We start from the raw sequence: 67768 nt of genomic DNA, 5'->3' as shown, positions 1-67768 counted from the left end.
CCTGGCCCGCTCCAGGGAGGTGTCACTGGAGGGTGTGTATCCCACACGTGCAACCCCCTCCCCACCCCGGGGACCTCGCCATTCCAAATCCCTTCTTCTCCCAAGCTCATCTGCATTTTGGCCCACTCCTGGGGCCCTGAGAATCCCTTCTCACTGCCCCTCATCTCTCCTGCAAGACCCCTTTCTCACTCGCTTCGCACCTGCACCACCCCACCCATATGATCCCAGCCTTGTTTGCTCAGTCCCCGCATGCCCTCGCCCATGGCCTGGTTTGGCGGGCGGTCGCGTGAGCCTGTCCCTTCCCGCAGAGGGCCGCCACCTGGCCGGGACGCTGAGCTGCAAGCACATCGAGACGTCGGCGGCGCTGCACCACAACACCAGGGAACTCTTCGAGGGCGCCGTGCGCCAGATCCGGCTGCGGCGGGGCCGCGGCCGGGCGGGGGGCCAGCAGTCCGAGTCCGGCAGCCCGGAGGGCCCGGCGCCGCCCGCACGCCGCGAGAGTCTCACCAAGAAGGCCAAGCGCTTCCTCGCCAACCTGGTGCCACGCAACGCCAAGTTCTTCAAGCAGCGCTCCAGGTCGTGTCACGACCTCTCCGTGCTCTGAGCCGCTGTCGCCATGGCCACCGCAGTCGCCATGGCCACCGTCCGCTCGCCCCCTCGCCCCGCCCCGCCCGGCTCCCTCGGTGGAGGCCGTCCAGAAAACCAAAAACCCCAGGCGCCCACACCCACGCCACCTGGCCTTCCGCGGACACCCTGCGGCCCCTCACCGCGGAGGGGTGGGCTTGGTGGGTCAGAATGCAAAATGGTTCTGCAGTGGTTCTTTTATTAACTCAAGCTTGGCCACCTCTCCTCTAAGCAAACAAAAGAAAAAAAAAGAGAGAACTGGAAAAGTGCTTTGTGGACTCCTAGCTGGAGTTTACTTCCTTTATACTCTGCGTGAATATGCCTCACCTTTAAGGGATTCTTAAAGGTACTGACACGGAGACCCTCCTTCCAGAGACCTCTGGAAACGCTCTAGCTCTTATCTGCCACTCTTGTCCACTTTGCCTTTAAGAAGTTTTTAAAGGCAGGAGCCTGTAAGCTTATTCTTTTGATTTGAGTCTATGGTGTACCAGGCCACCATGGCCCTTCCTCTTTAAGGCTATTAAAGGTAAGGTGTGGACAGACTTTCTGCCTTCTGATGCCAGCAGTGAAGAGCTGAGCGGTGGTTAACCCCTTTGGCCAGGGCCCAGGAGGCACCAGCAAGGGGCTACCCTTTCCCTTTTCAATAAAGAATTTTTCTACTGCATCTGTTCACTTTGAGTCTGTTCTCAGAGCCTCTAGGGAAGAGATGAGTGTAGATGGAGATTGCTGTTACAGACAAGAAAACTCAGGGAGACTTTGGAAATGACAGGGTCCTGGCGTGGTCCAGATAACCCTGTCTGCCTTGTCCAGTGGTCCTGGAGAGGAACAGGGACCTGCTACAAATAGTTTAGTAACTTAGTGACACAGTGCCCAGACTTGGCGTCTCAGCTCCTCCTCCCACCTTATCCTGTAAGGAGCAGGCCAGAGGCTGCATTTAACTCTCAGGTCTACTCAGGGGCTGAGGACCTAGGCTGGTCCACCCTGGGGTCCGTATTCACAGGGAGGCCCATTCGCTGGGACAGGACGGGGTCTGCCTGCACCTCCCTTGGCAGGGCCCCACACAGCCCTGGCTGTCACCTGCAAAGCCTGTGTGAGCTCTGAAACTGTCACTGCCTCCTCTGGGGACGCCCACGCCTGCTGCTGCCTGAACCATGAGTTTGAACAAAGGGAGCAGAGGCAGCAGCTCTCACCCTTAGATACACAATACAGCTACCTGAGCACCCCGAGCCCAGCCTCCACCCTAGAACTTGATGGAAAGAGGGCTGAGATGTCTGGGGGGGTGGGGGTGGGGGGCCAGGTGGTAATGAGATGGTAAGATAAATAGTGGCACTATCATTAGGCTTTATACACTTTATCTGTTAATTTTCTAAAGACTATGTAAGGTGTTACTGCCTACTTGACAGTGCAAGAAACACTTACACCCAGAGGTCACCCAGCAGGCAACAGAGCTGAAATTCCACTCCTGTCTGCTTGGTACTTAAAGGTGATTTTATGCAGCCTTACCGCTGAGGCTCCCCTTCCGATCAGGATGGGAGGAAGGACAGCAGGAGAGGTGCAGGGACCCAACGGGCATGGCTGCCGTGGAGTAAGCAACCTCTAAACTCTGGGGACCGCAAACGGAGTTCAAATTTTAAAACGCAGGAAAACACACTGGGCCCATTAAGGGACCAGATGGTTCTACAGTTGGGTTGAAACCTCAGGGACATGAAGAGGAGGGTTAAGAGATGAACATGGAGAAGAAAGATTGGAGCCCTACTGCCAAGGACCTTGTATGCCAGGCAGAGGAGTTTGTGCCTAACTCTGGAGGCGGTGAGTCACTGCAGGTCTCTGAGAGAGGAAGTGACATGATCAGCCTGGTCCTTTGGGAAGAGGAGGCTGGGGGGAGGCAGATTGGAGCAGCAGAGGTGAGGCCTAAGGAGCTGAGTTTAGGGGTCTGTAACAAGAATACGCACGGTGGGAATGAGGGACCACCCTGAAGGGGGCTAATGGGAAAGGGGGGGCAGTGCAGGACTTCAAGGTCAGAATGGATGGGAAGTGGCAGAAGAGTGGATGTGTACCAACAGAGGGAGGTGTTGCAGGATGGTGAGGAATGTGGGGTTAGGAGCAGGGGAGGGGGAAGTGAGCTCCATTTTGGAGACAGAGTTCAAGAAGTTAGGACACCCATACGGAGAATTTCAGGAGCTCCTTGGACAACTGAGTCTGACATTCAGAACCACTTGGGGCAGGAGATCCAGACAGGACAGTCACCACAGCGAAGGCAGTGGAGCCAGGAGAGAGGACTAGAAGCAGGGCCAGCCCTATGGCTGTGTGACCTGTGACCTGTGCAGTCACGCAGTTAATGCTTTGTTGTTGCATCTTGAAAGCCTTGGAACCAGGAGCCCTGCACGTTCACTTTGCGTGGGGACCTACAAATTATATGATGGGAGACACTGAGGCAGAGGGTGCAGGCAGGCTGGCATCCTTAGTCCAGACCACAGATGGGGGTCTGTGGCTGTCATGAAACGCTCCATCCTACTTGATGTGTCTGTGCTATCACGCATGTCTCAGAGTAGAGGTCCTGGATTTCATCAGATTCACATGTGACTCCACATGTGATAAACTGCTGAGTCCTGATCGCTCCTGGAAAGAAATGGGTGAGCAGAAGAGAGGGATGAGAGGCTTACTTCTCCCTCTCTGCTCTTTTCCACCTTCTGTTTACCTGTGGTGTGTATTATCTGTTCAGAAAGTAAACAGTGTAAAACAAAGCCTCAGCGCTCCCGAAGAAGAAGAGGGACAAGGAGAGCCCTAGTACCAGATGAAGCAGGCGGAGGAACGGCTGCTGGAGAGGCACTGGAGACGAGGATTGTGCACAGTGCGGCTCCTGCCGAAAGGAGGGGAAGTTCTAAGGAATCACTGGTGGCCCAGTGTGCCAAGAGGAGAGGGTGCGGAACAACAAAGGCCCAGCGCCTTCCACGCGGCAGAAGCTTAAAGCACGCAGGACCTCCCCAGGAGGGGAGCCACACACCACCAGCCTCCCTCCCCCCGCTCAGCCAGTCCCATCAGCTCGACCCATCTGTGTGTTCCCTCCAGACGCCTACAGGGAAGAGCTCAGAACAGCCGCAAGCTGAAGCCAGGCTCCCGCCAGACTTAGGAGAGGTGGGGTCTCCTCTGAGAGCCAGGCCACCCTCCTCCCTCTGACTCAGGCAAAGTATCTTGAACCCGGGCTGAGGTGAGAGGGCAGCAACGAGCCTCAGGGCCTGGGCTACCTCTGCCTAACCACTGCGCTTTGTCCTGGGTCTGTGGTCCCTCATCAGTCCCTTTGACCACAAGACCTCCTCATCTGCCCAGTGCAGACTGTGCACGCTCTCCTGCAGGGGACCAGAGGGTGGCCCTGTGCCTGGGAAGGTGGCCCCCTCCCTGCTGCATGTGACCCTCTAGAGACTGGAGCAGGGGCTCTCTCTCTGAGGGGCTGCCAGGGTTGTGGGTGGAAGTCCACCGTTAAACCCTCACTCCCAGAAGCCTGTTCACGACTCCATGATAGTTTCAATCCACTTCTATCTAAAGTGAATTTTTCCTGGACATTATCTTTCATTCACAATACTTGAAGACACCATTTTGTTCCCCTCAAGCACGAACCATCTGCAACACACAAATCACTGTGCTGGGCCCTGTGGGCATAGGACCTTGCTCCTGCTCCTCAGGTAGCTTACCATCACGCCGGGGAGACGACAAGGTGGTGACAGAGCTAAGACAGGCCCCATGGTAATCAATAGCACCACATTCTGACTGGGGGCCACATCAAGTGCTCTAGGAATTCTGAATGGAAGAAAAAATCTGGAAGCTCCTAATGTTTCGGGAACCGGACCTTGAAGGATACGTAGGCTATAGCTAGATGGAAGAAGGGAAAACATTCCTGGGGCAAAACCATCGGAGCAAAGCAGAGAGCAGAACTGGGCAGCTACTGCAGGAGGAAAAGCCCCTCCCTAAACAGAAAGCAGCAAAGTCTGAGTGGATGGCACGGGCCCAGGTGTCTAGGGGCCTCCAAAGCGGACAGAAGCATCCTGCGTCTCAGTATACCTGATGGATAGAACTCTTTCACCTGAGGTCAAGCTTCCACAACTTGGTAGCTCTGTATACCAAGATGTGTATGGGGTAAGCCTTCGGTGTTGTGCTTACGTTGCCACTTAAGAGACCCACATGCCATCATCAGAGTGCCTAGTTCGAGTCCTGGCTCTGCTTCTGACCCTGGGAAACAGCAGGTGATGAGTCAAGTACTTGGGCCCGTACCACCCACATAGGAGACCTGCGGTGAGTTCTGGGCTCCTGGTTTTGAACTGGCCAAGCCCCAGCTGTTGCAGGCATTTGGGGACTGAAACAGCAGATGGAAAACCTGTCTTTCAAATAATAATAAAAACACATGGGATAGTGGAGCCTTGCAAGATTTCCAGTTAGCACTCAGAATGTTTCCTAGATGGGGATCTATGGACAAAGTCATTTTTAAAAAGATTTTATTTATTTATTTATTTGAGAGGTAGAGTTACAGAGAGAGAGAGAGAGAGAGAGAGAGAAAGGTCTTCCATCCACTGGTTCATTCCCCAAATGGCCACAACGGCTGGAGCTATGCCATCTGAAGCCAGCAGCCAGGAGCTTCTTCTGGGTCTCCCAGGCGGGTGTAGGTCAGGTACTTGGGCCATCTTCCACTGCTTTCCCAGGCCATAGCAGAGGGCTGGATCAGAAGAGGAGCAGCCAAGACTAGAACTGGCACCCATATGAGATACTGGTGCCGCAGGTGGAGAATTAACCTACTGTGCCACAGAGCTGGCCCCACAGTCACTCAAAACCTATTTTTTTGGGACTCAGCTATGTGATCCCAACTAGAAAATGAAGATAATGAGAGGTGCTACAGATAAGCTATGGAAGCAGAGCTTTTTGCAATCTATGACTTGGCTCCTTATTTAGCACCCAAGCAGCTCACTAACCCCTCAAAGCACACCATCACTCTGGGATACATGTTTTAAGAAATTATTTACTTTAAAAGGAAGAGAGAGGCCAGCGCCGCAGCTCACTAAGCTAATCCTCTGCCTGCAGCACCGGCACCCCGGGTTCTAGTCCCAGATGGGGCACCGGATTCTCTCCCGGTTGCCCCTCTTCCAGTCCAGCTCTCTGCTGTGGCCCGGGAGGGCAGTGGAGGATGGCCCAAGTGTTTGGGCCCTGCATCCGCATGGGAGACCAGGAGGAAGCACCCGGCTCCTGGCTTTGAATCAGCATACCACGCCAGCCATAGCGGCCATTTGGGGGGTGAACCAATGGAAGGAAGACCTTTGTCTCTCTCTCTCAGTCTAACTCTGCTTGTCAAAAAAAAAAAAAAAAAAAAAAAAAAAAGGAATAGAGAGAGGTCAACACTGTGCTGTAGTGGGTAAAGCCACTTTTGATCCAGCTCTCTGCTATGGCCTGGGAAAGCAGTAGATGATGGTCCAAGTGCTTGAGCCCCTGCACCCACATGGGAGACCCAGAGGAAGCTCCTGGCTCCTGGCTTTGGATCGGCACAGCTCTGCCCATTGTAGCCATTTGGGGACTCTCTCTCTCACTCCACCTTTCAAATAAATAAATAAATCTTTAAAAAAAAAAAAAGGAAGAGAGAGGGGGCCGGCGCTGTATTAATAGATTAAGCCTCCTCCTGTAGCACCAGCATCCTATATGGGTGCCAGTTCGTGTTCCGGCTGCTCTACTTCCGATCCAGTTCTCTGCTAGTGGTCTGGGAAAGTAGTGGAGGATGGCCCAAGTACTTGGCCCCTGCAGCCACATGGGAGACCCAGAAGAAGCCCCTGGCTCCTGGCTTCGGATCAGCCCAGCTCTGCCCACTGGGGAGCCATCTGGAAAGTGAACCAGCAGACGTTGATTCTCTCGTGTCTCTCCTTTTCTTTCTCTTTTCTTTCTGCCTTTCAAATAAATAAATAAATCTTTTTTTTTTTTTTTTTTTTTTTTTTGGACAGGCAGAGTGGACAGTGAGAGAGAGACAGAGAGAAAGGTCTTCCTTTTGCCGTTGGTTCACCCTCCAATGGCTGCTGCGGCCGGCGCAGCACGCTGATCCGATGGCAGGAGCCAGGTACTTCTCCTGGTCTCCCATGGGGTGCAGGGCCCAAGGACTTGAGCCATCCTCCACTGCACTCCCGGGCCACAGCAGAGAGCTGGACTGGAAGAGGGGCAACCGGGACAGAATCTGGCGCCCCGACCGGGACTAGAACCCGGTGTGCCGGCGCCGCAAGGCAGAGGATTAGCCTAGTGAGCCGCGGCGCCGGCTAAATCTTTAAAAATATTAAAATACTTACTCACAATGGAACTTGCTGTGACGCAGTAGGTTAAAGACCTGGTCAGCAGTGCTGGCATCCCAGTGGGCACCAGTTCAAGTCCCAGCTGTTCTACATCCAATCCATCTCCCCGCTAATGTGCCTGGGAAAACAGCAGAGGATAGCCCAAGTCCTTGGGCCCCTGCACCCACATGGGAGATCCAGAAGCAGCTCCTGGCTCCTGATCAGGTCAGCTCAGGCCATTGTGGCCATTTGGGGAGTGAACCAGCAGATGGAAGAAAGACCTCTCTCTTCCTCAAATAAATAAATCTTAAAAAAAAAATAAAAAACCAAAAAAGGAACTTGCTGGGGAAGGGCCAGACCCTGGATACCAAGGCAGGTGTATAGGAATGCTTGGGGAAGGTCAGGAGGGACACAAAACAAAGGGCTACCAACGGGTGGGGCTCTTGGACGTTTTCTTGCTAGGTAAAGCAAGGGCACCACGCATCTTGAAGGTCACCTGGGGTGGGGTGGGTGGGAAAATTCATTTGAATTTTCAAAACCATCAGGTTGTGATCTGACTGTATGAACAAACTCAGGTACATGAAGACTGGGGTAGTGGAATTAATTTTCCTGAACACTGGACTGGATGGATGTGACACAGGATCTTGTGAGCCTGCGAATTTAGCCCAGGAACAATTAGGCTTATTTTCACCATTACCCCACCTGTTTCTCCTCCTGTAAACCCTGAACACTCTCTGAAGCTGGGAACAAGAGGTCAGGCCAGATGTCAATTGAGTAGGTATTCAGAAGAATGGGAACAATGATGACAGCACCAAGCTAACAGGTCCCAAGCCCTTCACACTTACCATCTTTAGTGCCACGAGCTAGGTACTATCTTCACTTCCTTTTTATAGATGAAGGGTATGAGTCAGAGAAGTGAAGTACTCAAGGTTATTCAGCTCATGTGCGACAATCAGAACCATGCAGTGTGGCTCCAGAGGGACCCTTCTGCTGCAGGGTGGAGGTCCCTGGCTTTCTTGTGCCCAGGAGGCGAGATGAGGCAGCTGATTCTCAGCACCACTCATTCTGAACAAGCAGGCTTGCTGATGCTCGAATGCTGAGTTCCCATCCTTTCTGCAACATTGGCAATGGTCTCCCAAGTCTCTGATTCCCAAGGTCATTGTTCCCTCCTCCTATAATCCAGCATGACTGGCTCTTTTCCAGTCTTGAGGCACCTCATTCATCTACCCATTGCTCTCAAAAATAACTGCTTAATGGCTCTCCAGTAAATCCAGCCAGCTCCTCAAGGGCTCTTGAGAGTAGATCATCTGGAACAGCCAACAGAACTCTTCTAACTTCTTAAAGTTGTCTTTCAATGTGTGTGTGTGTGTGTGTGTATGATTTACTTATATATTTGAAAGGCAGAGAGAGACAGAGAGGAAGTGAGGGGGGACCTTCCATCTGCTGGTTCACTCCCCAAATGTTCACAACAGCCAGGGCTTGGCCAGGGCAAAGCCAGCAGCCAGAACTCCATGTGGATCTTCCCACGGGTGGCAGGGGCCCAAGCACTCAGGCCATCCCAGAAGATGGATCAGAAGTGGCCCAGCTGTATCACAAGGCCGTACCCACACCGGGACCTTTCAATCAGCCCTTTCCTAGCACCCTACCTTCCCGAGTGACCACAACTGGTTGGTCTTCACCTCACATTCACAGAGAGCACTCAACGCTCTGAGAGCAAAGCCGCTCTGGATATAGAGTGCAAAAGGGGGGATGGGGTGGGAGAAAGGATATCTGAAGCTACAAGATTGAGACACAAAGCTTCTCAGAAATTTCTTTCCTGCATCCAGCTCATGACTAGTGCCTTCACCTGGTTGCCGTGGAAACATCAGTCTCCAGTAGATGGCAAGCAGCACTTTAGACAGAAAGTATCACAGGCTACCATGGTAACACCAAAAGAGTAAAACTACATCCTCTGTCCTGAAGGAGTGAAGGAGGAACGGATGAAGCTGCTGGGGAAAAGCAGGTTAGGAGGAGCCCTTGGAAAGCCCAGCTCCGAATTAGAGAGCGGGAATTAATTCAGTAGACATTTTGTATGTGCACAGCAAAAGTAACAATGCAAAAGAAGTCTCTGGCTAGCCTCATCAGGCTATAGACATCTAGTGACTGTAAAGAAAGGCAGAAGACCCACAAGAGGACAAAGGATACTGAAAAGGAATTACTCTCGGCCGGTGCCGCGGCTCACTAGGCTAATCTTCTGCCTGTGGCACCAGCACCCCGGGTTCTAGTCCCAGTTGGGGCGCCAGATTCTGTCCCGGTTGCTCCTTTTCCAGTCCAGCTCTCTGCTGTGGCCCAGGAAGGCAGTGGAGGATGGCTCAAGTGGTTGGGCCCTGCACCTGCATGGGAGACCAGGAGGAAACGCCTGGCTCCTGGGTTCGGATCAGCACAGCGCGCTGGCCATAGCGGCCATTTCGGGGGTGAACCAACAGAAGGAAGACCTTTCTGTCTCTATCTAACTCTGCCTGTCAAAAAAAAAAAAAAAAAAAAGAAAAAAAAAGAAAGAAAGAAAAAAAGAAAAGGGATTACTCTCAAGTTAGGAAAGCTTCCAGGTCTTACAGGATCTTGGTCAGCAAAGGAGAAGGAAGAGACAAGATGAGCAAAGACATGGAAGTGGAGACATTCAGGGTCTACTGAGAGCAATGGGTGTAGTGATGGACGAAGTGAGATAAAGCTTCCCCACCAACTCCCAGGCCCTGGTTTCCCCAATGCGCTGAAAGGCAGGTCAGGTTAAGGCAGAGGGACCTGGTACCAGACTGCCTGGGCTGGAAGTGTCAACTCACTCACTGTGGAACTGAGGGGCAAGTTATTGAATCTTTGGGTATCAGCTTCCTTATTTACAAAGTCAAGATAATCAGAGTCTGCCTTAGACGCTTGTTGTGAGGATTAAATGATTTAATACATATAAAGCGATTAGAATCCTGCCTACCCACCCAAATCCTGCACAAATGTTAACAATTATCATTATTTTCACCTCCTACCCCTCACTTTTCAGAGCCATTTTTGCCTTTTACTCCCCAAGCACCTCTCTCGATTGTCACCAGACCCTGTCCTTTGCAGGAAAAAAAGGTAAAATTTTTCCCCTCCAAGATGTTAACTCGTTTCCCTTCATGAAAAGCACCAAGATTCAAGTGTAGTCAGGCCCTGCTCCTGCTGGTAGCTCACACCTGTGTGTTGCTGGAACCTGAGGAGAAAGTGGGCAGAGTCCCCATGTCAAGAACACAGCAAGTTCAAAGTAAGGAAACGCCACCAGCCTGGAGAAGACAGAAGCACAGGCGCTGAGTCAGGCCAAGTGAAAAGCTTGTTTAGAACTAAGGACTGGTTGGGAAACCTTAACTCTCTTGGGACAGGACCTGGGTCTCCATCTCCCCTCTATCCTGCCCTAACCCTCCCATGCTCAGCTGGGAGAGTTTCAGGGAGGTTCCTTTTACCTTAGACTGGGCCGAGGCTGTTCACTGTCCCCTTCTTCCCACTCTAACCACCTCCTATGGAGGATGAGTAACAAGGAGGCACTGAATCACCCACGACGACAGCAGCTGTCACGCACTAGACACCGTCACCTTATATGGGGCAAGACTAGAGCAGAAGCTGTCTTAGATGCTCCCCTGCTTCCACCACTGTCTCTCTCCCAGCAAGAGGCTGCAAGAGGCACTACAAACAGGGAGAAGGAAGAACTGAGGTGGAAGGACCACAGTGCAGGAAGGCCGAAACTGCTGAGCTTGGGAACACAGAGAAACCAAGCATAGATCAGGGCCTTCTGAGGAAGGCAGGGAGGCAAGGCCTGCAGGTATTTATAGCCTTGTGGAGACATCCACGCCAGCTGTGAGGAGGTCCAGCTCATGGCCTCGAGATGACTAACAAAAACAGTCCATGATGCATTTCTCAAGATGCATTAGCAGCCAAATCAATAACTATAGGGGTACTGGGTCACAGCCAACAGCTCCTGCCTAAAAATAACGCATCCTCCTTTCCTTCCCCCAAGTTCAGAGAACATACACGGATAGGACCAGGAAGGAGTGGGGGCAAGGAAAACAACGTGGCAGGTGAGACTGCAGGCCTGCAAGGGTCAGAGGCTAGGGCAGAGTCCCTGTGGCCTTACACGACATAAGCAGGCCTCTGGTACTTAACGATTTGGTGTAAAATGCAACCCTACAGGCTAACACTACTGCGAAGCTATCACCTACTTAGAAGTCTGAGAGGTGACAAATTAAAACCTAACAGCAATTACCCATATTTTTAGCATAATAAAGTCTTAACATTCTGTTGCTATAGAGATCAGTAAAGAATGGAGGAGCCCCACAGAGCCTTGCCCCTGAATTCAGGCCTCTGCCTCTCTGGTTGGTTCTTAGGCTAGTGAGCCAGGCTCTGCCCCACCACTTATTATAAAGAGCAGCCAGAGGAAGGTGCTCCTCTCTCTTGGCAGGGCTATTCCTGGAAGATTCAGTTCCCTGGGATTCACTGGTTATCCCAGGCAGAACTTAGGAAAATCAAGAGTTGAGGCAACTGACCAAGAAACTACAGAACATTATGCCAGCGGAGCCCTGATGTATAACACCGGAACTCCTTTGGACACTGGACTGCAATGTCTACAGCAAAGAGCCAACAGCAGGTACAAAGTCCAACAGGGTAAGAATGGTGAGCTTAGGAGACTTCTCTGGTGCTAAGACTCAAGATCACAAAACACCCCTAGGGGAAGGAAGACCGTGCTACTGCCACACTGCCATCTGGTGGCAAGTCAATATCTGTCCCTAGGCACAGAGCTTCAAAGTCTCGTGTAGACAGCTGGGTCTGGAGAGGCCAAGGGAAAGACAATGTGATTCAGATACAGATGGAGAAGGCAGGAATGAGCCTTCTGTCTGTTTTTCTAAGGAAGGTGAAGTAAAACAAAATAAAACAAACTCACTGACATGACAAATGTTTTATATGCCTAGAATCATCAGGGTTTTGGCGCGTGAGAATTTAACATCAGATACCAACTGACTTTAGAGACCATACATATATGGGCAGCAGTTACCACAAGAGGGCTTGCCTTTTGTATCAAGTTTATATATGTATACATACATACATATGTGTGTGTGTGTATATATATATTTATGTACACAGACACAGGGTATAAAATCCAGTAAGAAGGGCTCATGTGGGTCCAGACGGGGGCAGCAGCAGCTCTAACCGCCAGGGCTGAGGCCACAGTAGAGGCATACAGAAGCGGTGGAGAGTAGCAGCATCCTCTCCATTATCCCACCCTGGGCCAAAGGGAGGACCTGGGAAGTAGGTCAACTACACAAAGGAAGATGGAAATTACTGGAAAGGGAACCCACCTTTTACCAACTCCTGAGAACCCCTAAGGCATTCTAATTGCCTGGCAGGACAGACCTCTCCCGCACCTCTCAGCAAGCCTATGGTAGCTCTGGCCTCAAGCCGCACCAAGCTGAGGTCTAAGGCAGGCTTTACAATGCACATGTCCAGGCTACCTTCCAGGGAGTTAGTAGCATAAAGTCAACATCTTCAAGGTTCACTCCCCAAACTCCCAAGTCCTCTTGATTTAGAGATCCTAAGACATTTCCTTGACAGATTACGGGGTAAACCGTAGGAAAAGGAGAGAGCAGTTCCTTCAGTTAATGCCCCACAGATTTCCCAACACAGGAGGAATGGGGGAGTCACTAACAGGGGTTTAGAAAGGCAAGAAGGTCATTCTCAGGAGATGATATACATGGAGAAATAGGGACTCAGTGCAGGGTAGATTCTGTACTCTTCAACTGGGGGCTGTGCTCAGCAGAGTCCACTCCCAGTGGGGCTGCAGGCAGGAGTTCCTCTTGGTGTCAAAGGGCGGCCCTTGCTCCTCCAGAGTCAAAGTCCAGGCATTCAGAATGGCTTGGTCCTCAAAATGAAGATGGGGGCAGCAGAAAAATAGACGTGGAGAAGAGACTGGCAGGACCCAGGGACACAGGGAGGCAGTTTACTGTGCCAGTGATTTACCTGTGGCAAGGAGAAGAGGTAAACGGGAAGCCAAAGAAAAGAATAAATCAAAGACTTAAAGGAGCTGGGTCCTGAGACTCACATGGTCTGGGGGGTGAAGAGGCTGGAGAGCTGGAAGCACTGGGAGGCAATTGCCTGGGAGGCGAGGTTCAGGGCTGGACTCAGAGCTACAGAGAGAGGCAGAGTGATTGAGTGAGCACAGAGAACTCCTCCGTTCCAGGCTCCACCCCTCTCTCATTTTCCCAAGCCTAACCATACCAGTCAGAGCTGCTGGGTTCAGGGCCCCCAAGGGAACTGCTCCATTCAGCTGCAAGGCAGCAGCCTGGGCAGCAGCAGCAGCCACTGCTGTGGTTGGCAGCTGGATTCCAGAGCCTAAAAGGAGAAGAAACAGTGGGGTTAAGATGCAATCCTTGATCTAAAATTCAACCCTGTGTTCTTCACCTTGAGAGATACTGTACCTTCTGCTAGTTTGGCCATAAGCTGCAATCGTCCACCTGGTGATCCCAGATCCAGCTCCTGGTCCCCATCAGGAAAAGTGATATCTGTGGTACCATCCGGTCGCTCAGTCACGTGGCCAACCCTCATAGGTCGACCAGCAAGCTCAAAGCCATTCAACTGTTCCAGGGCCCGCCGGCCACACTCAGAATCGGAGAACTATGAGAAACCCAAGTCCTGTCAGTCACTTTCAGGCCAAATGTGATCTCAAAGACCCACTAGTCCTATCCCAGCAAAGATGCATGCTCACTGTGATACAAACTTTTCTTTTCCCCATTGCACCAAAATGGTTCTCTCAACAGGACTGCTTCCAACTCAATGACAATCACTTTTCAATTTTCCATCTCCACTGAGAACTTAACGCAGAAAGTCCGTTACCTACAGGGAACCTAGCCTGACAGCTTGTTTCATTTGATTGTTAGGAGTAGCAGGAACCTGGAACTCCAGGGCACAAGTTTAGGAGGGGACACATCCTAGTGCTGAGAGCCAGGCAGCACCCCACGCCCACATACACACCAGTACTGCTAAGTCAGTGACCTGCAGGGGGCCTGCACTCTCTATCCCTTTTTATCAGCAGCACCAGCAGTTCCCTGAGATAAAGAGGATTTCAGTCTCTTTGTGCAAGTGTCAAGGCTGCTGACCTAAAAGGCAGCAACAAAAAGTCTTCCCACATCTGAGTCACACTCAATTGCAGAAATGGTCACCTGCCATTACAAAACTGTCATCACCACAGCTGGCTTTATTTACTCTAGCATTACCTGCCCTAGGGCTTATCACGTGGTGCTGACAGTTCCTAGGTGGGTGGCCTAGGTGGCTTACCTATACTGGAAACTTCTGAGGTGAGCAATTCCCGTGGTAAAACACACCTTACCACCCTTCTGTCCTGTGGCCAACTGTGGAGGTGTGTACGCTGCCTGGAGTCCCAGGAGTCTCATGGAAGAACCAGGGGATAGGAACTGGAAACAACTTTGTCGGAGTGTCAAGAAAAAGTGTTGCTGGCCACTGTTAGGTGGTCTCACTATTCTCCCTACAGCGGCATTTTAATGCAAAGATCTTTCGCAGTGTGGGACAGTGCCAAGGGGAAGTATAACTTCCTATTCCCACTCCCATCATGAGAATACACCATTCATTAAATCAAGTCCTGATAAGCCCACACCTAACCTCCCTCATGCCCCCACCCTCTCAGCTGCAGCCTGGAATAATTACTATTACCCAAAGAGCAAGTTGTAGCACCAGGGAAGCTGGTTGAACTCCTGGATAGCCCCATATCAGGGTCAATGACAGAGTGTAGGAGCAAAGCCAAGACCTCAAGCAATGCACTCATCTCAAGGGGCAGAAGGCTAGTCCAAGCTCCAGGCACCAGGGTTTATGGGTCATTTGTACAGTTCCTAAAGGAGGAGGATGAAGCTAAGCTGCAAATTCAGACAAGTGGACAAGCCAAAGAAAAATGTGAAAATCAAAGACTCGACACTCACCGTAATGAAACCATAACCTTTAGAGCGGCCTGTATCTGAATCCTTCATCAGGACAATATTATCAATCTGCAGTAGAATAGGATGGAATTATTAATAATCTTTTGACTAGTCCACACTTTTAAGACTGCTGTAAATAACTCTAACTCTCTAGTCAAAAAATTACACCTATCCAAGTCTTTTAGAAGGAGACAAACAGAGGCCAGTGTTGTAGCACAGGTTAAGCTGCCGCCTCTGATGCTGACACCCGATATGAGCATTGGTTCATGTCCTGGCTGTTCCGCTTCTGACCCAGCTCCCTGCCAATGCACCTGAAAAAGCAGAGGAAGATGGCACAAGCATTTGGGCCCTTGCCACCCACATGAGAGATCTAGATGGAGTTCCAGGCTCTTGGCTTCAGCCTGACCCAGTCCTGTCATGGCCATTTGGCGAGTAAACCAGTAGATAGATCTCTCTTTCTGTAATTCTTTCAAATTAATAAATCTTAAAAAAGAAAGACAAACAGCAGTGCAGACACTCTCTGGGTACCAACACTGCATATGAGAATGTCTGGCCTTGATTCTTAGGAGGCAACAGGTGGTAGCTCAAGTGTTCCAGTCCCTTCCACCCATGTGGGAAACCTGAACTGAGTTCTGGGCTCCTTGCACCTGGCCAAGGACTCCTACAGGCATCTGGGGAGTGAACCAGTAGATGGACGATAGAGCTCTGCTTTCAAATTAATAAATAAAATTTTAAAAAGAGACAAAACACCACTTTTTCCAAAAACATCTTTTCTGACTAATCTTACTCAATCTGGACTCTTTCAAAACATCTTTCCTGACTAATCTTACTCAATTCTGCTGTGTCTGGCGAGCATGAACAGAGCTGGAGCCTAACCTTCAAGGCATGGACCTGAACACCCATGTTGATGTACAGAGTGGGATCATCACAGCTGCACAGAACACAGTACGCTCACCCTCCCCACCTTTTCTGGTCCCCTCTAGAGGTTTCCCTGATGCTCTACTCACTTTGCCAAAGGGCTCAAAGATGCCCCGGAGCATGTCCTCAGTGATATTGAAGTGCAGGGAGCCCACATAGAGGCGCAGTGGTCCACCACTGCCCTTCTGCAGGTTGTTGGCCATGGCTGCCAGTCGGTTTTTCTCAGCCTGGGGAGAGAGAAAATGATGGGTCACGTCCCATGTTCCTCCCCCACCCTCCCATCCCCATTATGTCAGTTTCTCAGTCTGCTCACCTGTGAGGCCTGTACCATGATAGGGACCCCCAGCAGCCGTTGCCCAGTCAGTCCAATGGCCAGTGGCACAGCCTGGATGTCACAGAATTCCACATAGGCAATGCCCTTAGAACGACGTGAGTTCCGATCTGAGATGATCCGCACATCGCGAACCTATCCGGGGGCACAAGGGATCCTGAGTTAGGTACAAGGGAAGACAAGACAGAAGTGAGGCTCCTCAGGGGACAGGGTTACCTTGCCAACAGCAGAGAAAAAGTCCTCCAAGTCTCGAGGCCGAATGCGGGCAGCCAACTGCATGCAGAGAACTGTGCGGGCATCACGCTCCTCAGGGCTCAGGTTATCCACTGGCTGCCTACAGAGCAAAATGTGTTGGCACCGCTGCCCCTGGTCCCTGTTCTCCAGCTGACCTACAACATTCAGCTCCACCCATCTTTTATTATTTGTAACTCACAATTCCTAAAAACAGTGCTCATTATCAACTCACCTGACTGGGCTCTTCTCTCTGATGTGAGGACTCTTACTCTGGCCATACCTGGGCCTGAGGAGTAGGAAAAAAAGCAGCAAAACCTGATTCACATTGGTCCAAAGTTAAATCTTTCTTCACGAACAAATCAGACTCCAACACCTCATCTTACATAAGAATTCTTTTTTTTTTCATAAGAATTCTTTTTAAAAACTCCAGCAGACGGAAGTGAACCAGCTGATGAAAGATCTCTGTCTTTCCCTCTGTCACTCTGTCTCTCAAATAAATAAATCTTAAGTAAAATAAATAAATTTAAAAAAACACAATAAATTACCTTCAGGCTGTGTGTCTAAGGTATAAAACACAAATTTTGTGTTTAGCTGTGGGTCCCATTTCCAAGATATCTCATTATGCAGATGCAAATATTCCAAATCTGAAAACATCCAAAATTCCAACCACTTCTGCTCTCATGACGGGATAAAGGATACTCAGCCTGCACTTTCCCTCCAGTGGCAGTAGCCTACTCATCGCAATGGGTTTTAAGCACCCTCGGGCTTGGCTCCACAGTGTACTTGTTTTAGCCAGATTATGATACAAAGGTGATCTTATTAGCAAAAGGCGATACCCAGCGGCAAGTGGAGAACTCCTATAGCGTACTCGGTCCTCACGACGCCGGTCCCGACTTCGTGACTCACTACTATGCCGACGGTCCCAGCTTCGGCTACGGCTACGGCGATGACGCTGGCGTTCTCGACTTCGGCTCCGACTGTTTCTCCGTCTATGCCGGTCCCGGTCTCGGCTGCGACTACACATGGAAACAAGCTCGTCTGGCCTTTCACATTCGGCTTTCCCTGCTATCTTCCCACTTGAGTAATTCCTCAAGCCCACCAGTGCCCGCAGTGACTGACCTGCGCTTTCTATCCCTGCTTCTGCTATGGCTCCGACTCCTCTTCTTCCTGTGAAAGAGAGTGAAGGTTCTTAACACTGAGGGGGTTCCATTCTTTCTCCCAAGGAAACGGAATGAGAATAAGGCCAGGGTGAAACAGAGAGCACCGAAAAGACCGAAGCCCGGCAGATGATCTGGCGGAAGTTCACAGCAACCGCACAACACCGACTTACACACAGCCCTCACTGCTGTCAGGCAGCTGCACTGGCCGGAGTCCCCTTAAAGTCACACAAAAGCTAGTGTTTCAGATCAGGCGTCCTCTTGCTATTTTGATCAAATGAAACAAATCAAAGCTAGGATTTGTCCACTAGTCTATGCTGCAAAGTGAAGACTAGAAGATCATTAAGCCAAATCACCACTATTCCCATGACTCAGTGGCGCCACTACTAAAAGCCAGCAGATTTAACAGCAACTACCTCCCTGTTTTCCAAGAGATGCAGTTGTTTCCCTTTCCCGCGCGGCCAACCCACTTCACCCACACTCACTTGCTTGTCTCCCCAGTGGTGGTGCTCCCACTGGTACCACTGCCACTGTTGCCGGTGCTGCTGGTGGTATTGCTAGGACTGTCCTTTTTAACCTCTTTCCTTTGCTGCTCATCCTGAGGAGTTCGCCAGGAAAATGTCACAAGGTACAAGGTGGCAGACACACAGATTCCATTGGGCAAAAAGAACAAAGGTGGACAAGGAAGAAATCAAAGCTCTCGATCATCTAGCCAGGTGCTGATCGTCTGAATCTCCTAACAAAGGGAATAACAGAGGAAACGAGGAAAACTACCCAAAAAGGAAGAGATCAGAACGGCAGCTTTTTTTGATGTCAACTTTCAGCTATCTAACATCTGTCCACTGACATTACTTCCCAGGAGAGTGAAACACTGGCACTAGGTCTGAGATCCACTAACTTTCTGGGGTCACCGAGAGCTGTGAGTTCAAAGCACATGTTACCACCACCATGTTACGCACCCACCCCCATTTTCTGGAGCCTTCTCTAAAAGTATGGCCCCTGACTGTGGGTCCCCAGCAGAGCTTACTAAGACTATGCCTTTTATGCATAACCTCTGTACAAAATAAAACAAGTGGGGAAGGAAGAGTCACAAAATGTTGAAAATGATGATCCACAGCTGCCCTTTCTTATTAAGCCGATTCCAGGAGCGAGGTGGGGAATATTACCTCCTCTTTTTTATAGGGAGCTTCCAGCATGGCCTCAATCACTATATCAAAGTCATCAGACGCCATCGTGTCAGATCTGAGGAGAGGATATCAACACATAAGAACCTGATTTTTATTCTCTTCCCCTTCCAGCACCACACATTCCCTTCCCCCTCCAAGAAACAGACTTCAGGATACACAGTTCTGCTTCCCAAACTGCAAAGGGATCTTATCAGCTGTCGCTTACTCTACGTTTATTTATGCCCCCTACAGAGCTAAGCTAGTTCTGCTTTGTATCTTAGAAACGGCCAAAGTTCTAGAAGGAAACTAGATACCTAGATAGAGACAAAACACAACACAGATCCTGTCCTGTGCAGAGAAAATGTCAGTATTCAGAAGTACTATTTCCTTCTAACAGACACAGGCCTCCATTCTACTGTTCAGAATTCTGAATGACTGCTTCATACTGAAGTCATAAAAAGAGGCAAATATTTCCAATAAAAAGGTAAAGATGCAGGGTTTAAAAAAAATCACAAGCAAGACAAAGCCAACACCAAAACAATGCAGACATGCCCTAAGCTCTTCCCCACATATCTTAAACACCAATAATTAAAGGCCTCTTCACCAAGTGTTTTCTGTTAGCATTGACTAGAGTTCAGGTAACTCAAAAACATGATTAAGATAGGCTTAATCAATTCTCTGAAGCCTTTCTGTCTCGCAAGCAGGGTAAAACATCTTGCCTTCTCCAATCTTTCACATCTAGCAACTGTCTTTCTCCAGGCTGTCTACCACAGGTCTGACAAATAAGAAAAACAACATACTAAACAAAATCAACAGAATAACATTAAGAATTTATTGGCCTGGAATTATCAATACACATAATATGCGTGAATTTCAAAATAACCATGCTGACTGAAAGAAACCAGACCAAAAACAGTATACACTGAATATTTCCATTTATACAAAATTCTAAAAAAATGCAAACTAACCTATAGTTACAGAAAGCACATCAGTGGTTGCCTGGGGACAGGAGTAGGGGAGAGGGACTAAGAGAAAAGGATTTAAAAAAAAGGCACAAGGAAACCTCTGGGAGTGATGGTTTTATGGATGTCGACACACATCAAATAATACACTTTTAACTTGCTCAATTTAATCATATGCCAATACATGTACCTTAATAATGCTGTGAGGCAAAAACTAATCTGAAGAATTCCTATGTAAGAAAGCTATTCTGGGGCCAACACTGTGGTGTAGTCAGCTACCATTGCCCAAGATGCCAGCATCCCATCTGCGTATCAGTTCGAGTCCCAGCTGCTCCACTTACCATCCGGCTCCCTGATAATGGCCTGGAAAAGCAGTGGGAGATGGCCCAAGTAGTTGGGTCCCTGAACCCACGTGGGAGACCCAGATGAAGCTCCTGGATCCTGGCTTCAGCACAGCCCAGCACTGGCTACTGCAGCCATTTGGGGAATGAATCAAAGGACGGAATCTCTCTCCCTCCATCTCTCCTTTTATCTCGCTCTCTCTTTTTTTTTTTTTTTTTTAATTCGAAAGGCAGAGTTACAGAGAAACAGAGGCAGAGAGCAAGAAAGGTCTTCCATCCACTGGTTCACTCCCCACATGGCTGCCATCAGGCTGATCCAAAGCTAGGAGTCGGGAGCTTCTTCTGGGTCTCCCACATTGGTACACGCACCCAAGCACTTGGGCCATCTTCTACTGCTTTCCCAGGCCATAGCAGAGAGCTGGATCAGAAGTGGAGCAGCCAGGACTTGAACCAGCGCCCATATGGGATGCCAGCACTGCAGATGGAGGCTTTACTCACTATGCCACAGTGCCGAACCCTATAACTCTGTCTTACAAATAAATAAATCAATAAATATTTTTAAGGAAAGCTATCGTAATCAGACTTTCCACAATCACAAGAACTTTGTTCACTTTAGAGCAGTTAATGCACAAGCCAACAATGCTGTCCTGATTGCCCTCAAAGCTCACACCAATTCTGATGTTTTAATAAGTATAATAATTATACCTATTATTATTATTTTTTAAAGATGTGTTTATTTATTTGAAAGGCAGAGTTACAGAGGAGCAGAGGCAGAGAGAGAAAGAGCGAGATCTCCCATCCATTGGTGACCCAGATGACCCTAGCGGCCGGAGCTATGCGTCCAAAGCCAGGAGCTTCTTCCGGGTCTCCCACACGGGTGCAGGGGCCCAAGGACTTGGGCCATCTTCTATTGCTTTCCCAGGCCACAGCAGAGAGCTGGATAGGAAGTGGAGCAGCCGGGACTTGAACTGGTGCCCATGTGGGGCTTTACCCACTGTGCCACAGCGCCAGCCCCTATACCAGCATGTTCAGAAAGATTGCTGGAAAGAGGAAAAAATTATTTGGAGCCAAATGTAAGGCTTAAAATGGAAATCGAGGGGCTGGGCTTTCGGTGTAACAAGTAAAGCTGCAGCACGCGACACCAACATCTCATATGGAAGGTGGGTCGAGTCCCAGCTGCTCCACTTCCAATCCAGTTCCCTGCTAACGCACCTGGGAGAGCAACAGATGGCCCAAATGAATGGGCCCCTGCACCCATATGGAAGACCTGGATGAAGCTCCTGGCTCCTGGCTTTGTCCTCGCCCAGTCCCAGCTGTTGTGGCCATTTGGGGGTGAATCAGCAGATGGAAGATCTGTCTCTCTGTGTCTCTTCCTCTCTCTTTCAAATAAATTAACTAATTTTTTTAAAAAAGGAAATTAAACAAAAATCAAATAGGTAAGTCTAAATCCCAGTGAACTGTCCCTCATAATAATCTTATATTTTACTTAGCACTCAAAGCAACTATAGGCAGATAATACCTAACCAATTTACAGATTTCAAAAACTGAGATTTTTAGGAACTGCCCAATGTCAACGGGCTCAAATGGAGGAACTCTTTTGTAAAGACTTATTTATTTATTTATTTGAAAGGCATAGTTATATGTATATATGTATATAGGGGAGAGGGAGACAAAGATCTTCCACCTGCTGGTTCACTCCCCAAATGGCTACTACAGCTGGAGCTGGGCTGACCCAAAGCCAGGGGCCTCTTCCAGGTCTCCCACATGGGTGCGGGGGACCAAGCACCTGGGCCATCTTCTGCTGCTTTCCCAGGTGCATTAACAGGGAGTTGGACTGCAAGTGGAGTAGCCAGAACTTGAACCAGTGCCCATATGGGATGCAGGTGCCGCAAGCAGCAGCTTTACTCACTATGCCACAACACTAGCCCCCAGGATCTAACTCTTTTTTTCTTTCTTTTTTTTTAAAGATTTATTTATTTATTTGAAAGCCACAGTTCACACAGAGGAGAGGCAGAGTGAGAGAAATGTCTTCCATCTGATGGTTCACTCCCCGACTGGCCACAGTGGCTGGAGCTGTGCTGATCCGGAGCCAGGAGCCTCTTTGGGTCTCCCATGTGGGTGCAGGGACCCGAGGACTTGGGCCATCTTCTGTTATCCCAGGCCACAGCAGAGAGCTGGATCAGAAGTGGAGCAGCTGGGTCTCGAACCAGCGCCCATATGGGATGCGGGCGTTTCAGGCCAGGGCGTTAACCCACTGCACCACAGCGCCAGCCCCCAGGATCTAACTCTTGATCTGAGGTCTTAAGACCCCAAGTGTAAAGTTGTATGCGTTATATCATGTTACCTCTCTCACTTAACCTTAAAGAAAACTTTCAAAAGTATACAGTATACCAAGATGTCTACTGTTAAATATATACTTCTCCAACCTGTTTATCAAAACAATCAGTCCCGTTAATTACAGCTTACTGAGAGGCTACTACATCTGTGGCATATAAAGTATATACTTCCAAATATTAGGAACCAGGGGCAGGCACTGTGGTACAGTGGGTTAAGTCGCTGCTTGGGACATCCACATTCTGCATCAGAGGACATTTCAGTCCTGGCTACTCCACTTCCAACCCAGTTTCCTGTTAAGGTGCCTGGGAAGAGGCAGACCACTACTCAGAAACTCGAGTTCCTGCACTCATGTGGGAGACCCGAATAGAGTTCCTGTTTCCTGATTTTTAGTCTGGCCCAGTCTTCTGGGGAAGGAAGGTCATTCTTTCTCTGCCTGTTTTTCAAATAAATAAATAAATCTTTTGGAAAAAAAAAAAAAACACATTAGGAATCAGACTAACTGCAACATAAGTATCTGGTCTACTTTGGAAAGATGACTCTAAAAATAAGTGTTTTTGATCCTCAAACTGTTGCTTGCAAACATTTTGGCTGCCTCAACTATTTTATTTTCTATAATATGCTTTTTCCTCGCCAATTAAAATGTTTTTGACTTCAAGAGTTGCTCCAGTTGAATGCTAAGCACAAAGCAGAGGTACCAAACACAAGCACAAACACTTTCACTGGACAAACCTCTAGAAATGAACCTCAGAGAGCAATGAACCTACTTAAGCACATAATGTAGAGTCATGTGCTACTTAAATTCTTGTCAACAACAGACTGCATATACAAGGATGGCCCCACTAAGGTTACATTCCCTCAGTAACACGCTAGCTGCCTCCGTTTGTATGGTCAGGTTCTTCTACATGCCCACCATCACATTCCTCAGAACCCATCCTATCGTTGGGCAGTGAGAACATGAGCATGCTATTTTGAAACCTGCAATCTCACTAGGGTTAGTGTCAAGATGTCCCCAAACCAAGGAAGTGCCAAACACTATGCATTTTCAGGCCAGTAGTTTTCCAACTCCATCTCCTAACTCATGGGGAGGGGTCAAGGTCATTCGATCCCATCTATAAAAACAGTCGTGTTTTCTCCCACCCCTACTCCAAAAACTTGCATTAAAAGCCCACAATCATTGCTGTGCCTGGATCTTGTTACCCAGGCCAGAAGGGAGACCCCCACGGATGAAGGGGTATGGGAGAATGAAGAGTTCACCAAACGCTGGGACTCCAGGGGTAACTAGGAGCGCCATTCTGGGTCTGATCACTCCTCTGGGCACAAACACCTCCGAAGTAAAGGCCGCTTAATTAAGAACAGGAACAAGGAGCACGATAAGGAGCCAAGCCTGCGAATGATCCTGTAAGCAACCAACTGGCACAACGTCCCAGCGCGCAATCTCGTGGCGACCTCGTCCTTCGCCTATACAATGTGCGTGGCTACGAAGTTAAAAGGATCCCGCAGAGACCAACTTAGCGAACCTGAGTCTTCAGGAGCCTGGGAATAGAAGAAATCTCAGTTCCCCTTTCTCTCTCAGTGGTGACACCAGAGGCTAGAACGCGATTACACACGCCCTCTCAGGCCGTGGAGGGTCCCAGCCCCCCACCCCGGCGGGAGCGACCCTAAGTGTCACTGCTGTGGGGACCAGGAGAGATCAAAGTCGCTGCGATCCGAGAGGCCGCGTCCGTGCCGGCCCCTTAAGTCGTGCCAGTGGGCTACATTCAGGTAGCGAACCTTCCAGATCACAACGAACCAAAGTGTGTAAAACTTATTTTAAGTTTGCCTCACTCTGTCGTGACGCCATTGCGGCCTGTGACGTCAGGGGGAGGCGCCGAGCGGCAACGTCACGCGGAGGGGACGTCGCGGGGGGGGGGTGAAGGGGGTTTCGGGGTTTCTCACCAGTTCCGGGTCCCCGCAGAGGGGTCCGGGCTCTCCCTTCTTCTGTGGGTGTGTTGGGGGGCGCGAAGCTCGGCTGTTTCCTAGTTTCAGGACTAAAAGGACCACTACAGCCGGAGCTGCTTCCCTTCCCGCAAAATGGCGGCAGCTCCGCTGTCTTCCAGAATCTTCCCCAATCTGCGCCTGCGCCGAAATCCGACAGCGCGGAAAAGAATCTCAGCGGTTTCGCGGTCACAGCCCAAACTACAGGCTTTCATTGGCTAAAACCCTACATATGGGTGGAGCCAAACTCATGTCTCTTAGCAACCACCAAGTTCCCATTGATTGGCCAACCTCTCAGTGACTGGGAAAGTGCAAAAGCGCCCTTTGGTGGCCGCCCACCACCCCCTCATTGGCTAAACGGCCCGTGGAGGGCCCGCCTGCTCCACTCCGACTTTGCTGGTGTAGGTTTAGACAGGCGCGAAGGGCGGAGCCGACGAGGAGCGGTGGCCGTCCTTGGCCGTCCCTGCTCCGGTTTGCCGAGCCAGTCCCATCGATCTTCCTTTGCACCGCTTTGTAACTGCACCTGTTTCACGTCAGGGATGCCAGGCTCCACACCACCCTCCCAATCTCAGCGACTGATTATCTGGGAAGCCCAGGGCTTGCCTTCTTGCACATTGCCTCAGCCGCACTGCCTGGTCCCGTAAGTCACACACCTTCAGTTCAAATCCATGCCCCAGACTTAGCACTGCAGCGGGAAACTTCTCAGGTGATGGGTGCAGCAGTACTCCCAGACTTCTAACCAGGAGAAGGGAGCATTCTCTCCCCTCACTTCCCTAGGGCTTCCAGTACCCCTGCAGGCTTCAGCTGCCTGACACAGGTGCTAAGCGCCAGTTAGAGAACCTGAGTTCCCGTTTTGATTTGGGCGCGTAGGCACATTATGCCGTTGAAGACTTCATCTCCCCAGGCTGTAAGGCCGAAAATTGAACTAGATGATCTGATTTCAAACCCTAACCTGCTGATTTTATTCAAACCCAATACTTGGCTTGCCTGGATGGCTTCCAGTTTTTCCCCAAGAGCTGGCAGTGTGGCAACTCAGTTAGGTGGAAGGGAAGCTGGCTTCACGCCCTTTCTCTGTCCAAGGCAACGAACTCTATGCCTTTTCCCCAGAGAAAAGCCTGACACAGACCCTACTGGACAAGGGCTCGCTCTAGCTGGTTAGAAAGGCCCATGTCCAGGAGTCACTGCTCACCCAAGTAGGAAATAAAGCTCGGCCCCTATGGGTCTTGAAAGGGTAAGGGCACAGGCCTGAAAATGCCTGGGTCTAAAAGGTGTGGGCAAATAGAAGCAGTGAACAGCAGATCAGAGCAAGAAAGGGCCATAACTTCACTTTATTTGTATTTCCTCTTACACAAAACCATCAAAACAAGAACAGAGAGGAGCAGAGGAAGGACTGAAAATGTTTCAATCCACACGTTCTCAGGGCTATTCCAGGAAGTTCTTGAGGCTGAGTGCCTGTCGGTGTAGCTTCAGGTCCCAGACTACCAATTCCTCATGTCCTGATCTGAGGTCTTCACAGATTGCTGGCTTTAGCCTTGCAATTAATTCTTATCCTTTGCCCACCTCGATGGAAGGCAGGAAATCAGACTGAAATGCTCCTCTCTCTCGGGCAAGCGGAATCACAGCCCAGAGATGTACAGCACCTTCTGTGCTACAAGAGCAGAACCTGAAGCCGCTTTCAAGGCTCTGGACACTTGCACGGAGCATCAGAGGCCAATGGTGTATGAGCGGCCGGTAGGGTTGTGAATAGCAGAACAAACTGGTGCTGTCACAGCCCATTCGTACCACACCTTCTTGGAGTTGCTGCATCGCCAGAAACGCACACAAATAGTCTGGCCTTCACGCACTGTAATGGGTTGCTGCAAGAAGCAAGATAGGGAGGTTTGATGTGGAGCTAATAAATTATTTGTGACAGCATATTAAGGTAGGTGTGGAGCTAAAATGATAAACCCAACAGACTGTTTCCAACCCTCATGAAGCTTACTTAAAGTCTATCAGAACACTCAGCAGACACTGAGCAAATCATCAAAACTATGGTAAATCAGGGGCTTATGAAAACACCTATGAGGAGCTGGCGCTGTGGCACAGCAGACTGAGCTGCCATCCTGCAGAGCGTCAGTTCAAGACCAGGCTGTACCGCTTACAATACAACTCCCTGCTAATGCCCCTGGGAAAGCAGAAGATGGCCCAAGTGCCACCCATGTGGGAGACCTGGAGAGAGTTCCAGGTTCATGGCTTTGACCTGGCCACTTGGGTAGTGAACCAGTAGATGGAAGATCTCTCCATCCCTCCCTCCTTCTTTATGACTCTGCCTTTAAAAATACATAAATAAATCTTAAAGACTACAATTTAAAACACCTGTGAAAGGTGGTCAGGGAAAGTTTATCTGATAATAAAAATGCACAAGGAGACCTCCAGGAGAGGTTGACTGGAGGAAAACATGAGCAAAGAACCTGCCAGGCTAGGAGAGAGGTGAGAAAACCTGAGGGAAGAAAGAGGATGGGCACTTAGAGGAACCAGAAGGTCTGCAGGGCTGAAGCCATGTAAGCAACAGGACAGTCTCTGAAAAGGCAAGTAAGGCGAGACACTCCAAGGCTTGTAAGCAATGTTCCGGATTTTGATCTTTATCCTAAGGGTTATGAGAAGGCATTGAAGTGTTTTAGACAGGGGAGAGATAAAGGATAAAGTCATAGTTTTTTTTGTTTTTTTTTTTTTTTTTAAGAAAAAAAGAGAGAGAGAGGGAGGGAAGGAGAGGTAGAGAGAGGTAAAGAGAGAGGGAGAGGGAGAGGGAAAAAGAGAGATTGGACAGAAGAGTAGCCAGGAGAGATGTAGGTAGAAGGCTCTTGCAGATAATTCCAGCACCTACAAGTGGAATAGAAGAGCTTGTAAGAGCAGAACACTGGGTCACAGGTATCAGCTTAGGAGAGGGAAGGGGGCACAACACCAATGGCACAAGCTACTCCTTAACTGTCAGTCTTAAAGGTGATTCCTACCTTAATGGGGAAGAGGATGGGAAACCAAGAGAACATCCCAGGAGAGTGAGTCTCTGGACGGATACCTGTGTGGACAAATGAAAAACACCCCGTTCTCCAAGACTGAGCCTTTTATCTAGGAGAGGCTGTTCTGTGATCATAAGCAACCAAAGATCTCCATTCATGGACTCCTGGGCTCCCCAGGAATCCAAAGGAGACACAAACACAAGCCCGCACCACACCCGCATATCCTGCCATCCACAGCCCAAGACACTCACTCAGAGTGATGTCCCGATAAAGCACAGTCTCGAAGTAGCCCGCGAAGCCATGCAGCACCGTGTTCACCTCCACGGGGAACTCCAAGGTGCAGTAGCGGTTGTTGTCAATCAGAGGATCTGCAAGGAAAAGAACTCTATGGATGATGAGGGACCGGAAGCCCTAGGCCACTTGGTGAAGCTTGGACCATGTAAGGTGGACGGGACAGCAAGGGGAGAAAGCAGGGGGGTGAGGACAGAGGCCACGCAGGAACCCACCTCTGTTGGGATGGCTGAAGGTGAAACAGGGCTGAGGCGCAGAGAGCTGGTGGAAGTTGTGCAGCCGCACCACATAAGGCATCTCAAACTGGGCCTGTCCCGCGTAAGAAAGAGCAAGAGGGAGAGCTGGAGGAGACAGGCAAGAGAGCCTACCTCCTCAGGGAAACACTCAAAAGCCCAGGGGTACAGAGAGAAACACAGTTTCCCTTGATCCACTTCCCCCCATCCCCATTTCTCCATCTCCTCATCTTCTCCAGGAGCGGAATACTACTTTGTCCTTCCCCAGGACGGTGGCTCTTTACCTCAGGGTCACGGTCCTTTTCCCGACAGGCTCGAACCTCATTGTACAGCTTGGAGGAGGAGATGGGAGCCAGGAAGGAGGTGTACTCCCCAGGGATGCTCACGCCATCATCTGCAGAGCAGGAGGGTCAGATTCCCAAGGGAGGGAAATGAGCTGTGCCTGCACTAACCAAAGCCTCAGACCTCCCACGTCCACATAGACCAAGGCTGGCATGAGAATGGCAGAAGTCACTAAGTGCTGTCACATCCAGGCTGGCCTGTCCCTAACTCCTAACATGGGGGAAATCTACCTCTAGATTAATGTACAGAATAACACAAGCTTAAAACCAAAGGAGGGCCGGCGCCGCGGCTCAATAGGCTAATCCTCCACCTAGCAGCGCCAGCACACCGGGTTCTAGTCCCGGTCGGGGCGCTGGATTCTGTCCCGGTTGCCCCTCTTCCAGGCCAGCTCTCTGCTGTGGCCAGGGAGTGCAGTGGAGGATGGCCCAAGTCCTTGGGCCCTGCACCCCATGGGAGACCAGGAGAAGCACCTGCCATGGTGCGCCGGCCACGGCAGCCATTGGAGGGTGAACCAACGGCAAAGGAAGACCTTTCTCTCTGTATCTCTCACTGTCCACTCTGCCTGTCAAAAAAAAAAAAAAAAAAAAAAAAAAAACAAAGGAGGGGCCAGCGTTGTGGCATAATGGGTTAAGCTGCTGCTGTGATGCCGGTACCCAGTGAGACCGCTGGTTTGGAGTCCTGGCCACTCCGCTTCCAATACAGCTCCCTGCTAATCCACCTCAGAAAGCAATGGAAGATGGCCCAAGTGCTTGGGCCCCTGCACCCACATGGGAGACCCAAATAGGGTTCTAGGCTCCTGGTTTCAGGTTTTCTTTTTCTTTTTTTTTTTTTTTCCAGGCAGTGTTAGACAGTGAGAGACAGAGAGAGTTACAGACAGTGAGAGAGAGAGAGCAAGGTCTTCCTTCCATTGGTTCACTCCTCTAATAATGGCTGCTATGGCCACACTGTGCCATTCCAAAGCCAGGAGCCAGATGCTTCCTCCTGGTCTCCCATGCAGGTGCAGGGACCCAAGCACTTGGGCCATCCTCCGCTGCCCTCCCGGGCCACAGCAGAGAGTTGGACTGGAAGAGGAGCAACTGGACTAGTACCTGGCACCCCAACCAGGACTAGAACCTGGGGTGCCGGTGCCACAGGCGGTGGATTAGCCAAGTGAGCCATGGCGCTGGCCCCATGGTTTCAGTTTTGCACACCCCCTAGCCACTGTGGCCATTTAGGGAGTGAATCAGTGGACAGAAGATCTCTTTCTCTCCCTCTCTGCCTTTCAAACAAATAAATAAACTTTTTGTTTGTTTGTTTAGAAGATGAAAACCAAAGGAAACTAAGCTGGTGGTTCTTCTGTGGGGTCCACAAAGTTCCACAAGAAAGCCAAGCCCAGGTGAGTGGGATTCCACAGACCTCACGTGAAGAATCTCTGCCCTAGTTCCCTCATTTTATAGATGTGAACACTGAGGGCGAGAGAGAGGATTTCATTTGTTGAGGGCACAAGGCCAGCAGCTCTCAAAATCCATGCTGACCCAAGTCTAACTCACTTTCCCCCACAACCTGTAACCTCCCAGGCTGCTGCCACCCCTCCTGCCCCGCCATGTACCAGAACCCGGAGGCACCTTTTAAGAAGTGCTGGGCTCCGTCCAAGCACTCAGGTGACAGTTCATTGTCAGCAAAGGAGCCCAGAAGCTCACTGACAATGACATCCGCTTTCTCTGGAGCCACCCATTCCCGCATGTCTGACGAGACTACTGTCACCTGGCTTCCCCATTCTTCAAACTGCCAGTTCTCGAGCCTGAAACAGAGATGACACAGGTGAGGAGAGAGGCTTAGGAGAACTGGCCATGGGGACAAGGTTCCCAACAAGCAGACTACTCACGTCACCACAGCATTTGGGTTCTTCTCTACAGCGTACAGCTTTATCCGCCGATCAGCCTGCTTGGCTGCCCGCAAGGAAGCATTCACCAGGGGTCCCCGGCCTGCTCCCAGCACCATCAATACCCTGGGGGAGGGGAAGAGACAAGCAGACTAAGCAGACAAAGAAGTTCACGTGCAAGGCCCCCAGGTTTGCAGGGAAAGCACTCACTGGACATTGGAATCCTTCTCCTCCTCTGGTACACGGTCCAGCAAGCATTTATAGATGGCCTGGGGAAGGAGAGACTCATGGCTATAATTCCATCCTCACCCCGGTCATCCTGGCCCTGTGCTTCCCCAGCCCAGGCCCAGTGTACCTGCTGATACTGAGAGTATTTGATGGGGTCCTTTTCGAACACTTCATATGTCTGAGATTCCAGATTGTCCATCAGTGGCTGACGAATGAGAGGAAAAATACAAATTAAGTTTCTTGGCAAAGGCCAATGCACCAGAACATCAGATACTTTCCACTACCTCCCAAAGTAGAATCTTTGGGAGGATCCTGGGGCACTTCCCCCAAAAGATCCGTTTCCTAGTGTACTCCAAACCTACCTGGAGCGGGGACTGCAGATAGTCTTCATAGCCCTTGGCAAAGAGTTCATAGGCATTGGGTGGAGGGCGGTTCTGGCTTAAGTATTCCAGGTACTGGAGGTAGGAGCAGAACTCCTTCTCTGAGTGGTGGTTGGTGCCGGTGATGATGAACTGTACCTCCAACTGTGAGGGAAGTCAGAGCATCAGACAGAGCTCAAAACCAAGGTTCTGGGTCGTGATGGTTTTGGGCCAAACAGCCCTAGCATAAAATAAAGCCCAGACCAACAGTTCTCCAGGGTCCGGCCCAATACCAACAAAAGTGGCTCAATAAACTTCCAAAGCCTTCTTACGCTACCTAAGCACCATGCTGGCACAAGAGGCGCCAGGGCTCCTTACTGTAAACTTATTAAATGACAATCTTGTAGGCTCCAGTTCCTTTTGAAAGGTTCCTGGGGCTCCCTTGAACATTTCCTTTGCTGGGCTCAAAACTCTCAACTTGACTGAAATAGCTCTCTAGAAACCAGAGAAGAGAAGTCCCATTCCCCTCCACAACCCCCAAGAAATTCGTTATGATGATGCATGTGTAAGGTAAGAGGTACAGCTGGCCCACCTTCAGAACCCTCCTACCATCTACCTTGAGGAGCCGGAAGATCAGCCTCTGGTGCATCTTAGAAAGAACGGGAAATCCTTTCTTATTGGTCAGGAAAATGCTGGTGGGGAGAATGGCTGCTTTGATGGGCTCCCCAAGCCAACGGTCAATGACGTGATTAGATGGGAGGTCAGCCCCAATTTCAAGAGCTACACAGGGAACAGAAAATGCTGTCAACCATTGCCAGGAGAGAAACCCTTCCTTTCTCCCTTGTACAAGTTGTTTCCTCTCAAGAGCAAGGCAGATTCAGGCCAAGGGAAAGTGGTCAAGCTTGCTCACTATGGACAAAACTGCTGAGTGCTGTGCACAGACGCCACAGGAAGGACACTTATCCCAGGACCCTTGTAGACTCACCTACTGCAATCCTCTTGCTATAGTCACACAAAGTTCGGAAGTTGTGCCACCTGCCCAGAGTTGGATACAGAAAAACACACATATGTGTGGCCCACCAATCACCACAGCTCAAGGAGACTTCCCGACAGGCTCTACCCGTACTTCCCTTCACCCTGCCCCTTGCTCTGGAGTAGTAGCAAAAGGAGACATACCACATCCACGTCTTCTCCTCCCCACTGTACTCCTCTGAGTGTGGAGCTGGTGCATTCTCAATTATATCATCTCTCAGGTCCTCCGGTGCCACCAAGGGCACACGCATCCAGAACTGCACATCAACAGGTGCCCTTTTAGAACTCGCTCTTGAACTCATTGGGTCCAATAACCATCTCACAATTAAAAAGACCTTGATCCAGATCTCAAATTAACCCCTTTAGATGGTTTTCCCAATTTGTGATTTTGTACATGTATCCTGTATATATCCTTAAGCAAATATCTGCCTTGTGGGGCCAACAATGTGCTGTAGCTGGCTAAGCCTCTGTCTAAGGTGCTGGCATTCCATATGGGCACAGATTCTAGTCCCAGCCATTCCTCTTCCGACCCAGCTCTCTGCTATGGCCTGGGAAAGCAGTAGAAGAGGGCCCGAGTGCTTGAGAGACCTGGAAGAAGCTCCTGGCTCTTGGCTTTGGATCAGCCTAGCTGCGGCCATTTGGAGAGTGAACCAGCAGATGGAAGATATTTCTCTCTGTAACTCTACCTCCCTTAAAAAAAAAATCTGCCTTGTGTTTCAATTGTAAAGTTTCAAGAAATAATGAGATATTGTGAAACTGTCTGTTAGCAGGGGAGTGAGCAATAATTTCCATTCTGCCAAATTCCCGCTTCACTGACTGGCAGGCCCAAGAAGCTCCCGCACAGAGCCTGACTACCATGATATGCAGTGGGAAAAAGAGACCCTCGACCATACCATGGAGGAGTGGTGGCCAGTGTGGATGTGGTTGGTCAAAACTCTGGCCAGGTTTGTGTTATCTTCCTGATTAAGGGGCAGCAGGAAAGCCGGAAGACCCAGATACGCCCCAAAATTCAGCTCCTGTAACATGGCCTGGAATGGAGAACGGGAGGAAAATGTTAAGAGCTAACCTCCAAATAGCTTTCATTGCATTCTGTTAGTTGATTTTGTAACTGATGGAAGGGAAAAACGCTCTCCCACCCAGCTCGGGTACAGAGGTCATCTTTAGAACGCTCCAGGAGAGGTCAAACACTGTCTTACCGCCTCCGAGTTCCTGCGGATCTTCTCCACTCTCGAGTCTGGACGGATCCATGGAGAGAGCTTTCCCACAATTAGCGTATTCCAGTCTGCACTCCCCCACCCGGGAAAGACAAAAACTGAATGAGGTTCAGTACTGTACTGGTTCAATTTCTAGTTCTTGGTAGGGAACAGAAAATAGAGATGAGAGACAAAGGCATTTTCCACCACAGACATGGGATAGTCTGATGCAGAATAGGCAACTAAGGCTTTTAGCAAATAAGCAAGGAGAAAACGAGAATTCCCTAGATCCCAGGGGCTATCCAATATATCCAAGTCAGAAAAGGAGGAGAACGAGGGCTCTGATAAAGCAGAGGTTGTTACTGCTGCTAACAATTAAGGGGCATATGGGATGGTCCCTACCCCTTCCTGACAGCAGTAGGTCTGATCGTGTCTGGGGGCCCGGCCGATTCTTAGCAGGTTCCTGAGTGAACTCCCTCTTGAACCGCGGGTGGAAGACAGGCATGCAGAGGAAATCAAACCTACAACCGCGACAGACCCAGAATCATCATGTAAAGAGAGCCAAGCACTGCACTTAGGCTACCTCAACTGCGCACAGCCCTTTCAGATGCCACCAGTCACCGCGCTGGCTCCTGGTTGCAGCCCATCCTGGGACATACCACTTCCCTGCACCGTGCCTCAATTTCTCCCCCAAAACACAGGCAGGGAAAAGATGAGTAAGGGAAAACGACGGAAATCCACGCCAAGTAGCATTCTCTCTACTCTGGGGTCACTGGCTTTCCAGGACTGTGATGTTCAGAGCTGCCCCAGGGCTACCTACACCTACCCTCCCTGCACATGAACCTCCTCTCGCCTTTGCCCCCAACACTTCCCCCTACTCCCGCATACTCATTTTACCCCCGGAGCCCTAGGGGATTGGCTGTATGCCCCCTTTTTGTATCCCCGACAACTCCCCCGACTTCTGGACTAAGAGGCCACACGACTCCCCTAACTTTCCACCCGCCGGGCCGAAGCTGCTCCTCTCAGGAGTAATGGGGTTTCTCACGCCCTCGTCCCATCCGGCCCCTTCACCCCTGCCTCTCGGGGATGACTAGCCTGCCCTTTTCCGTCCTCGAGTTCGGACCCTGCATTCCGCCCGCGAAGGTCTGGCCCTCACCCCTGCTTGGCCACAGCCCCCAGTGTGTCAGCTATTTCGGGGACGCAATTGAGGTCCCTCCCGCTGGACACGCGGCTCCCACCGGCAGCCCCGACCGCCATCGCCGCCATCTTTCCCTCGCGCTCTCCACGCCGGGATTCCTTGATATTAGCAACCAATCACACGCTGAACCAGGCCCCGAGAAGGCGGGACGAGTCGCCTTAACAACCAGAGCGTCCTCCACAGCTCCGGAGCAAGAGACGGAGGGGTGGAGAGTGACTCTTCCCGCCAATCCGCGGGCTGCACCGTGACGTACGGCGTGGCTCCTGCAGATCTACCAATCTCAGGGTCTGGTTCGTGACGAACCCGAATCTCCCAGAATGCTTTGTGCAGCCGCCGAATGCCGCCGAGGGACTACACGTCCCATGAAACCCTGCATTGTAAGCTTGAAGAATCATTACAGAGCCCAGCGCGATTGTCTCAGGGCCAGTGGCGCAATGGATAACGCGTCTGACTACGGATCAGAAGATTCCAGGTTCGACTCCTGGCTGGCTCGTTGGGACTGGTACTCCTTTATTGCATCACCTTCCCCAGAAATTGTGGTTTCCGTTTTCCTTCCTTCACTGTTGAAAGCTTTACTTCTTTCCACCCTCTCACTTTTCAGGTCCCAAGTTACTTGGGTCCTACAGCCATCTTTACTTAACCTTTTCCGTCACCTCTTTCAAATGTGTTCCTTGTGTCATTGCTTAGACCCAACTAAACTGGGTTAATGGCTGGGGTTCTGTTTAAACAAGATTTGTCCCCTTACTATGTTAACCTTTTTAAATAGATTGTGATAACTGACAGTGTTTAATAGTGCTTGTGTCTCAAACACAAAAAGGTGTAAATCAACACCTAAGCGCACACTCACAGCCCCTCGAGGTAGAGAAAACCAATTCTTAGTGAGAGATTGCAGTGGACGGGAATCATGGAAATGCATTTTCCCTTTACAGGAGAGAGACGGGAAAAAAGAAAGGAATGAAGCAAGGAAAGACGGAGAGAGGGAAATGGAGACCCCTGAAGGCAGGGAGCCCACAGGTTCAGCACTGAGGGCTGGAGAGGTGATCGCAGCACGAGAACCCTACGCAGGGGGCGTTAACAGAATTTGGGGTCCGCTTGTTAGGCGGGTGATAGCCCAGGGTTCTGTCAGTCCTTGCGGTTCGTAGAGAATCGGGGTTTGGGTCTGGACGTGCTGAAGTGGATGTCTAGGGGGCGCTGTGTAACAGAGCTGGGTGAACCGTGGTCTGAACCGAATAGGATCTGGAGCCCGCCGGAAGAACGGTAGCTAACGAAGCCCTGAGAGTGATGAGCTGACCGTAGCCGGTGCGGATCAGAGGCCTGGGAAACCCGGAAAGGGAGCAGGAGGGGATGAGCCCCACGAGTCCTGGGTGCGACTTAAGTGCCCCCAACGGATGAGAGTCAGAAAAGCAAAGCGCCAAGAAAATGCACCATGAAGCCTGAAGGGGTTGGAGATGCTGTGTCTTCTATTATTATTGTTATTATTACCAGACTTTTTGTGTACTTCTGGATCCCATATTACATTTAATTGTCACATCTCTCTAGATTCCTCTTGGCTGTAGCAGTTTCTCAGCTGTTTCTTGTCTCTGATGATCTTGATAGTTTGATGGTATTGGCCAGATAGACTATACAATGCTCCTCTACTGGAATCTGATGTTATGGGTTTGGGGAGGTCATGGAGGCCGAATATCATTTCCTCATTTCATCAAGGGCACATACTATCCTCGTGATGAATGACCTTTACCACCTGAGAGAAACAGGGTGGGTCAGGTTTCCCCACTGTGAAGTGACTCCCTGCCCCTCCTCCCACTGCAACTTCCCACACTGTTCTTTGGAAGGAAGTGACTCTGTATGGCCCATCCTCACTTCCGGACTGGGGGAGGTGGCTCCACCTCCTTCAGGGTGCCTGTCTTCAGAGCGCAGGTGGAAGTTTTCTTTTCAAGCCTGTTCAGGGGATGGCTGTGCACAGGAAGTGGGTCTTGGCAGACATTTTCAGAGGTAGAAGGAGTTCCCCAGGAGCTTTGAGTGTTCTCTGCCCCAGCTGTGCCCACCCAAACTCTGCATTCACGGAACATTTATTAGATGTTGCTGCTTCAGAAGCTGATTATCTGGGTTGTGGACCATCTGTGCTCCTGGCAGCTCACGCCTGATTATCAAGCCGGTGGCTGCTCTGGTGGTTAGCTAGCCTATCCATGGGTGAGAGGGAAAGAGAAATCTAGAAAACCATAAAATAATTCTCACCGAAAAGGATTTGTGTCAAAAGAGCCTAGAATTTCTGCCTGACCTTAAATTCTGTTTATGTGGGTTGAATGTCATGTGTGTATGTGGTCTTTGCATTCTTGTTCAAAATGGTCTCAGCCATTTAGCAAGCAGAATGCTGAACGGTTCCCAGCAGTTCCACACCACATTGTTCTTGGCCTTTCCTGTGGCACTTGCTTGTGCCATTAAGAACAGCGTGTAACTATGGGCCTGTCTCCGTGCCCTGCAGAGGAACAAGAAGAAAAAGACTGAAGCAGAAACAGAGAAACCTCATGAGGACTGGGCTCTATGTCCTAGGCCGTAAGCCAAAGTTGCCGTAGTCTGTCTTAGGCTTGGCATCCCTGGGCTCTGCTCTCCGTGTTGAACTCCCGACTCGCAGGCACTGAGTCACCGTTAGACTGTGGGATGTTGTTCTTTGCTGCAGATGAGACAGGGACATGGTGGAACAGAAGGGCAGACACCCTGGGTGAGAAATAGTGCCCCTTCCTCCCATAGGCCAGAGCGTTGGAGACTTTCTGGAAGCCCATTCTCCTCCCCCAGCCAACAAGCACTCCTCCCCGGCAGGCCTACTTCTTGCCCCGATCCTGGTTTTTGTATTGGGTGGAATGTCTCTAGCCCACTGGAAGCCCTCTTTTCCTCTTCTGCTGTGCTCACGTCCCCTCCCAGCACTGTGTGCCTCCCGCCCCCCAGACCCACCTTCGCTCACCTCTGTGTCTGCCCAGCCAGCTGCACTCCGAGACACCACAGTAATGGCCTGTGTGACCCTCCCACTGCTCCAAATTGCTTCTTCACCATGAGAGCTGTCCTCAGCTACAAAGTGGCAGAGTTACTGAGGCAAAATAATCTGTGCCAATTTGCATTCTCTTCCTTGTCACCTTTATTATCCAGTATTTATCTGTCAAAATGAATAGAAAGCAGGAACTGTTCAGAACACAGGAAAGATGGAAAACCACTGTATTTATGAAACCAGAACATACTTAATAACAAAACCTGTCAGAAATAGCACCCCAAAAAAGCCATCCACCAATCTCAGTTATGGATATAAATGAAAAAAAAATCCTAAAATATTTACATGGTAATTATATAACACAACCAATTAGGACTTATCCCAAGAATTTACACAAGATTACACATTAGGAAGTTTATTCATAAAATAGGTCAAAAATAAACCAACAAGAAAAACACTTGATCATTTTTACTAGTGGAAGAAGACAATATGGGGGCTGGCACTGTGGCACAGCAGTGTCTGCAGTGCCGGCATCCCATATGGGCGCCGGTTTAAGTCCCAGCTGCTTCACTTCTGATCCAGCTCTCTGCTATGGCCTGGGAAAGCAGTGGAAGATGGCCCAAGTCCTTGGGTTCCTGCACCCACATAGGAGACCTGGAAGAAGCTCCTGTCTCCTGACTTTGGATCAGTGCAGCTCCAGCCATTGTGGCCATCTAGGGAATGAACCAGCAGATGGAAGACCTCTCTCTCTCTCCCTCTCTCTCTCTCTCTCTCTGCCTCTCTGTAGCTCTGACTTTCAAATAAATAATTAAAAAAAGAAAAGACAATATGTTAAGTCAACACCATTTGCTATAAACACTTTTTTTTTTTTTAATTTTTTGACAGGCAGAGTGGACAGTGAGAGAGAGAGACAGAGAGAAAGGTCTTCCTTTGCCGTTGGTTCACCCTCCAATGGCCGCCGCGGCCGGCGCACCGCGCTGATCCAATGGCAGGAGCCAGGAGCCAGATGCTTTTCCTGGTCTCCCATGGGGTGCAGGGCCCAAGGACCTGGGCCATCCTCCACTGCACTCCCTGGCCACAGCAGAGAGCTGGCCTGGAAGAGGGGCAACCGGGACAGAATCCGGTGCCCCGACCAGGACTAGAACCCGGTGTGCCAGCGCCGCTAGGCGGAGGATTAGCCTAGTGAGCCGCGGCGCCAGCCACTATAAACACTCTTTAATCTTAATATTCTTTATATGTGTGTATATGAAGTCAACAACTTGCATAACGATGAAATGAAACAAAAATGTCTACTCTCATCACTGGGTTATTTCATATTATTCTGAAAAATCCAATACAATAAGACTGGAAATGAAAAAAAAGGTGTTATAACTTTTGGAAAAGGAGAGGCAAATTTATCATTGTTTGCAGTTGAGATGATGGGGTACATAGAAAATCCATGAGAATCAATTTTGTAAATGATGAGAATTAATAATGGAATGCAGAGATGTCACTTGATGCAAGAAAATATGAAATATGTAGCTTTGTTTCATACTAAGAAGAACCAGTTAGAAGATATAATTAATAAAATATTCCAATAAAAAAGACAGTTAAGAACATGACCTATGGAGCCATATGTCCGAAGGTGAACCAGCAGATGGAAGCTCTCTCTCTGTCCCTCCCTTTCTCTCTAACTCTGACTTCTGAATAAATTAATAAATAAATCTCTTTGAAAAAATCTGCTTGCAGGGCCGACGCTGTGGCGTAGCAGTTAAAGCTGCTACTTGCAGTGCCAGCATCCCATATGGATACCAGTTCAAGTCCCGGCTGCTCCTTTTCTGATCCAGCTCTCTGCTATGGCCTGGGAAAGCAGTAGAAGATGGCCCAAGTGCTTGGGTTCCTGCACCCACGTGGGAGACCTGGAAGAAGCTCCTGGCTCCTGGCTTCAGATTGGCGCAGTTCTGACCGTTGTGGCCAATTGGGGAGTAAACCAGTTGATGGAAGACCTCTCTCTCTCTGTCTCTCCTTCTTTCTCTGTGTAACTATGACTTTCAAATAAATAAATAAATAATTTTTTTTTTAAATCTGCTTGCTCATTTACTAACCATGTGACCCTGCCCCTTTTGGCCTCACTTTCCTCATTCATAAAATGAGAAGGTAATAGTTCTAACCTCACAATGCTGTTATGAAGATGAATTAGTTGATAGAGTAAAGCATGTAGAACTTACTCTGTGCATAGTAGGACTTAACATATCTTAGCCACTGTGATTATGTTTTTCCCCTGTTTGTAATAGTAACTATCATAAAATGCTTAGCTGTACCTTTCCTGGAAAATGTGAGTTACTTATATAAGGAAAGTTACTAAACTTTGCTGAAAGATAATATAATAGAGGATTGAAAAAAATACAGAAGCAAGCTATATTCTTAGAAAAAGATGAATCTTATAAAGGTGTCAAATCTCACCAAATTAATTTTCCACTTTTACAACACTCAATCACAATTCTAATGGGATATTTTGCAACTTGATAAAATGATTCCATTGTTCATCTACAATAAAAGTCAACTAGAAAAAAAAAAAAAAAAGCAAAGAAAACTCAAAGAGAAGGAAAAGGGGACTCTTTCCGTATTTCCAGCCCTTGACCTCAAACCCTTCATGTAACAGAAATATGTAAATGCAAAAGAGGGCTGTAATGGTAGTTGGCATAAGAATAAACAGACTCACCTAGCGGCTCCGGCACACCAGGTTCTAGTCCTGGTCGGGGCGCCGGATTCTGTCCCGGTTGCCCCTCTTCCAGGCCAGCCCTCTGCTGTGGCCAGGGAGTGCAGTGGAGGATGGCCCAAGTGCTTGGGCCCTGCACCCCATGGGAGACCAGGATAAGTACCTGGCTCCTGGCTCCTGGCTTCGGATCAGCGCAGTGCGCCGGCCGCAGCGCGCCGGCCGCGGCGGCCACTGGAGGGTGAACCAATGGCAAAAGGAAGACCTTTCTCTCTGTCTCTCTCTCTCACTGTCCACCCTGCCTGTCAAAAAAAAAAAAAAAAAAAAAAAGAATAAACAGACTCAAAGAGCCAAAACAGTAGCCCAGAAATAAACCTACTGAATTTAATTTGTGAAAATAATGGCTAGCATTTATTTTGTGTCAGGTTCTATGAAAAGCGCTCTATAATCACAAAATTGTAAATCTTTTTTTTTTTTTTTTGACAGGCAGAGTGGACAGTGAGAGAGAGAGACAGAGAGAAAGGTCTTCCTTTGCCGTTGGTTCACCCTCCAATGGCCGCCGCTGCAGCCGGCACACCACGCTGATCCGATGGCAGGAGCCAGGATCCAGGTGCTTTTCCTGGTCTCCCATGGGGTGCAGGGCCCAAGGACCTGGGCCATCCTCCACTGCACTCCCTGGTCATAGCAGAAAGCTGGCCTGGAAGAGGGGCAACCGGGACAGAATCCGGTGCCCCGACCGGGACTAGAACCCGGTGTGCCGGCGCCGCAAGGTGGAGGATTAGCCTATTGAGCCACGGCGCCGGCGAAAAATTGTAAATCTTTACAAGGTCTCTGTGAGATGGGAAGTGTTATTCTTTTTTTTTTTTTTTTTTTTTTTTTTTTTTTTTTTTTTGACAGGCAGAGTGGACAGTGAGAAAGAGAGAGAAAGGTCTTCCTTTTGCCATTGATTCACCCTCCAATGGCTGCTGCAGCCGGCAGCCCAGCACGCTGATCCAAAGGCAGGAGCCAGGTGCTTCTCCTGGTCTCCCATGGGGTGCAGGGCCCAAGCACTTGGGCCATCCTCCACTGCACTCCTGGGCCTATTGAGCCGCAGCGCTGGCCGAAGTGTTATTCTTTTAGAAATGTATTGCACTTAGGCTAATCCTCCACCTTGCGGCGCCGCAAGTACCTGGCTACTGCCTTCGGATCAGCGTGGTGTGCCGCGGCGGCCATTGGAGAGTGAACCAACGGCAAAGGAAGACCTTTCTTCTGTCTCTCTCACTGTCCACTCTGCCTGTCAAAAAAAAAAAATGTATTGCACTTATTTTCATTTTATTTGAAAGGTGGAGAGAGAGAGAGAAGCAGTGATCTTTCATCCTCTGGTTCATTCCCTAAATACCAGCAACAGGCAGGGCTGAGCTGGGCTGAAGTCAGAAGCCAGGAACTCAGTCTGGGCCTTCCATATGAACGGCAGGGACCCAAGTGCTTGAGCATCTGGTGTGCATTACCAGAAAATCAAAATTGAAAGTGGGGCCAGCGCTCTGATACAGGATGCAGGGGTTCCCCAAATTGTGTACTGAGTGCTGCACCCAACACCCGCCCTGGAAGTGTTAATGTTACATGAAGTAACTAAGGCTTAGAGATGGGTTTTAGATAGGTACAAACATATCAACTGACTCCAAGGCCTTTGACCTTAACCTTAAGACTACTGTAGCCCAGCGCTGTGGCTCACTTGTCTAATCCTCCGCCTGCGGCACCGGTACTCCGGATTCTAGTCCCGGTTGGGACACCGGATTCTGGCCCAGTTGCTCCTCTTCCAGTCCAGCTCTCTGCTGTGGCCCAAGTGCTTGGGTCCCTGCACCCACATGGGAGACCAGGAGGAAGCACCTGGCTCCTGGCTTTGGTTCGGTGCAGTGCGGCAGCCATAGTGGCCATCTGGGGGGTGTCTAACTCTGCCTGTAAAAAAAAAAAAAAGAGAGAGAGAGAGACTATCATAGACATTTCTCACAAACCAAGACAAAAACAAAGAGAAATGCTTAGTGCAGCAATTTTTTGTATCAAAAATGTAAAGCAAGTTGGATATAGTATGGTATGGTTAAATAAATACCTGTGCCAGGAAATCTCAGGAAGCCATCAAAAATCAATATTGTCAAAGAAAATGTAATAAAATGGGCAAATTCTTGTGTGCCATTAAGTGACACAGTGTACAAGTTGTACATACAGAATAACCTAAACTATATGGGGAAAAATTGTATTTTCCAAATTTTCTGTAAAACCATGTTAATATTATCATATATTTGTTTTTTGGAAAGTCAGAGTTACAGAGAGAGGGAAAGACAGACAGGTCCTCCATTTGCTGGTTCATTCCCCAATTGGCTGCAACGGCCGGAGCTGTGCCGATCTGAAGCCAGGATCTAGGAGCTTCCTCTGGGTTTCTCACTCAGGTACAGGGGCCCAAGGACTTGGGCCACCTCCCGCTGCTTTCCTAGGCCATAGCCCAGAGCTGGATTGGAAGTGGAGCAGCCAGGATTCAAACCGGCACCCATATGGCATGCCACCATTGCAGGTGGTGGCTTTACCCACTATGCGCTGTCTCCAATTTTTTTTACTGTTTATTTTCATCTTACCTCAAAAGCAGAGTGACAGGGAGTGAGCGAGCAAGCGAGTGAGCGAGAGCTCATCCATCTTTTTTTTTTTTTTTAAGATTTATTTTATTTATTTGAAAGAATTACAGAGAGAGGTAGATCGTTGGTTCACTCACCAGATGGCCACAACGGCCAGAGCTGAGCCCATCAGAATCCAGGATCCAAGAGCCTCCTCCAAGTCTCGCAGTGAGTGCAAGGGCCCAAGGACTTGGGCCATCCTCCACTGCTTTTCCAGGCCATAGCAGAGAGCTGGATTGGAAGAGGAGCAGCCAGGACTAGAACCGGCACTCATATGGGATGCTGGCACCTCAGGCCAGGGCTTTAACCCACTGTTCCCAAGAGCTCATCCATCTTCTGGTTTACTTTCCAAATGCCTGCAACAACCAGGGCTGGGCCAGTCTGTAGCCAGGATCCTGGAACTCTCTTGGGGTCACTGGACCAAGATCTGCTGCCTTCCAGAACGCATTAGCAGAAGCTGGATCGGAAATGGGGTAGCCAGGACTCAAACCAGGCACTCTGTTATGGGATGCCAGTGTCCTCAGCGGCAGCGTAATCTGCTTCCCCACAACACCCTCACAGGGGCAGCGTCTCTAAAAACATATCTGAAACCTGTTGTCTCCCCCAAGCTTTCTGCCGGTTTCTAGCCAAAGCCTCTCTTCTTCTCTGTAGGCTTCTTTATTTAATTAATTAATTTGAAAGGCACACAGAGAGGCAGAGGCAGAGAGAGGTCTTCCATTCACTGGTTCATTCCTCAGTTGGCCACAATGGCTGGAGCTGTGCTGATCCGAAGCCAGGAGCTTCTTTCAGGTCTCCCACGCAAGTGCAGGGGTCCAAGGACTTGGGCCATCTTCTACTGCTTTCCCAGGCCATAGCAGAGAGCTGGATCAGAAGTAGAGCAGCTGGGTCTTGAACAGATGCCCGTGTGGGATGCTGGCACTGCAGGCAGGGGCTTTACCCGCTATGCCACAGCGCCGGCCCCCTCTGTAGGCTTCTGTATCAGCAATTACTCTCACCCCTCATCACTAACATGATTGTCCACCTAGACAGACTAATCTTTATTAATGCCTAACACACGCCAGGCACTTTCGTTATATCGTCTCACTTAATTCTTCAAGACATAATCTGTGGGATAGGAATTAGTAACATGTCCATTTTGTAGATGAGAAAAATGCAGTGCTTTGAATGAAGTTATGCTTCAATTAAATGAACAGCCAGTGGAAGAATCCAGTTCTGATTGCCATGTCATTACTTTTAATTTAATGACAGCACTTCCCCCACAAATGGTCAAATGACCAAAATGTGTGTAAGGGCTTCCTACATGCCTGCGTGAGGCCGGATTCTCTTAATTCTCTTAACCAAAGCCATGCATCACCACAGAGAGAAGCACATATGGGAATCCAGCTGTCTTCTAGTAAGCCTGACATCAAGGACATTTGTCAAAATATAAAACAAAGCCACTCGTCACCAGTTTTTTTTTAATAGTTATTTTTCCTTAGCATGTGTTATGCTCATATGCAATGGTCTTTTAAAAATGAATTATGGGGGCCGGCGCTGTGGCCTAGTGAATGAGGCTATAGCCTGTAGTGCTGGTATCCCATATGGGTGCTGGTTCAAATTCTAGCTGCTCCACTTCCAATCCAGCTCTTTGCTATGGCCTGGGAAAGCAGTAGAAGATGGTACAAGTGCCTGGGCCCCTGCACTTGTGTGGGAGACCTGGAAGAAGCTCCTGGCTTCGGATCAGCCCAGCTCTAGCTGTTGCAACCATTTGAGGAGTGAACCAGCATATAGAAGACCCCCCCTCAAATTAATCTTAAAAAATGAATTGTCGGGGGGCAGCACCACCTGCAGTGCCAACATCTCATATGGGTACCAGTTTGAGTCCTGGCTGCTCCACTGCTGATCCAGCTTTGCTATGGCCTGGAAAGGCATTGGAGGATGGCCCAAGTTCTTGGGCCCCTGCATCCATGTGGGAGGCCCGAAGTTCCTGGCTCCTGGCTCCTGGCTCCAGATAGATTGTGGCCATTTGGAGAGTGAACCAGTAGATGGAAGATCTCTCTTTGCCTCTGTCTCTCTGTAACTCTGACTTTCAAGTAAATAAATAAATCTTTTTTTTTTTTAAAGTAATTCAGTGAATTTAAAAAAAAAATGCCGGCGCTGTGGCGAAACAGGTAAAGCCGCCACCTGCAGTGCCGGCTTCCCATATGGGCGCTGGTTAAAGTCCCAGCTGCTCCACTTCTTGTCCAGCTCCTGGCTCATGTGCCTGGGAAAGCAGCAGAAGATGGCACAAGTGCTTGGGTGTGCCCTTGCACCCACGTAGGAGACCTGGATGATGCTCCTGGCTTCTGGCTTCAGCCTGGCCTAACCCTGGGCATTGCAGCCATCTGGGGAGTAAACCAACAAATGGAAGGGATCTCTCTCTCTCTCTCTCTCTAACACTGGCTTTCAAATAAATAAATAAATAAATAAGAAGTTTTTAATGAATTAATAAGCAATTAAAAATGTTTATTTATTTGAAAGTCAGAGTTACATAGAGAGAGGAGAGGCAGAGAGAGAGAGAGGGAGAGAGAGTCTTCCATCTGATGGTTCACTTCCCAGTTGGCTGCAACAGCAGGAGCTGCGCCAATCCGAAGCCAGGAGCCAGGAACTTCTTCCAGGTCTCCCATGAGGGTGCAGGAGCCCAAGGACTTGGGCCATCTTGTACTACTTTCCCAGGCCATAGCAGGGAGCTGGATCAGAAGTGGAGCAGCCAGTCTCGAACCAGTGCCCATCTGGGATGCCAGTGCCTCAGGCCAGGGCATTAACCCACTGCGCCACAGTGCTGGCCCCAATAAGCAAATATTTTTAAATTTTCTGTTTTACTTTTGAACATAGAAAATATATGGATAAAATAGGTAAAACTTACATAAACAAAAGCCTTTGGAGTCCTCAAAAATCCTTAAGAGAGTAAAGCAGGCCTGAGACCAAAAAGATGGAGAGTACCTGCTTTATAGCTATCTACCTTCCAGGAGTTTCCGGAGTTGCAAACAGGCTCAAACATGCTTCCCAGCCCAGCAAGGGCCTTTTAAACCTGCCTGCGATGCACCATAAAGAAGCTGTAACAAAGTCTGATTTGGAAGAACTCTGCTAGTTGGAATGATAATAGGGAGGCAGAATTTGAGGTAGGCCTCAAAGGTGATTTGATTTTAGGAGTAGAGGAGTCCCCGTGGGACCTTCAGTGCAGCAGTTAAGACACTATTTGAGATGCCCGCCTCCCGGATATCATAGTGCCTGGGCCAGGGTCCTGGCTGTGCATCCAGTTACAGCTTCCTGCTACTGCGCATCTTGGGAGGCAAAGTCCTTGCCATCCATATAGGAGACCTGGATTGCGTTCCTGGCTCCTGGCTTTGGTCTGGCCCAGCCCTGCCTGTTGCTGGCATTTGAGGAATGAACCAGAGGTTGGAAGATCTCTCTGTGGATCTCTTTCTCTCTTTCAAATAAAATGAAAATGTTAAAGAGCAGAGTTCATATCAGGTGGAGAACAGTAACAAACGCAGGGAGGCAGGAAATGGTGAGTGAGCCCACCAGGGCAGCTTGGGACGCATGGAGGATGTCAGAAGAAAGGTGGGTGCACAGAGCTGCACCGTGGGGGCTGCAGTCCACCGCTAAGCCGTGTGACTGTGCTGAACAGAGAAATGACAAAATGAAGTGAATATTACACAATGCTTTGAAAGGCACATCAGAATCACCATGACAACTGATCTGACAGTGCTGTGGACAACGTGAGGAGGGCGGCTAGGACTGTTTGCAGGAGACCAGATGAGGTTCTGAGAAGAATGGGACAGTGGAAGGGAAAGGTGCCAACTGCCCATGCTGGCTGTCTCACAGGGTGGTAGGACACTGGTGAGGTCTTGGGCCCAGAGCTTCTATTTCTTGGCAGGTTTTGTGTGACTCCACATCCCCTGCAACACCTACCGGAGACCAGGTTTGTGGCAGAGTGGGTTAAGTTGCCACTTAGGATGCTGGCCTCCCTTGTCAGAGTAATGGCTTGAGCCCTGGCTGTCCCACTTCTGATCCAGCTTTCCGCTAATGTGTCTGGGAAGGGAGAAGATGGTCCATGTACCTGGTCTCCTGCCCGCCATGTGAAAAACTGGGCCCGTGCCATGGCTCACTTGGTTAATCCTCCACCTGTGGTGCCGGCATCCCATATGGGCGCCGGGTTCTAGCCCCGGCTGCTCCTCTTCCAGTCCAGCTCTCTGCTGTGGCCCAGGATGGATGGCCCAAGTGCTTGGGCCCCTGCACCCGTATGGAAGGCCAGGAGGAAGCTCCTGGCTCCTGATTTTGGATCAGCATAGCTCCGGGCCGTAGCAGTGGCCATTTTGGAGGTGAACCAATGGAAGGAAGACCTTTCTCTCTGTCTCTCTCTCTCTCTCTAACTCTGTCAAATAAATTAAAAAAAAAAAAAAAAAAAAAAAAGGAAAAGAAAAACTGGGATGGAGTTCCTGGCTTCAGCCTGGTCCAGACCTGGCTATCATAACCATTTGAGGAGTGAATTGGCATATTGAAGATCCCTCTCTCACTCTTCCACTCTTTCTCTCTTGTTCTGCCTTTCAAATAAATAAATAAATCCTTAAAAAAGGAAAACTGTACTGCCAGCATACATGGGAGGCTAGCACTCACTGATGTCAGGGATGTGCATTTGATATATGGAGTATCCCTTTCCCAGATCAAAGAAAAATGGAAACCAAATCTGGAAGCATGATTCTTTTTTTATTATTATTATTATTTTGACAGGCAGAGTGGATAGTGTGAGAGAGAGACAGAGAGAAAGGTCTTCCTTTGCCGTTGGTTCACCCTCCAATGGCCGCCACAGCCGGCGCGCTGCGGCCGGCGCACCGCGCTGATCTGAAGGCAGAAGCCAGGTGCTTCTCCTGGTCTCCCATGGGGTGCAGGGCCCAAGCACTTGGGCCATCCTCCACTGCACTCCCGGGCCACAGCAGAGAGCTGGCCTGGAAGAGGGGCAACTGGGACAGAATCCGGCGCCCCGACCGGGACTAGAACCCGGTGTGCTGGCGCCACTAGGTGGAGGATTAGCCTAGTGAGCCGCGGCGCCGGCCATGATTTTCTTAAAAGGGGTATGTTTGAGCCCAGGGCCCAGAGGGTCTTGGGACAGCAGGTTCTGGGGCTAGACTGCCTGGGTTCACTCCAGGACTCTTCAAATTACTAGCTTTGTGACCTTGCGTAACTTACCTGCTCTCTGTTCCTTACTTTTCCCATTCATAATGTGGAACTTTGCTGATATAATTAAATAACTTACCACATGCAAAGTACTGTGCAATCATGTTTGATATTTCAAAGCTCTTGTTTGACAGAGAAATCGGTAACCAGGGCTTGCTCCTGTCCCCCGCGTAGCCCCTCTCCAGTGACCTCCCTCTTGTCCCCTGTTCAGTGGCTGTTTTAAACAGCTTATGGCTGGATGAAAACCAATACCTTATATGACAGTTAAGGTTTATTTTTAAAGATTTATTTTTTATTTATTTGAAAGGCCGAATTACAGAGATAGGAGGAGAGACAGAAAGAGAGAGAGAGTGACCATCCGCTGGTTCACTCCCCAAATGGCTACGATGCCTGGGGCTGGACTAGGCCAAAGTAGGACCCTGGAACCAGGAGCTTATTTTGGGTTCCCCACATTGGTGTAGGGGCCCAAGCACTTGGCCATCTTCTGCTGTTTCCCAGGCACATTAGCAAGGAGCTGGATCAGAAGTGGAGCAGCTGGGACTCGAACTGGTGCCCGTATAGGATGCTGAGACTGCAGGTGATGGCTTAACCCGCTATGCCACAATGCCAGCCCATGACAGTTATTTTAATGTGTTAGCTGAGGTAGCCCATTGTGCTCAGATATTTAATTAAACACTAATCTAGATGTTGCAGTAAAGGTGTTCTATAGACATGGTTAGCATCTATAATTAGTTGACTTTATGTAAATAAGAATATTGTCCTTGATAATGGGGATAGGTCTTATCCAGACAGTGAAGGCATTAAGAGCAAAAACTGAGGTTTCCTAGAGAAGAAATTCTGCCTCAAGACTTCAACTTCACAGAGCTGGTGTTTGGCAGAGCAGATTAAGGCACCACTTGCAATGGCAGAATCATATACACTGGTTTGAGTCCTGACTGCTCTACTTCTTTATTTTATTTTACTTATTTGCTCCACTTCTGATCCAGCTCTCTGCTAAGTGCCTGGGAAGGATGGAGTTCCAGGTTCCTGGCTTTGGCCTGGCCCAACCCTGCTGTTGCCAGCATTTGAGGAGTGAACCAGTGGAGGAAAGATATCTATCCCTCTCTCCCCTTCTTCCCTCCCTCTTGCTCTGCCTTTCAAATAAGTAAAGCAAAATCTGAGTGTTTTTTTTTTTTTTTAAGATTCATTTATTTGAAAGGCAGAGTTACAGAAAGGTCGAGGGAGCTTTACAAAGAGGCAAAGAGAGAGAGAGAGAGAGAGAGAGAGAGAGAGATCGTCTTCCACTGGTTCACTCCCCAAATGGCCTCTACAGCCAGAGCTGGACTAATCCGAAGCCAGGAGCCAAGAGCTTCTTCTAGGTCTCCTAAACAGGTCCAGGGGCTTAAGGACTTGAGCCATCTTCTACTGCTTTCCCAGGCCATAGCAGAGACCTGGATTGGGAGTGGAGCAGCCAGGACTCAAACGGGCACTCATATGGGGTGTCGGCACTGCAGGTGGCAGCTTTACCTGCTATACCACAGGGCCGGCCCCAAGCATCCCTCCTGCTTGCTTCCAGCCGGCTGGCCTACCCTATGGATTTCAGATGTGCCAGCTTCCAGTCACATGAGCCAATTCCTTACAAGAAATCTCTCTGTCGCTGGTGCCGCAGTTCACTAGGCTAATCCTCCGCCTTGCAGCGCCGGCACACCGGGTTCTAGTCCCAGTTGGGGCGCCGGATTCTGTCCCGGTTGCCCCTTTTCCAGGCCAGCTCTTTGCTGTGGCCCGGGAGTGCAGTGGAGGATGGCCTTCAGATCAGCGCGGTGCGCCAGCCACTGCGCACCAGCTGCGGTGGCCATTGGAGGGTGAACCAACGGCAAAGGAAGACCTTTCTCTCTGTCTCTCTCTCACTGTCCACTCTGCCTGTCAAAAAAAAAAAAAAAATTAAATTAAAAAACAAACAAACAAACAAAAAAAAGGAGCTGGGTGCCTGAGAAGCTGCTAAAAAAAATCTCTCTGTCTTGTATGTGTGTTTGTGTTTATATATCTATATATCAGGTTCCATTTCTCTAGAAAACCCCAGCCTTGGGCCGGCGCCGTGGCTTACTAGGCTAATCCTCCGCCTTGCGGCGCTGGCACACTGGGTTCTAGTCCCGGTCGGGGCGCTGGATTCTGTCCCGGTTTCCCCTCTTCCAGGCCAGCTCTCTGCTGTGGCCAGGGAGTACAGTGGAGGATGACCCAAGTGCTTGGGCCCTGCACCCCATGGGAGACCAGGATAAGTACCTGGCTCCTGCCATCAGATCAGCGCGGTGCGCCAGCCACTGCGCACCAGCTGCGGTGGCCATTGGAGGGTGAACCAACGGCAAAGGAAGACCTTTCTCTCTGCCTCTGTCTCTCTCACTGTCCACTCTGCCTGTCAAAAAAAAAAAAGAAAAGAAAAAAGAAAAAAAGAAAACCCCAGCCTTGCTCTTTGGATAGCCCCTGAGGCTATCCATCCAGACTTGGTACATATAGGTATCTCTAAATTTCAGTTGTATTTTCTTTCTTGGCCGCCACGGCTGGCACACCGTGCTGATCCGAAGGCAGAAGCCAGGTGCTTCTCCTGGTCTCCCATGGGGTGTAGGGCCCAAGCACTTGAGCCATCCTCCACTGCCTGAGGGGCAACCAGGAAAGAATCCGGCACCCCGACCGGGGACTAGAACCCGGTGTGCCGGCGCCACTAGGTGGAGGATTAGCCTATTGAGCTGCCGTGCCGGCCGAGTTGTATTTTCTTAAGACCAGATCTTAGCCCCCTTAGCTGGGCCTCAACTATAAACCACCTTTTAGGGTAAATTATTTCTAGGATTGCTAATCTAGTTTATTTATATTTTCACTGTCTCAAGGTATAAGGAAATCTGTTAGATCATTCAACAAAACCTAGCCCAAGTCCTTCAAGACAGGGAATTAGATTCCTCACCTGGTGAGGGGCAGACCCTGGGATTTCTCTCTCCTTGGGAGATGACCACGGTGGCCTCTAGGGGGCGCTAGGTTTCCTTGTTTGTGGTTAGCTGGCTGAAATACAGGATCGCTCACAGGACACCCCCATATTCACCTTTTCCTAAGAATATTGAGGGTACTACTTGCCCAAGAGCCCCAGAGTGTCCTTACCCAGAGCAATCCTATTTCAAATTCTCACGGTGATTTCTTTTCCTCCCACTATCAGGCAGAATCAAGTCAACTTAGCAGGTGTGGTGAGAGGCCAGCGAAGAGGGGTATAATGGAAAGAATGAATGAGGCGGTCCATGTAAATCTTTTCTGATATTGTGAGGGACAGAGGGCAGCTGAGGCCCACGACACTAACTCTCAGCTGTCCCTGTCCCTGTCAGCCTCTCACCTGCTGTCCAAGTCCCCTGCCAGCCTGTACAAGGTGAAGGGCAGCTCTGGCAACACTCACCTCCAGTCAGTGCGAAGAACAGAAGGACTGAGACACAACGCCCTCCTGCTCCCTTCGGGAGCCACTGGGCACCAGTTCTCTCCCTCTCCCTCCATCGTGAAACTTGTGTTTTGTTTTGAATGATTTGCCCAAATTTTTATTTATTTATTTTTCATTTTATTTGAAAGGCAAGAGAGACAAGAGAGATCCTCCATCCACTGGTTCACTCCCCAAATGCTCATAAGAGCCAGACCAAAGCCAAGAGCACAGAATTCAATGCAGGTGTCCCACACGGGTGGCAGGGACGCAAGTACTTGAGCCATTACCTGCTGCCTCCCAGGGTGCACTTTAGCAGGAAGCTAGAATTGGAAGTGGAGTCAGGACTCAAACCTGGGATTGTGATGCAGGATGCAAGTGTCCCAAGTGGTTTCTTTTCCACTGAGTCTAATACCCCCCTTCCTGGAACTGTTTTGAAAGACTTTTTCTGCCAAACTGCAAACCTAAGCACAGTAATTAATTTGTTTTCCATGAAATAACTAATATACTGGATTAATATACTGATTTACCCTAATATCAGCAATAAGCAAAAGCACTTGAGCAAGATATATGTGCAATGATACTCAATGAAGCGTTTTTGTAATGGAGCAAATTGGAAATCTAAATAGCTAACATGAAGAGAATGGTTAAATTATGATACAGTCAGACTGAATATTAGCTAATATTTACGTACATGTTTGCATATTTATAGAAAAAGATCTGGCACCATACGCTCCAAATTATTCTAGTAACACTGGGGAGGGAAATGGGGTAATGGGTTGGGGGGGTTGAGTGTCAGGAGGTATGTGGTTTAATCTCTTACTTTTTACTGTATATACTTCTGTTTCAATTTTTTTTTTACAAACACCTTTCTGTTTTTAAGCCAATACAGACTTTTTGAAAGTAGTTTGGGGGCTGGCAGTGTGGCATAGCAGTTAAGCTGCCACTTAAAATGCCAGCATCCCATATCAGAGCAGTGGTTCAAGTCCTGGCATCCAATCCAGCTCCCTGAAAATATGCCTGGGAAAGTAGTAGAGGATGGGCCAAATTCATGGGCCTCTGCCACCCATGTAGGAGACCTGAATTGAGTTCTGGGCCCCTGGCCTTACCCAGCCCCTGTTGTTGTGACCATTTGGATAGTGAGCCAGCAGATGGAGCATCTCTGTCACTTTGCCTCTAAACTGTAGTTCTTCAGAGTCTTGATTGAGCCATGGGATGTTTTGCTCAAATTTTAATCTCTTTGATGAAAGTTCTTGTTGTCCAAGCACATAATTTACTCATTCTATACTCTGTGCCTTTACACAGTGCTCCTTCCTCTATCTTTCTTGCATATTCCAGAATTCCGTCCTAAACTTACCTCCACCAAGCCTAAACCAAATCTGCCTTCCTTACTTAGCCATGACTTTGTAATCCTGACTCACTTCTCTTGGTTGGCAACTACATTTATTTACACTTCCTGTTACTTTATCTTCTTTTTTTCTTTTTTAAAATCTTTTTTTTTTTTTTTTTTTTTTTGACAGGCAGAGTTAGAGAGAGATAGAGAGAAAGGTCTTCCTTCCGTTGGTTCGCCCCCCAAATGGCCACTACGGCTGGCGTGCTGCACAGATCCGAAGCCAGGAGCCAGATGCTTCCTCCTGGTCTCCCATGCGGGTACAGGGCCCAAGCACCTGGGCCATCCTCCACTGTCTTCCTGGGCCACAGCAGAGCTGGACTAGAAGAGGAGCAACTGGGCCAGAATCCAGTGCCCCAACCGGGACTAGAACCCAGGGTGCCGGCGCCGCACGCAGAGGATTAGCCTAGTGAGCTGTGGTGCCAGCCACCTCTATTATTTCAATACAAAAACCTAATATGGTTCAGGATGAGTATCTAATTAAATGAGGAAGCCAAATGCTACAATAAATAAATAAATAAATTTCAGGAAGAATTATTTTGAGATTTTTTTTAAATGTTCCTTTTATAGATACTACAAAGAGAAACATACCTTTTTATACACCAGAGAGATACCACTAGGTAGAATCTGGCAGTTACTACTATAACCAAGCAGTCAAACACAGCATAATTAATAGACATTCTGACCTGATGTGGCTGCAGTGTGATGTAATGTGAAGTATGTAATGTCATCTATTATTCTTTGCTAAAATGCTCAAGCTGAATCTCATCAAGCATATAGACTTACCGCTACTTGCAGGAAATACAGGCTAACCGCACTGTCCAACAATGTCCTGCAAGGATGTAAATGTCCCATGTCTGCATTGTTCCATACAGTAATCCCAAGCTACTGAAAACTTGTTTTAATTAAAGTCGAAATTAAATAAAAACATGTGGCTTGCGGCTACTGTACTGGACAGAACAGCAGAGGAACAAGTTAAAAACCACAAGGAGATGGCAGGAGTTTGGCAGTGGTTAAGATGTCACTTGGGGATACCTGCAGCCCATAAAAGAACGCTTGGGTTTGAGTCCCAACTCTGCTTCTAATTCAGCATTCCTGCTAATCTGCACCCTGGCAGGGGGAGGGAGGGCGTTAACAGCTGATAGCCCAAGTAGATGGGCTCCTGCTACCCACATAAGCTACCTAGATTCAATTCCAGGCTCCTGGCTTCCACCTGGCTTAGCCTGGGCATTTGGAGAGTGAACTAGTGGATGGAAGATTTCTCTTTGTCTCTCTTTCTCTCTCTGCCAACGAAAAAAAAAAAAAAAAATAAATAAATAAATAAAACCTAATAAATGAATAAACACCACAAGGAAATAATTAGACAACGGAACATTCTACAAGGCAATTGATCTTGATTTTTCAGAAAGTCAATTTCTTTTTTTAAAAAAGTGAGGTAAGGGCTGGCGCAGTGGCATAGCGGGTAAAGCCGCCGCCAGCAGTGCCAACATCCCATATGGGCGACGGTTCAAGTCATGGCTGCTTCTCTTCCCATCCAGCTCCGGGAAAGCAGTAGAAGATGGCCCAAGTCCTTGGGCCCTTGCACCCACCTGGGAGACCCGGAAGAAGCTCCTGGCTCCTGCCTTTGGATTGGCACAGCTCTAGCCATTGCAGCCAACTGGGGAGTGAACCAGCAGATGGAAGATTCTCTCTCTCTGCCTTTCCTTCTCTCTGTGTAAGGAACTTTTTCAAATAAATAAATAAATCTTTTTTTAAAAGTGAGGTAAATATCTCATTTTAAAAGAAATCTAGGGGCTGGCACTGTGCAGTAGCAGGTAAAGCTGCAGTTACAGTGCTGGCATCCCATATGGGCACTGGTTCAAGTCCCAATTACTCCACTTCTGATCCAGCTCTCTGCTATGGCCTGGGAAAGCAGTGGAAGATGCCCCAATTCCTTGGGCCCCTGCACCTACATGGGAGATCCAGAAGAAGCTCCTGGCTCCTGGCTTCAGATCAACGCACCTCCAGATATTGCGGGCAATTGGGGAGTGAGCTAGCAGATGGAAGACCTCTCTCTCTCTCTTTCTGCCTCTGCCTCTCTGTAACACTGCTTTTCAAATAAAAATAAATAAATCTTTTTTAAAAAAGAAATCCAACATCTAAATTTGTCATGAAACTACTAAGCACTAAATCAGGAAAAAAAAATAGGGAAATTTGAATGTGAACGGGACAGATTTTATAGAATTATTGTTTTAGCTATAATTATTGTGTGTGTGTGTGTGTGTGTGTCTGTGTGTGTTTTGATAGGCAGAGTTAGACAGTGAAAGAGAGAGACAGAGAGAAAGGTCTTCCTTCCGTTGGTTCACTCCCCTAATGGCCGCTACGGCCGGCACGCTGCGCCGATCCGAAGCCAGGAGCCGGGTACTTCCTCCCGGTCTCCCATGCGGGTGCAGGGACCCAAGCACTTGGGCCATCCTCTGCTGCACTGCCAGGCCACAGCAGAGAGCAGGACTGGAAGAGGAGTAACAGGGACTAGTACCCGGCGCCCCAACCGGGACTAGAACCCAGGGTGCCGGTGCCGCAGGCGGAGGATTAGCCAAGTGAGGCATGGCACCGGCCAGTATAATTATCTTGTTAGTTATGTAGAGACATGCCCTTATTTTTAGGAGTTGCCTGCTAAAATATTTAAGGAATGAAGTGTCATGATATCAACTATTTACAATAAAATGATTCAGAAAAAAGTTTATGTATCCGTGTCTAAATCTGTATAGACAGAAGGGGAGAGAGGGGAGGAAGGAAATAAGACAATGAGGGAAAAAGAAAGGCAAAATGTTAGCAATCATTAAATCTGGTGTAAGAGTGTACTGGTTTGCATCCTATTTTTCTTTAATTTTATAGGTTTGAAAACTTTTCCCCAAAAAATCAGGAGGGGAAAGACTATTGAACTGAGCATTATTGACTATTGCTGAGTTTTTCAATCAATCACTTTGCTATCTGTCCAGTTTGTATCAGTTCAATATTTGCTTATGGAAAAATGACAGTAAGCACCACTTACAGAAAAAGTTAATGTTGAATCCAAGACCTTAATTTTTTTTTCAAGTCAATGCAAGTGAGACCATTGTTTAACCTTTTCAGAAGAGTAACCTGAGTCTCCCTGGAAAGTGATTTGAGTTTCCAAGTAAGCTTTTCCAAGTAAGCGTGGGGACCCTCTGCTTCCGTTCTCAGGCCCCGATTCAACAACAGACAGGGCCCTGCTAGGAAGACTGTGGAACTTGGTTCCTCGGGGTGGTCTCCTCCCACCTCCAGCTAACTAACTTTCTTTTCTTTTTTCTTTTCTTTTCTTTTCTTTTCTTTTCTTTTCTTTTCTTTTCTTTCTTTCTTTCTTTCTTTCTTTCTTTCTTTCTCTCTCTCTCTCTCTCTCTCTCTCTCTCTCTCTCTTTCTCTCTTTCTCTCTTTCTCTCTTTCTTTTTTAAAGTGGGAACCAGGAGCACAAGTGGGTCATGACCTTTCCTGTACAGAGCTGCATGCCTGTATAACTGCCCCACTGATCGCCACTTGCCTGAGCACCCAGCACCCTATCATTCTTCAAGAACAAGCCAGGTTTAATCCACTTCTCTCCCAGCATGAAGCCTCTCAGATTTGATGCCACAGGCTGACACTGCTACCTCCCACCCTGTGCATATGCATGACAGACATTTCTCTATTTGTTTTGAATTTTATTTATTTATTATTTGAAAAATAGAGCATCAGAGAGAAAGAGAGAGAGAGAAACAAAGAGATCTTCCATCCACTGGCTCACTCTCCAAACATCACACACACGGCCAGGTCAGGCTGAAGTAAGGAGCTCTGAACTCCACTGAGGTCTCCCACATAATGGCATGGAACCGAGAACTTGAGCCATCACCTGCTGCCCCCCAGGGTGTGTGTTAGAAGAAAACTGATCAGAAACAGACCTGGGACTCCAACCCAGGCATTCTGCCATGGGTTTGTCTGAAGCAGCAGCTTAACCACTGTGCCACAATGTCTGCCCTTCTGTCTCTGTTTAGATTTGTCTTCTCAGTCCTCCCTCCTAACTCACATAGCCTTGGATCTTCTTTTCCCATCTTTGCCCAAGGAAAATGACTAAAATCCTGAGACATAATAATATCATTTTACTTAGAAAATAATCAAATACAGTACAGGGCTGACACTGACAAACAGCTATGCATAAAATGAATCAATCTGCTTGCTAAATTTTCCAGAAAGGGCTCAGTCATCATAAGGGAGGAAGAGAAACCAGGAGGGTGCCTAAGTTTTTAGGGGGTGCCCCCCCACTCCCTTGTAGTGAGGCAGTCCCTGGGGGAGGTGCTCCTTTCAGCAGGAAGGAGCCGTGGCTATGCAGGAGCCGTGCTTGCTGGCCCTGGCACACTCAGCGGTAGGCCTTGTTGAACTCCTGGAGGGCCCAGCGCTTGTTCTCGGTGGCCTGCTTGAGTTGGGTGTACTCTTTAACCAGCCTGTCAAACTCCTCCCCAAGCACCTCATAGGTGTTCAGAACCTGCTGTGACCTCTCCATGTCCTGCTCCTGTAGGCGGATGGCTCCCTCCAGGCGGTCCCTGCGAGCCCAGGCAGAGAGGGTTCCATATGAAGGTTTTGCTCTTCAGATGGGAATACATTAAAATGAACAGGCATGGAGCATGCAGGCAGCAGCTATGAACAGCTGTACCGGGAGTTTTGGGGGCTCTCACCTAATGAGACGATGAACTTCCACTTTCTCAGCAGTGTACGTGTCAGACAGAATCTTTAGTTCCTCCATCCTGGTAGCGGGCAGAAAGAAATGTCATGCAGGAGATCACTGGTGGTAGCAGTTAGGAAGGGACACCGTGCCTGCCCAGGGTCAGAGCTGGGTTAGGCACCAATGGAGTAAACAAGGTCACTCTGATCCCTGGGCCACTGAACTCCCAGGACAGCACCTATGTCAGAAGCCTGTAAAAGGCCAACCTTAAGAATGCTGACAGCCTTTGGGTCATCTAAAGGCTAACACGGCTGTGTAACATGGACTGGATACCCACAAGATGCTAGGCATGGAGAGGGAAGAGGGAGGATGGCCCAAGGGTGAGGGGCAGGAGCGGGTGGTGTGTGAGGGAGAATCAGGGCCACACGGGTCCCCGCTCACCTCAACTTGAGGATCATGGCACTGCACTTGATTTCCAGGTACTGAGCGTTGATACGGTCCAGCTCAGACTGAGTCTTCAGCCGGTGCTCCTGAAGGAGCCTTTGCAGTAAGGCCAGGCAGCGGAGAAGCACCTGAGCCCCGAGGAGGGAGAGGCCATAAACAAAGAGGAAGAGGGCAGACAGGAGGGCGGACGAGCACCCCTGGCTTCCTCAGAGGTGCACCTGGGCCAGGGTGAAGGTGAGGGGGGCCGCCCACCGCCTCAGCACACCTGGGAGTAGGTGGCGCTCTTCCTCTCCAGCAGCACCATCTGCTCCTGCTGCTGGCGCTTGGCGTCCTGGCACTGCTGCTTCTCGCCCACCAGGACCTCTGCCAGTTTCCACACCTTTGCTGCCTTCAGGGTTTCACTGTCGGCATCTGGGCAAGGAGGCAGAGGACAAGACTGGAAACCTGCTCGCTACTGCTCTTCCAAGGCCAGTTCTCGGTGCCCCTAGCCCACATCAAGCCTGCAAATTCTGTTTCGTTCCAGGTTTGCTTCTGATGCCACTAAAACCCATCCAGCTCTCATAGTTAAGTTCTCTCACTCTTACTTTTTTTTTTTTTTATCTTTTTTTTTAAACATTTTATTTATTTATTTGAGAGGCAGAGTTAGAGACAATGAGAGGGAGAGACAGAGAGAGAAAGGTCCTCCACCCGATGGTTCACTCCCCAAATGGCCACAATGGCCGGAGCTGTGCTAATCTGAAGCCAGGAGCCAGGAGCCCTCTCCTGGTATCCCACGCAGGTGCAGGGGTCATCTTCCACTGCTTTCCCAGGCCATAGCAGAGATCTGGATCGGAAGAGGAGCAGCTGGGACTAGAACCGGCGCCCACATGGGATGCCGGCTCCACAGGCAGAGGATTAACTTACTGTGCCACAGCGCCGGCCCCTCACTCTTACTTTTGATTCCAGTTTTGTGCCTTAATTCTTAAGCCATAGAAATAAAGAGGAACACCTATGATCCTCCCTTTGCCACTCTGGTCCTCCTGAGAACTCAGCCCTCTCAGCACAGGCAGACACTCCAGCTCGCTAACAGAGTCCTCACCAAAGTCTTTTATTGCACTAGCAAGGAAACAAACAGCCAAGAACCTGGTGCATGTATGCTTCTGTCCCAAATCTCAAATCCAATATATCAGTTGCAAAAGAGCAGACCAGGAACCCTGAAGTCCAGCTGTGAGCAGAGCACAGGGAGTCAACACTCACCTGAATTGGGATCATGGTAGCAAAGCAGAGTGAAACATTTCTTTTTGAGCTGCTCTTCCACTTCTAGCTGGAGCCGGGCTCTCATCCACACAAAATCCTACAGCCACAGGACCATGATAGAGATACAAATAGACTGTTAGAACAAGGAAAATAGGGGCTGGCACTGTGGCACAGCAGATTAAAGCCTTGGCCTGCAGCGCCGGCATCCTAGCACTGGTTCAACTGGCTTTGGATCAGCTCAGCTCCAGCTGTTGAGGCCATTTGGGGAGTGAACCAGTGGATGGAAGACCTCTCTCTCTCTGTTTCTCCTCCTATCTCTGTAACTCTTTCACATAAATAAAATAAATCTTAAAAAAAAAAAAAAAAAGAACTAGGAAGACCCAGCCAGTGAATACATGATAATGACATTTGTAATAACAAAGAAAATGCATCAAGAGACACCAGGGAGATTCACTGTTAACCTACTTAATTAGCAAAGAATAACTTGGCTAACTAGGGGCAGGCATCTGGCCTACCAGTTAAGATGCCTGTGTCTAAGCCGGCACCGCGGCTCACTAGGCTAATCCTCTACCTTGCGGCGCCAGCACACCGGGTTCTAGTCCCGGTTGGGGCGCCGGATTCTGTCCCGGTTGCCCCTCTTCCAGGCCAGCTCTATGCTGTGGCCCGGGAGTGCAGTGGAGGATGGCCCAAGTGCTTGGGCCCTGCACCCCATGGGCGACCAGGATAAGTACCTGGCTCCTACCATCGGATCAGCGCGGTGCGCCCACTGCAGCGCACCGGCCGTGGCAGCTATTGGAGGGTGAACCAACGGCAAAGTAAGACCTTTCTCTCTGTCTCTCTCTCTCACTGTCCACTCTGCCTGTCAAAAAAAAAAAAAAAAAAAAAAGATGCCCGTGTCCAATATCAAAGTGCCTATATACAAGCCACCTTCAGCTCTACCTCCAGCTTTCCAGTAATAGAGATCCAGGGATGCAGAAGTGATGGCTCGAGTAGTTGCATTCCTGTCACCCATATGGGAGACCTGGATTGAGTTCCCAGCTCCCAGGATTGACCCAGCCTGGCCCTGGCCATTACAGACACTTGGAGAGTGAACCAGTAGATGGAAGCTCCATCTGTCCATCTAATAAATATAACTTTTTTAAGATTTATTTATTTATTTGAAAGTCAGAGTTACAGAGAAAGGAGAGGCAGAGAGAGAGAAAGAGAGAGAGAGATGTCCTCCATCTGCTGGTTCACTCCCCAGTTGGCCGTAATGGCTGGAGCTGCACTGATCCAAAGCCAGGAGCCAGGAACTTCTTCCAGGTCTCCCATGCAGGTACAAAGGCCCAAGGAATTGGGCCATCTTTTACTGCTTTCCTAGGCCTTAGCTGAGAGCTGGATCAGAAGTGGAGCAGCCATGACTTGAATCAGAGCCCATATGGGAGGCCAGCACTGCAGGCAGCAGCTTTATCCACTACACCACAGCACCAGCCCCATCTAATAAATATAATTTTTTAAAAATGATCGGGGCTGGCACCGTGGCGTAGCAGGTGGAACAGCCGCCTGCAGTGCCATGCATACCATATGGCTGCCAATTTGTATCCCGGCTGCTCCACTTCTTATCCAGCTCTCTGCTATGGCCTGGGAAAGCGGTGGAGGATGGCCCAAGTCCTTGGGCCTCTGCACCTGCCTCGGAGACCTGGAAGAAGCTCCTGGCTCCTGGCTTCAGATCGGCACAGCTCCAGCCATTGCGGCCATTTGGGGAGTGAACCAGTGAGTAGAAGACCCCTCTCTCTCTCTCTTTCTCTCTGCCTCTCTGTAACTCTGTCTTTCAAATACATAAATAAATAAATCTTTAAAGAAAATGATCAAGATCTCATGCAGGTGAAAAAGGTGGCACGCTGGGAGGTGGGGAAGCAGTCTGGAAATGTACAGACACATTCCACGTGTGTATGCTTTGACCCAGTGGTCTCCCTTTTAGTGCCAATGCCAGGGAAATGATCATACAAAGCAAGACATCTAAGAACTAGCATGTTCATCTCAGTGTGGTTTCCAATAGCAAAAATATGGTCACAACCTTAATATCTATCACTAAAGACCAGCAAATTATGCTACTTCAAAACAATGGAATCCAGCAGTGATTTAAACTGATGACTCAGTGAGAACACTGAGCACTGTGTGTGCAGACAGTATGCTAAGACTGCTATCAGAAGTATCATCTTACTTACATTTATTTGTTAAAAATATTTATTTATTTGAAAGGCAGTGACAGAAAGAGGGAGAGACAGAGAGAGAACTTCCATCTTCTGGTTCACTCTCCACATGTGTGCAGCAGCCAGGGCTGGGCCAGGCCAAAGCCAGGAGCCAGGAGCCCAAGCACTCAGAGTATCGTCTGCTGCCTCCCAGGCCCACCAGCAAGAAACTGAACCAAAAAACCAGGCACTCCAATGTGGGATGCAGGAGCTCAAACTGCTATGCCACAACCCCCACCACTACATTTATGTATCGACTTGAAAAAAAAAAGTCCAAAATATATTACGTGGAAACAGACTATATTCTAAACAACCATGGAGGGTACCATCTATCTCAAGCCATTTATAATAATACTGTTATTAGAAATTGTATTTCAGCTTTCACTTTCTCCTGTGTAATTTTTTTTAGTTTGATCACAATGAACACATATCATATTTTAGAAAAACACATAAAGCTTAGCAAAAATATCTGAAGGATGTGGGAGAAAACAAGCCATTTCACTTCTTTGGTCCCGACATTGGCCCACTCCCGACCTCTGAGGGCGGCATGAGTTCCAAAAGGTCTGCTTTCTCCAGCCCTAGCAGTGGAGGTTTCTCTCTCTCCTGGCTGGGACCTAGGAGTCGGGTCAGTTCAGTCACAAGCAGTCGCTGTTCAAGGGTCTCATGAAACTGAGAGAGAGAATAAAAAACAGAGAGGTGACTGTAAAACTTGTCCCATTCTACCTCTTGCAATCTTACAAACCATTTTCAAAGTCCTCAAACACGTCATCCCCTTTAGATGTCTGCAAGTGACTTTTCCTGTCAATCTTTCTATTTCAAAACCTTTCAACACACCCACTCTTCCCCTCCAACTACAGTCCATTTCTCGTTTGATGTCCTATAATTTTTTCCCTTAAATCACATAATCAGACAAAGCTCTAGCCAGTAACTGACCTTTGTCTAATCTCTTCTGCCTCACCTTTTTGTCCTCAGAAGTTAAATTTGTGTCTTGCGTCTTTACATAGTAGTCCACAAGCAGCTCCTGAATGATTCTCTGCAGAATTTCTGACCTCAACCATGTTGTCCTATGCACTCGAACTTCCTTCCATGCCTGGAAAACCAAAAGATCCCCTGGGGGAAGCTCTCCCAGGAGGATTTCCCCTTCCTCTTCACGTCTTTCTTGCAGGACCCTTACCTGAGCCTGCTCCTCTGCCAGGGTGAGGCATAAGCCACTCTCGTCCATGCGCTCAGAGAGACTCAGCAGCAGCCTGCTGAAGTGTGGGTTCTGTAACAGATCCTCTTCACTCAGGTTACAAGGAGGAAACTGTTTGCTGCAGACTTCGTGGCACGGCCCCCACAGGGACAAAAAGCAAAAAAGGTTTTGATTCTTACTTTATATAATGGTGCGTAACTTAATAATCACTTCCCAAAGAAATCTACGTTTTCATTAGGAAAGAGTTCTAAAGCTAATGAGATTTTTAATTTTTTTTTTAATTTTTTAAAAATTTATTTTATTTATTTGAAGGGCAGAGCTGCGGGAGGAGGGGAGGGGCAGAGAAAGAGGCAGAGATGTCTTCCATCTTCCATCATTTCCCAGATGGCAGCAATGGCCAGGGGGATGGGCCAGGCCTTATCTAGGAGCCAGGAACTTCATCCAGGTCCCCATATGTGTACAGAGGCCCAAGGACTTGGGCCATCTTTCAGCGCTGTCCCAGGAGCATCTACAAGGAGCTCTGTAACTCCTCTGCTGCTGTTTTAGTCCAAGGCCGTATCAGCATCTGCCTGGGAGAACCCCAGTATTCTCCTGTGAAGTCTTTGCACATCCATTTGTGCCCCTTCAAATGTGCTCTCCCAGGAACTGGACGGTGTCTTCCACATGCTAATATGATCCCAATGCCTATACTCTACCAGGCAGAGAGCAGGCCGGGAACCAAGTGGAGCAAGTATGAAGTTAGGAGCAGCCAAGGTAATGTAGCATGGGCAAGAAAGCAGAGAGCGGGCAGCCAGAAGGCCGCATGCCAGAAGGCGCGGGACAAAGCGGCTAATGAGATTCTTAAAAAATCAGGCATTTAGCCCAGTTGTTAAGATGGCAGTAAAACCTCTTTCTCCTTCTCTCCATAACTCTGACATTCAAATAAATAAAATAAATCCTTAAAAAAACAAAAATACCTATACAATTAAAAAAAAAAAAGACACTGACATCCCACGTATGCATGGTATCCACTGGGCTCTCACTACTGACTCCAGCTTCCTGCTAATGCAGACCCTGGGAGGCAGCAGTGATGAGGCAAGTGATTGAGTACCTGCCACTCATGTGGGAGACCTGGACTGGATTCCTGGCTCCCAGCTTTGGCCTGGCCCAGTACCCACCATGTGGGCATTTGGGAAATAAGCCAATACATGGAAGCTCTGTCTCTCTCTGCCTTTCAAATAAAATGAAAATAAAGATATAATAAATATATAAAAATAAAACTAATATACTAGAGACAATACTCAAGGGAACAGGTATTTTTGTTATATGCAGGGACATTAATTGAGGAAGAATGAGTATCTAATAAAACTAAGATCTTAGAAAATGGAAATACAGTTGGCATATATTAAACAAACAGAACTGATAAAAAGGGAACCTACAGTAGGGATCATCACAGCAACCAAATGCCTCATTCACACAAAATTATTAGAGTTTTTTTTTTTAAGATGTATTTATTTATTTGAAAGGCAGAAAGATCTGCCATCTGCTGGTTCACTCCCCAAATGGCCGCAATAGCTAGAGCTGGCTGAAACTGGGGGCCCCGAGGGGCTTCTTGCAGGTCCCCCTTGTGAGTGCAGGAACCATCTTCCACTGTTTTCCCAGGCCCACTGGCAGGGAGCTGGATCAGAAGTGAAGAACCAGGTCTTGAACACATCACAGGCAGAGGCTTAGCCTGCTATGCCACAATGCCAGTTCCAGAATTACTAGAGTTCTTGAAGAAGGAGATAAAACTCTTGTAAAGATCCACCTTTGGGGGCCCACACTGTAGTATTCCAGGTAAAGCCACCACTTGCAGTGCCAGCATCCCATATGAGCGCCAGTTCGAGTCTTGGCTGCTCCTCTTCTGATCCAGCTCTCTGCTATGGCCTGGGAAAGCAACAGCAGATAGCCCAAGTCCTTGGGCCTCTGCACCAGCATTGGAGACCTAGAGGAGGTTCCTGGGGTGGGATCAGTGCAGCTTCAGCCGTTGTGGCTGTTAGGGGAGTGAAGACCCCTCTTTATGCCTCTCTGCAACTCTGCCTTTCAAATAAATAAAGATTTTTTTTAATCCATCTTTGGGAGCCCCAATCCAGTTTCCTGCTAACAAATCCTGGGAAGGCAGCAGATGATGGCTCAAGTACTTGGGCCCCTGCCACCCCTAGGGAGACCTGGATGGAATTCTGGGCTCCTGGCTTTGGCCTGGCCCAGCCTTGCTTTTGCAGGCATTTGGGAAGCGAACCAGTGGACGGGAGCTTTCGACACCTCCACACCCCCACACCATGTTCCTCTTTTCCGCTGTCTCTTTGCTTGTCAAATAAATAAATAAAGATTTCAACAACAAAAAGGCCTCCTGCAAATGGCTACTACCTTGGTGAAGCATTTCCACCCCTTCTCCAGGCGAGCAGTAATCCCCGGATGCCATTTGATTTTCTTATCTGTGGAGCCAGCGAAAGGAGATAAAAGATGAGTAAGTGGCTGACTGCTGCAGATGAAACTAGCCTGGGGTTCGACTTTCCACCGCCCACAAGCAAGGAAGGCACCTCAGAGACACAGGACAGAAAGGGACGAGGTCACGCATCCTGGGACCCAAACTCTTACACGAGTTTTCTGGACATATGGACTCACAAGTGCCCAAATATTTTACATTCTACTCACCAATCTCCACTTAGTCCAAGCTGTCCAAAAAAGAGCCTCTGGAAAAGAAAGAAAACTTTCCAATTCACTAGGGTCTAGTCAGGAAGATTTCCCCCACTCCACCCATTATGTCAAGGTTATAACTGAACCACTGCTCTCCAGTTAAGAGGGAAAGAGGAAAAAATATCAAAGTCTGCTTTTTCCCCCAAATAACTCAGCTATCAAATGGCACAATAGCTTTTTTGTGCTTCTTTAACTTGGGCTTTCATCTAAGATCTGTTGGTAGCGTTTGATCATTAACTCTGGAATCACCCTTCAGGAGCGACGAATCACTCCACACTGGAACAGCAACCACTGGTTTCCACACAGCAGCATTAGTAAAGAGCACCTGGAGGGAAGAGCGTGACAAGCAGGCTGACAACGAGGTCAGGGCCAACAACGCAAAGGTAGAGTTCAGGGGGCCAAGGCTGGGACGGGGACGCTGAGCGCTTGGCCAGAACGTGGAGTACCCAGAAAAGAATGACATCAACGCAGAGCAGCAGGGAAGATGGCACAGTTCGGAGACACTTTCCCCTTGACATTGTTTTCCATGCGTTTGCTCCACCTCCTCCTCTCCCGGAAGGGATCAGACTCCAGAGGGCAGCTGAACCTCCCAAAGCTGAGCAGACATCGAAGGTTATTATGATTTAACACTTCACGTTCACAGCACATTTGGTTTACTCGCCCGTTTTATGAGTAGCATCAAAGTAACTACTCATTTGTTTTGTAGCACGGTCTACAGGGGGAACGCAGCTGAGGAGGCAGAATGCTAGGACTTAATGTGCTGCTCGGCCGTTGCTTCTGTGTGAATTTAAGGGAAACTGCTTTCTTTGTGCCAAACTATTTTTTCCACCTGCAAAACTGAGATAACGCTTCCTGCTTTTGGATGAGACATTAAGAATTAACACAATCGACATGTCAACAAAAGCCACTACTTAGTTAAGCCCAGTGTTTTAACAATTCTGTTTATTGCTGATCTAAGGCCGCACATAAAAGTTTCTGTAGGCAAATATCACGGGCGGTGGTGAGGACCAACTCAAATTTCAGAAAGTCAACTCTGTTCCCTCCGGAAGGGAAGGGCCCACGTGGGTTTCTCAGGGTGCTTTCTTTACCCTTTTAAAATGTTACAGGGCGTGCACAGTGGCGGCAATCAAGGCTCGATTCTCCACCCTCTGCACTCAGACGTGTTAAAACACTGCTACAGGGACCCAAGCATTTAAATGTTCTGACTCAGGCGTCTTTTAAATTCTTAGAGCTGTCTTTACACGCTGCACTGAACGTTAAATTGATTTTACAGGTATTTTCACAAGATGTGACCCTTACAGGGCCCAAGATGAATCAAAATGCAGAACGGGCTCCCCGGCGCCGATTCCCCTTCTGTCTGGGCGGCCAAGGATTCCCAAGGGCGAGGGCGGCCTCCGCGGCCCGAGACCGGGGGCTGGCCGCACTGACCTTCCCAGCGCGCTCCTCCTTCCCGCAGCGCGGCCCGCCGACCCTCGGAAGCAAACCTGCACTCCCTGGGGAAGCCGAGGCTTCCGAGGCAGTGCCGAGGGGCCTGGGGCGGAAAGGCCGGCAGCGTCCACACCCAGCCGGCGGCCTGGCTCCGGAACCTCTCAGTCGGGCCCGCGCAGGGGCCGGGGGAAGCGAGGCCCGGGAGGACAGCGCGGGAAAGCCGGGGGCAGAAGAGGCGGAGAGTGCCGCGGAGGCCGCGAGGCGAGGGGGCGGGGCCACACTCGAGGCGGGAACGGCGGGCCCCGCCCCCTCGCGGGACGCGCGCCCTTGGTCCCCAACCTAGCAGTAGGAAGGAGCTGGGAGAGATGGCGGTGTCGGCGAAGGCCTCCTGGAGCCGTCTTTTCGGTACCTTCCCCATCCCCCGTTGAAGGGCAAACGTCGAGAATATGGTAATGACTGCCAGCATTTGTTAAGGGTGCCGGATGAGTCAGGCACTAGGCCGAGGTTTTGCCTCATGTAATTATTACAGGTCCAGACGAAGAAAGTCACTAGCGTACCCATTTTGCAGATAGGAAAACTAGAGTACAAAAAGGTTATGTTCAAGGTCACAGCTCAGAGAGTCCAAGCCTGACCCAATGGCCCTCTGAGCCTTCCCAGACCTAGAGTCTCCTCACCTGGGCTTTGCTCTCGGGCACTTCCTGCCAAGCTCTGCCCGATTCGCGCCCTGCTCCTGCCCGGCTGGGCTGGCGGCGGGCTCTGGCTGGCTCTGCCTCCTCTTTATCTCTCCTCCTTCATTCACCTCTGCCTGCTTCTGAAACCCACCCTGTTTGCAGAGGTGACTGGAATCTACTCTCTTTTTTAAGATATTTGGTGCTAAACAAACGGCACCAAGTTCTTCCAATCTCCGGCCTCAGAGAAGCAGCTGATAGCCTCAGCGTGGGTTGGGGAAGGTGTCGCAGGGCTAGAGTTTGCCCATTCCCTTTAGGACCAGCTGGAGAATTCTAGAACGCGTAGAGGCGAGGCACGGCATGCTCCAGTGCAGACATTTTGCATCCTTGGTCAGCTCGTCAGCTGCCGCCTTTCATGTTTAATCTTAGAGTGCTGTCATTTCCTAAGGCTTTTAAAAATCATTTATGCTTCCTCAACTCTGTAGTGCAGCATCGTTAAATATCAGGCGTAATGTCCCCAACAAACGACACTTGGAACAAAATAGCAAGCAAGCTTTGGTGACTCAGAGCTGATCAGAAATGTACTGGAATGCTGTCTGCCGGATTTGTCAAGTTCTCCAGTATGGCACTACTGCAAAGCTCTGGTTACGCAGCTCCGAAGTGCTTGAGGACGTGAGCAGGGGAAGGGTGCAGAAGCCCACCTCAGAGGGAAGGTAGAGCTAGAGAAGTCAGCGCTGGGAAGCCTTGCATTTGATCAGGCAATTATCTGTTCTGTCTGTGTCTCTTAACAAGCC

The 67768-nt window shown here is 49.2% G+C and overlaps 4 protein-coding genes, 1 long non-coding RNA gene and 1 other non-coding gene across 14 annotated transcripts in view; 3 read left to right on the top strand and 3 right to left on the bottom strand.

Moving 5' to 3' along the window:
- Positions 1 to 1286, top strand: part of REM2 (RRAD and GEM like GTPase 2) — a 7213-nt gene extending 5927 nt beyond the window's left edge. Inside the window, exons 4-5 of the mRNA XM_051822640.2 lie at positions 1 to 32; positions 309 to 1286. The exon at positions 1 to 32 is cut by the window's left edge and continues 176 nt beyond it. Of these exons, the coding sequence (XP_051678600.1) occupies positions 1 to 32; positions 309 to 604 (328 nt within the window). The 3' untranslated portion in view covers positions 605 to 1286. The remainder of the gene's footprint in view (positions 33 to 308) is intronic.
- A 10564-nt stretch (positions 1287 to 11850) lies between these two features.
- RBM23 (RNA binding motif protein 23) lies at positions 11851 to 24598 on the bottom strand. Of its 4 annotated transcripts, none has more exons than XM_051822641.2 (14): positions 24272 to 24598; positions 18697 to 18772; positions 18016 to 18128; positions 17493 to 17540; positions 17210 to 17389; positions 16606 to 16659; positions 16356 to 16473; positions 16122 to 16274; positions 15898 to 16035; positions 14894 to 14959; positions 13382 to 13577; positions 13182 to 13295; positions 13006 to 13090; positions 11851 to 12923 (listed from the first exon to the last, which is right to left on the bottom strand). In XM_051822641.2, the coding sequence occupies exons 2-14, from the start codon at positions 18760 to 18762 to the stop codon at positions 12920 to 12922; spliced, it is 1335 nt and encodes a 444-aa protein (XP_051678601.1). In that variant the 5' UTR covers positions 18763 to 18772; positions 24272 to 24598; the 3' UTR covers positions 11851 to 12919. The 4 variants fall into 4 exon arrangements, with proteins under 4 accessions (XP_051678601.1, XP_051678602.1, XP_051678603.1 ...); XM_051822642.2 differs by having other exon boundaries at positions 17242 to 17389; positions 24272 to 24495; XM_051822643.2 differs by having other exon boundaries at positions 17242 to 17389; positions 18016 to 18266; positions 24272 to 24449.
- A 1011-nt stretch (positions 24599 to 25609) lies between these two features.
- Positions 25610 to 34320, bottom strand: PRMT5 (protein arginine methyltransferase 5). Of its 2 annotated transcripts, none has more exons than XM_002718065.5 (17): positions 34002 to 34320; positions 33248 to 33366; positions 32849 to 32934; positions 32546 to 32680; positions 31797 to 31909; positions 31606 to 31655; positions 31237 to 31400; positions 30624 to 30785; positions 30389 to 30466; positions 30244 to 30302; positions 30037 to 30159; positions 29777 to 29952; positions 28115 to 28224; positions 27813 to 27906; positions 27558 to 27674; positions 27301 to 27365; positions 25610 to 26166 (listed from the first exon to the last, which is right to left on the bottom strand). In XM_002718065.5, exons 1-17 carry the CDS (start codon positions 34109 to 34111, stop codon positions 26014 to 26016), a joined length of 1914 nt encoding a protein of 637 aa, XP_002718111.1. In that variant the 5' UTR covers positions 34112 to 34320; the 3' UTR covers positions 25610 to 26013. The 2 variants fall into 2 exon arrangements, with proteins under 2 accessions (XP_002718111.1, XP_002718112.1); XM_002718066.4 differs by lacking the exon at positions 34002 to 34320 and adding an exon at positions 33917 to 33975.
- Positions 34321 to 34348: 28 nt separating this feature from the next.
- Positions 34349 to 39086, top strand: LOC138844646 (uncharacterized). The gene is made up of 2 exons (XR_011380808.1): positions 34349 to 34515; positions 38752 to 39086. It is a non-coding gene; the product is annotated as an uncharacterized lncRNA (long non-coding RNA).
- On the top strand, positions 34464 to 34536 carry TRNAR-ACG (transfer RNA arginine (anticodon ACG)). The gene has a single exon. It is a non-coding gene; the product is annotated as a tRNA-Arg (tRNA).
- A 17394-nt stretch (positions 39087 to 56480) lies between the features above and the next one.
- Positions 56481 to 66562, bottom strand: HAUS4 (HAUS augmin like complex subunit 4). 5 transcript variants are annotated; one of them, XM_002718068.5, is made up of 11 exons: positions 66178 to 66562; positions 64837 to 64874; positions 64549 to 64616; positions 62146 to 62288; positions 61930 to 62061; positions 61506 to 61640; positions 58741 to 58837; positions 57770 to 57915; positions 57502 to 57632; positions 57074 to 57142; positions 56481 to 56941 (listed from the first exon to the last, which is right to left on the bottom strand). In XM_002718068.5, exons 3-11 carry the CDS (start codon positions 64601 to 64603, stop codon positions 56758 to 56760), a joined length of 1092 nt encoding a protein of 363 aa, XP_002718114.1. In that variant the 5' UTR covers positions 64604 to 64616; positions 64837 to 64874; positions 66178 to 66562; the 3' UTR covers positions 56481 to 56757. The 5 variants fall into 5 exon arrangements, with proteins under 5 accessions (XP_002718114.1, XP_008267572.1, XP_008267573.1 ...); XM_008269350.4 differs by having other exon boundaries at positions 66307 to 66562; XM_008269351.4 differs by having other exon boundaries at positions 66363 to 66553.
- Between the last annotated feature and the right edge of the window lie 1206 nt (positions 66563 to 67768).

Source organism: Oryctolagus cuniculus, chromosome 12, assembly GCF_964237555.1.
Source record: "Oryctolagus cuniculus chromosome 12, mOryCun1.1, whole genome shotgun sequence".
NCBI classification, from domain to species: domain Eukaryota; kingdom Metazoa; phylum Chordata; class Mammalia; order Lagomorpha; family Leporidae; genus Oryctolagus; species Oryctolagus cuniculus.
This window is presented reverse-complemented; position numbering and strand designations above follow the sequence as displayed.

What these genes read in the sequence shown, in the direction of transcription:
- RBM23 (XM_051822641.2), bottom strand. Translation starts at nt 18,762, where the DNA reads ATGGCGTCTGATGACTTTGATATAGTGATTGAGGCCATGCTGGAAGCT. An exon ending in AGCAGGGATAGAAAGCGCAG is followed by an intron (nt 17,390 to 17,492) that starts GTCAGTCACTGC and finishes TTCCATGTGTAG; the next exon opens with TCGCAGCCGAGACCGGGACC. An exon ending in AGAGAGAAGAGCCCAGTCAG is followed by an intron (nt 16,474 to 16,605) that starts GTGAGTTGATAA and finishes TTTGCTCTGTAG; the next exon opens with GCAGCCAGTGGATAACCTGA.
- PRMT5 (XM_002718065.5), bottom strand. Translation starts at nt 34,111, where the DNA reads ATGGCGGCGATGGCGGTCGGGGCTGCCGGTGGGAGCCGCGTGTCCAGC. An exon ending in CCTACTGCTGTCAGGAAGGG is followed by an intron (nt 32,935 to 33,247) that starts GTAGGGACCATC and finishes GGGGGAGTGCAG; the next exon opens with ACTGGAATACGCTAATTGTG. An exon ending in AGCCCAGCACTTCTTAAAAG is followed by an intron (nt 28,225 to 29,776) that starts GTGCCTCCGGGT and finishes CCTGCTCTGCAG; the next exon opens with ATGATGGCGTGAGCATCCCT.
- HAUS4 (XM_002718068.5), bottom strand. Translation starts at nt 64,603, where the DNA reads ATGGCATCCGGGGATTACTGCTCGCCTGGAGAAGGGGTGGAAATGCTT. An exon ending in TGGCAGAGGAGCAGGCTCAG is followed by an intron (nt 62,062 to 62,145) that starts GTAAGGGTCCTG and finishes TTGGTTTTCCAG; the next exon opens with GCATGGAAGGAAGTTCGAGT. An exon ending in AACTCATGCCGCCCTCAGAG is followed by an intron (nt 58,838 to 61,505) that starts GTCGGGAGTGGG and finishes CTGTGGCTGTAG; the next exon opens with GATTTTGTGTGGATGAGAGC.